The sequence below is a fragment of the Erpetoichthys calabaricus genome, chromosome 12 (assembly GCF_900747795.2).
Source record: "Erpetoichthys calabaricus chromosome 12, fErpCal1.3, whole genome shotgun sequence".
Taxonomy (NCBI): domain Eukaryota; kingdom Metazoa; phylum Chordata; class Cladistia; order Polypteriformes; family Polypteridae; genus Erpetoichthys; species Erpetoichthys calabaricus.
This window is the reverse complement of record NC_041405.2, coordinates 93,233,151-93,305,239: the sequence shown is the minus strand read 5'-3', so window position 1 is coordinate 93,305,239 and position 72,089 is coordinate 93,233,151. Positions and strand designations below refer to the sequence as shown.

The 72,089-nt window shown below is 38.0% G+C and overlaps 2 protein-coding genes across 2 annotated transcripts in view; both read right to left on the bottom strand.

Moving 5' to 3' along the window:
* The window catches only part of drp2 (dystrophin related protein 2), a 481,386-nt gene extending 481,158 nt beyond the window's left edge, over nucleotides 1-228 (bottom strand). The window contains exon 1 of the mRNA XM_051935078.1: nucleotides 1-228. This exon is cut by the window's left edge and continues 347 nt beyond it. The gene's annotated coding sequence lies outside the window, so the exon portion shown is untranslated.
* A 20,657-nt stretch (nucleotides 229-20,885) lies between these two features.
* Nucleotides 20,886-71,512, bottom strand: cenpi (centromere protein I). Its single transcript, XM_028815912.2, has 20 exons — nucleotides 71,301-71,512; nucleotides 67,013-67,150; nucleotides 61,988-62,106; nucleotides 58,971-59,078; nucleotides 58,548-58,596; nucleotides 49,745-49,791; nucleotides 48,807-48,896; nucleotides 48,536-48,673; nucleotides 47,515-47,667; nucleotides 46,884-47,004; nucleotides 44,654-44,739; nucleotides 38,300-38,417; nucleotides 38,121-38,185; nucleotides 37,843-37,949; nucleotides 32,303-32,438; nucleotides 29,059-29,183; nucleotides 26,437-26,485; nucleotides 25,872-26,096; nucleotides 23,887-23,928; nucleotides 20,886-21,208 (listed from the first exon to the last, which is right to left on the bottom strand). Exons 1-20 carry the CDS (start codon nucleotides 71,386-71,388, stop codon nucleotides 21,098-21,100), a joined length of 2,115 nt encoding a protein of 704 aa, XP_028671745.2. The 5' UTR covers nucleotides 71,389-71,512; the 3' UTR covers nucleotides 20,886-21,097.
* Between the last annotated feature and the right edge of the window lie 577 nt (nucleotides 71,513-72,089).

The window sequence follows — 72,089 nt, the reverse complement described above, 5'->3', positions numbered from 1 at the left end:
GCATACCGAAGGAGTTTACTTTGAGTACACCCCCAACCCCACCAAAAAAACAATGTGAGGCGACGTTTTCCGGCAGTCATGGAATGTAGAAAGACAGAGTCGGAGTCCTTAAAGCTCGAAGAAACGGGCAGCCGCCGCCAGAACTGCGCAGCGCAGCCCGACTTGTGATATCTGCTCCGTGGCTCGTCCGCGCAGCGCAGCCCGAACACTTTCTGCACATCAGCTTCCGTTTCGGTGCGTGCAGCACAAACCCGACTGGCCCTCATCTAGAGCATCTTTCAGTCTGCGCAGCTCGTATCATCATGTTCTACTAACAAAGGTTCAGTCTGCGCAGGGCAGCACAATACAACCTGCAACTTTTTATTTTAGGCGCGGCCTCCGTAGTACTAGCCGCATTACATTTGTGCTATCAGCGGATGATTTCGTCCGAAATGCGAAGCCCAGACTGACTTTTCAGATATGAGAACCATAATCCAGAATGTAGGCTGCTGGTACCAATCACTCCGTTGTTTTTGTCTTAAACCTAAGTACGGCATCCATCCATCCATCCATCCATTTTCCAACCCGCTGAATCCGAACACAGGGTCACGGGGGTCTGCTGGAGCCAATCCCAGCCAACACAGGGCGCAAGGCAGGGAACCAATCCCGGGCAGGGCGCCAACCTAAGTACGGCGTCCTCTCAGGTAATGCTTTGAGCGATAGACAAGTCATTTTTAAGCGGTGATTTGTATCAGAGTGGCGTTGAAGGATCGAACTACTTCCAAACGTAGCATCCTGGACGCAAATCCTATTCGTTCTTTCCCTGATCGCGAGGTTTTTCGTTCCACATTCTCAAAGACAGGACAATCGGTGCTTGCAATTTGACCCAGCAATGGACTGTCCACGTGCCACGTGCCTTGGCCAGCCGCTGTATCATTGAACTCAGTTAGTGGGGTTAAACAATGTCATGGCATGACTTGAGCCCACAGGTTCATCTCCTCTTCCCACCCTCCCAGAACAAATGATCATACTCTTTTAAGTTTATTTGTTTTCATTTTGCTGTTTCTGCACAATACATAGTATTTATCTATCTATATATCTATCTAGTGTTTGATTGCATCATTTGTCCTGTAAATCTGTCTGTTTTTTAATGTATCTGCTGCTGTATGCATCTAATTTACCCTTGGGATTAATAAAGTTTATCCAATCTACTTTTTCTCCTGTTTAACTTGGTGACAGCCCAGATCACCCAAGCAGAGAGCCTTCAGATCATCCTGGAGAATTCCAAAATGCTGCATAGGCAAATACGCGTATGAGATAAACTCTCTATGACATCCAAATTCAAATTTTAAACACAATCAAGCTAGAATATTTCACACTAAACTGACTTGGCTGTCAATGAGTATTGAGGTTGTAATAATTTAATTTACCTTATAATAAATGAAAAGTCATTCCAAATACTTTGTTTGACTGCTGTTTTGCAGTGGACGGTGTCACAAACATAGCAAGGTTTGCGGCAGCTACCTGTATATTATTTCCTGGTGGCAAAATTGAATAAAGTGATAGCACTGATGTGGACAAACTGGAGTCCAAAACAGAACTGAGGGGATAGGGGAAAGGTGACAGCTTTTAAAGGCTAGTATAGGAAGTGACCTGAAAGGTGGCGGAACCAGTAGGGTCTTCATCCATAGGCTTGGGCCAAGAAATGACATCAAAGGGGTCGGAACCAGAAGGGTCTTCATCCATAGGCTCAGACCCGGAAGTGATTCTGACCCCTTTGATGTCATCAGGGCTAGGCGGAATTTCCTGTGAACGGTCTGCAGAGAAGTGAGAAAAGGAGTCAGTGCACTCTGCCACATCCCAGTCTGGCTCGGAATTACCCTCATTCAAGCCCTTTAGCTGCCTCCTATGCGCACGTGTGTGACAACAGATGAATAATCTATGCAATTATACACACACTAGCTGTGTAAGCCTGTGCTGTAAAAAGTCCTGGGTTGTAGAAACTATTGAAATCATCAGAAAAAAATTTGAAATGTAGAGATATCAGGATATTGAAAGGAACTACTCTGGGCATCTCTCTCCTAGGAGGATTCATTTTGCCGACGTGCTCTCCTCGCTTGTGTATTAGCAGCAGGAAGAAAAGTAAAAGTGATACCGTTTTGCAGAAGTTAGCTGCTAAGCGACTTTGTCTTTCTTCTGAGGTTTCGTTTTGCTGACATGCTGGCCTCGCTTGTATTATTAGTGGCTAAGCAAGTTTTCTGTTTCCTCAGAGGTGGAGCCCATACCTCAACTCCACCTCTCACTTCCAGGCCGGACAGACACACACACTTCCACGCGTAGATGTTTATATATATATATACACCAGTAACGGCGCACTGCACAATTACATGCAGTGAATACACTTGACTTGAGCATTCATAGTATTCATCCTCTTTCTCTGTACGTTTATCATTCGTTTGCTCAGAGTTTGATGTGCTTGTTGCTTCCTGAGCTGCTCTTCTTTACTCCACCCTAGTGGCCCACTACTTCTCTTATTTCATCGGCATCTTTTCGCGTTAAAACTGACTAAGTTAGTTTTTGTGTTGCAATTACTTAGTACGGGCGGCACGGTGGCGCAGTGGGTAGCGCTGCTGCCTCGCAGTTGGGAGACCTGGGGACCCAGGTTCACTTCCCGGGTCCTCCCTGCGTGGAGTTTGCATGTTCTCCCCGTGTCTGCGTGGGTTTCCTCCGGGCGCTCCGGTTTCCTCCCACAGTCCAAAGACATGCAGGTTAGGTGGACTGGTGATTCTAAATTGGCCCTAGTGTGTGCTTGGTGTTTGTGTGTGTCCTGCGGTGGGTTGGCACCCTGCCCAGGATTGTTTCCTGCCTTGTGCCCTGTGTTGGCTGGGATTGGCTCCAGCAGACCCCCGTGACCCTGTGTTCGAATTCAGCGGGTTGGATAATGGATGGATGGAATTACTTAGTACGTTTTCTTTAATTTTTCACTTAATCTGGCACTTTAGTCTTCAATCTGCCTCAAGAATGATTAGTGAAGATGGTAGGGAATGAGAAAGACGCCCGTACGCATGCGCTGTACGGCCGCCCTGTTGCGCGCTGCCGAGAGTTGATTCTACAATAAAATAAAATAAAAAGAGTAATAAAATCATCATCCCGAAAGCAGATAGTAGACGTCACGTAGTATATGTGTACCAAATTTCAAGTCAATAGGTGAAACGGTTTGCGAGCTACAGGTGATTTAAAATCCTGGACAGACAAACGAACAGCCACGGTAGCATATTATAGAAGAAGAAGATAAAAGATACTGCTTTCCAGATGTACTTCAGGTCTTAGAGAGCTTTCAGATTTTGCTGATATTAACCTTTTTATCTTTGAGCCACTCTTGCTGCTTGTTGTCTCCATACCATTCTTAATGGTTCCCTTGATAGAAAAACATCAGTCTTTTGGCAAGACTAAAGCAGGTTCTCTCAGTGGTACAGGTGTTTAAATGGTGGATACTGCTGTCATTGTCGTTCTTCTGTAGGGTGGTTCTACGTGGAGCATACACTTGATACAATTTTACTCTATTGTCAGTCACTTGAATTCTACAGTATAATGGAACTTTTAAATGAAGTATTGACATTTTTTACATTTACTTATTTGTCCGTCACCAAGGCGACTTACAACATTTATGATACAATTGGTTACATTTGTTTTGGTTTTTCCAGTTGCACCACAGGCAGGTCAAGTGACTTGCGTAGGGTTACTCAGTGTCAGCAGTCGGATTTGAATATTGTTTTTTCTATTCACCGATAAGGCCAAGTCGTGGGGCTAGGCGAGAGTCCATGTTACCCGTTGTTGATGTGTAGTAGAAAAAAAAGGGTTGGTACTTACCTCGATTTAACAAGGAGGTACGGTACAGTGCGGAGCGGGATGGCGGCGAAGCCTACTACACAGGTTTGGCGTGAGGGACCAGCGTTCGAGGCTGTACCGCTGACAGCAGTGAGTGGTTGTGGCGAGCGAGTGTGTGTGAACGTAAGAGGTCTAGCACGTGCCCCTGAGAGCTGCCGACACCCTGTGTGAAAGAGAGCGACAAATGTGTTGCTGGTGAGTAAGAAGCCACGCAAAAGACCGGTGAGAGCTCAAGGAGAGGTTTAACCAGAGCAGGGTCCAGGAGAGGCGACTCGGCCGTGGGTTCGTTCTGTGATTTCTGCAAGCCCCGTAAAAGGGGAAGAAAGGGAGGTGAGGCAGCGTTTTGGATTAGCCCTCCGATTGTTTATTGAGTTTGAGGTAAGAACCTGGGAAGTATAGACATGGTATTTGCTGTTGGGAATCGCTTTGGTCTGCAGGTATTTTATTGATAGTTTCTAGTGGAAGAAGAAGGTATGGGCAGAACCCTTGGCTTGAAATCATTTGGAAGTCCTGAGAATATAGGTAACGTGCTGAACTGGTGGCATGAGCTGTAATCTTAACATGGGGAGGATTTCCGTGAAGTCTCAGCCTTAAGCAATTTTGGGATGATTAAAGAGAGCAAGAACCCGAGACTTCATTAAAAGTCATTTACATCTGCGCTCTACTTTTTGACTGTGTCCATGCGTTTTATCAATAATTTATTGAGTGGCGCAAATAAATGAATTGACACATATATAATAAGCAGCTTTTGTAATTTTTTTTAAAGAAGCTCATGTCTGTGGCGATCTGTTATCTCACTCTGGTCATTCGGCTACAACTATAGGTGCCGGTAGCCTGGGCACTGTGCAAGAGGTGTCATTGCACGGGACATCACATACTCACCTTTGCACTCACCTTAGTTTTAATTTTAGTCATACACAAAAAAAGTGATTTCAAAGAACATTGTGCAGATGGTATAAAAACTGTCTAAAAAAGCTTATGGACATAGAAAGATTTTTTTTTCCAAAAAGGCAGTAAAAAACAGTGTCCCTGAGGGATCAATGTTAAGGCCACTGTACTTCTTAGTAAAAGGATAATTGTCTGTGTGTCCGTTTTTGTGTCTGTCCTGTTTTGATGGCTCATCGCAAACATTTTTAGTAGTAATAGGCTTTGAATCACAAACAGTAACAGTCTTTTACGAATAACAAATGGCATATAAGAGATACATTGCATGGTGCACTGCAAACATTAAAGAAAAGGTCTAGGTTGATTATTTAGATTTCAACTCATCTTAGACAGGTAGAACAGTTTGTTATCTATATAAAAATGTAATTAACAAACCAGCTACTGTAGGTTTGCTGAAGACATGTACCTTGGAGACAGTTAAAATATTACAGATGGGCTTGGATGAAATATACTGTAGACGTGGGAAGACAAGAGAGAAGTGAAATTGAATATATTACAAATAGGGAAAAAAAATTAATTTGAATGTACAACAGTAGGTGGGTCTGAAACTTGAAAGTATACCTTATGACAGTGAAATAGCAGACAACTTGCATTTTGTTTATGTTTCCATGTATTATGAAGTTGATAACCTTCCAACAGTAACAGGGACAACTAAGGAGGTATTTAGTGATGTGAATCATACAGGTGGCATTTACCTTAGCATGCTTAATAATGTTAGTAAGTGCATATGTAGATCCTTGATGCACATTTTTCAAATGTCATTGCACACTGGGGGAGTTCTTAAGGACTGGAAGATAAAATTTTCTATCTTGTTATGTGAAAATGGTGATTGGGCAGATCCATGTAACTAAATTAATCAAAGCAATTAATTAAGAAAAGATCAAGCAGCACATGTCTAGAATAGGTGTTTTAGTGAACAGTCAGCATGTTTTCTTTGAGGGGGCATTATGCTTTACTAAAATGCTAGAAATCTATGAAAAAACCACAAAAGCATACAATTAGAGAGACAGATGAATTATTTATGTTGAATTCCCAAAAGCTTTTGATAACGTCACACATGAATAGGCAGCAAACTAAAAATGGGAATTAAGAGTGAGTAATGTGTGCATGGAAAATTTGTTCAACCACAGGAAGTAAAGGGGTATGGTGAGGGATATCAAAAGTAGTACTGTATCCCTAAAGGTTCAGTGCTGGGACCATATATACATATTGCTGCCAACAGAGGGCACTCCAGCCACCCATCTCCTACACAGACACAAGTTTGCCTCACAGCACACATTTATTATAGGGAAGCGCTTTTCCTTTGGTCCACGCTCCAGCACAGTTCTATAACAGTTCCGGCACAATAAACACAGTACTTTCTTTCTTCTCTTTCTCTTCTTCTTCCTCGTTCCGCCTACACTCCTCCTCTGGCAAGCTTTGTCCTCTTCTATCCAACTCTGTCTTTCCGACTGAAGTGAGGCAACTCCTTTCAAGCCATACCCGGGACTATTAAAGGTGGCATGTTAAGGAGGTCTGGAATCACTCCCAAGTGTGGCAGAAGTCCCAGATAGGGCTCTGCAGCTCTCCCTGGTGGCACCCACAGAACCCAACAGGGCTGTGCCAAACTACAACTCCCACAGAGCCCTGTAGGAATCTGAGGGGCTGCTGCAGTCCAGGGAGGCTACCATCTAGTGCTCTGTGCACATCTGCTCTCCGGTCCTTCCAATATATTGGCCTCCCAGTCAGGAAAGGGCTACACCTGTCCATCACAATATTATATTTTTTATATATTTATGAATGAATGAATATTATTACTACATAATTTATAAAATATATTCAAATAGATGATGCAGTGCTAACATTAATGATAAATACGTCCAACAGCGAGTAAAAGGTAGCACAGCTAGTGAATGTGTGATTTTTATTTTATATATATATTATTACATTCTTTGTTCTGAATCACAATCTGATTATTTTAGGTGGTTACCTACCAGGTAATGTTCGTGGTTGGTCAGCCAGTTAGCAAACATCCACCATGTCCTTTCAGTTGCGAGAAGCAGCTCATAGATATATGATACAGTATCTGCCAAATAATACAAAGAGTACACAACACGTGTTTCACTCTTATTGGGGCTCATCAAGTGTACACACTTTTGCATCCCCTTACGGATATCGAATCTCGGATGTCAGCACGCTTGAGGCAAAGCCTCTGACAATCCACCATGGTGGCTGGTTCGCTTATTTGACAGTAATAATACTCTTTGTATTATTTAGCAGACACTGTATCATTTTATATATATGTAAAAAGGCCCTGGCCGGGATGCCTCCATGCTGACAAGGGACAAGGGAGCAAGTGTGGCCATTACGTTTCCTCCCCCGGGATGCTAGATGGCAACCCCCCTGGGTTGCAGCGGTGCCTCAGAATCCCGCAGGGCTTCATGGGAGTTGGAGTTTGGTGCAGCCCTGTTGGGATTCGCATTCGCCACCAGGGGGTGCTGCAGCAGAGGCTGCTGAGCCCTTATGGGAAGTGTTTTCACCACACCCAAAAGTGCAGCCGGAAATGGGCAATCAAACACCTGGAGCACTTCCGGGTGCCTTAAAAAAGGAGCCGCTGGAGCCAGATTCGGGAGGATGGAGACAAAGCTTGCCGGAGAGGAGTGGTGGAGAAAGAATAAGAGAAAAAGAATTAAGTTTGGTGCCGTGTTTGTGGGACTGTGTTGAAACCTGTGGGAACGGGGAAGGCATTGCCCACAGGCAAAGAAATAGAAATAAAACATTTATTTGTTTTATCAGTGTGCCTCCCGTCTCTGTCTGTGTCAGGTCAGGCGCCAATATAGCGCCTTTTGTTACACTGGCATAGTCAGCAGGATCCCTGGCCGTCTGTAAGGCAGGGACCTGTACTTTAATTTGTGTGACGACCTCACATAGCAGTACGAGGTGTGCACACGTAGCAGCTGAGCACTGCACGCGCACCTTTGCGGCTGTACAGTCAAGCTCAGAAAATAAAGGAGGCTAATTAAGACACTGTTTCTAACCTAATGGGGAAGAGGAGACCCAGGAGGGCTCCCAAAGCAGCGGGCGCCAACTCGCACGCCGTCTCGAAGGAAGCCCAGATCAGTGTGCTATGGAGAGAGGCCCCCGAAAGGTGGAAGCGGGAAACAGGATCCACAGAGAGGTAGGCGCTGGCCCCAGGGATGATTTGCCCTGGAAGTGTTTTACTACTCTGCCTTATGACTACCTCTTAGATGGTGAAGTACCGGGCCCGTGTTACTGACCTAAGCACGTCGATCCATGGGACGTCGGCGGGGCGAGCTCGAGTGAGAGCAATTTTGACTTGGGACCGCTGCTCACCGAGAAACAACAGCTGGAGAACGAGCGTCTGGAGTCTCCCCCCGATAACGTCATTCCGACGAGGGAGGGGGCAGAGATGGGCCAGGAAGACCTCCATGAAACAGGTAAGAGGGGGAAGGGTGTGTGCCGGAGTCCCAGCGCTAAAAGGGTAGAGGCAGGGACAGCAAACCTTCCCCCAAATCACCGACAGGGCCTGCGCTAGAAGCGCACAGTATCAATGACTCTCAGCCGCTGATTATATACACACACACATACATACAGTACATACATAATGGTATAGCGGGTTCATAGCTCAGAAAAAGGCAGTCAGTTTTTAAATAAATAAATAATTGAATGACCAGCTAAATCTCCATGGGTGTGCATGCTTATGCAGCAGCAGGAGGTTGGTGAGGTAGCTGAGGCGAAAAGCACCTGCATGTCAAGGTGCAGTCTATCTCAATTGCTACATCTGCCTTCTACGGTGTGCAACAGAAGCATTGCACCCACAGATACATATAAGAGGGAACCAGCAAGAGGGAAAAAAAAATGAGAAAGAAGAAAGAACAAAGCTGTGAGAATAGTATCAGGGGGAAGAGGCAGGACGAGCCAGCCAGTCAGTGCGGTTAAGGACAGCGTGGGCATGAGCCCCGCGAAGGATTGGCACTCCAGGGGTGGATTGTCCCCACTGAATATTGGTGAGGAGTCCTACCCTAAGGATCTGAGGTACACCAGTGGAGCGAGAAGGAAGATGGGAGGACAACCGACCCCCAGATGCCACTTGCGGCACTTAAGACGGGTGGAATGTATGGATCATGACTGTTCGTGTCTCTGCCAGCTGAGTGAACAATGAGTGAGCTGGAGAGACCTATTTGGAGTTGCGCTGGGCTTATCTGACAAAGCATGAAGGACCTGATGACTGTTGGTTTACTCTTATATGGATTGTCACCTGTTTTGTAAGGATTATTTATTTATTGAATATCAGCACTACATTATTTATTTGGGTACTGTTTGTTTTTTTTCCTAGTTTTAATAAAAGCACTATTCAACCCTTACTATGTGTGTGTGTTGTGTCCTCATCCGCTGGCTCATCCCTTGGGTTTGTTATTGGCAATAACAGGTTCAAGACACTCCCAGAAGGAATCGGAAGCATGGAGCCGATGCGCACCATTATATATATGGTAATGGTCAATAATCTAGAATTAGATTAATCATTACAGAGTGACTGAAGAGATTTGTGGTAGGTAAAATTTTATGTTAAGTATTACATGTAAGAAAAATATCTTTGAATACGCAATGGGAGGTCCAAAACTTTAAGGTATCCCTTATCTAAAAATCATTTTGGACTCTTCATGGCTTTCATCTAGACTATATACGAAAAGCTATTGAAAGGCTATCAATGTTAGGTTATATACTGTAGCACAATGTGTAGAGTACTAGTCAAAGGAGGTTATGCTTAAGCTATATTAAAGCACTAGTGAGGTCTCACCTTTAGTAATGTGTGCAGTTTTGGTCTCCAAATTGCAAAAAAGATAATACTGTAGCAGTGCTGGAAATAGTCCAAAGAAGACCAACTAGGCTGATTCAAGGAATGAAAGGTATGAGTCATGAGGAAAGAGTAAAGGAGTTTTGGCAAAACAAGACCAGGAGATGATGTGTTTGAAGTTTTTAAAAAGATGAAAGGAATTAATACAGTGGATCCAGGCTTTTACTTTAAAATCATTTTTTGTAATAGTAAGAGGACACATTGAAACCTATTAAATGGTAATTCTTAGTACAGTAATGTTTTCTTCACACAAAGAACAAGAGACAGATGTGGAATAAATTACCAAGCAACGTGGAATAGAGCAGGGGCTTCATGCATAATGCAGTGTGTAGAATTCACACTAAAACATGGCATAAGGACAAAAGTGGAAATGTGAGTACGCACAAAAAAATTCAAATGCACAAAACCGTGCATAAGCCAACGCCCACGCACTTCCACTACATAAATCCCAGTTAGCGTGAAAAGTAATACTCGTGCACGATCCTTAACCACCCACCCCCCTCGACTCCTCCCAGAATTTCACATATTTTAATATGCAAATCAACATAAATAGCCCTTTCCATTCAGTGTTCAATTAAAAGACAATGGAAAAAGCATGTGAAAAAAGAATTTCGGCAAATGCAAAGTTGAGGCAAGGGAAAACATATTATTTATTGGCTTAAGTAGTGGTATAAACAACAAAAGAAAGTCGATTGAGTGATACAGACTGTGGAGAAACTCGAAAGTTCAACTTCAGAAAGTTGCACAGTGCCTGAAAAAAAAAAAAAAAAGAAATGGTCAGATATCAAAGTCGCCGTAAAAAGGAGAGTCGTTGCCCACCGTCTGAGTGTCATATGGAAGAAAAAAAAAAATAGTGAAAAAAAGGTCAAATGTCCACTTCAGTCTCGTAGTTTATTTTGTCATTAAAGTAGAATGTTGTAAACTTAATCTTAAAATCAATGTTTAATTTACTAGAGTTTCTCAGATCCCATCGTAACTTAAGTAGAAATTAAATGCTTCGTATTCTATGTGTTCTTCTATGTGCTCTGTGTGTGTGAATCACTACGTGCTTCTTAATCAGGCTTTCTCTTTCACAGACGGGACACAGAATACATTACATTCATGATATTACAGCTCTCTGGAAAATTTAAATACTAAGATGTATACTTGATATCAAGTTCATGTGAAATTAAAGCATGTATTAATCAAGGGGGCACAGTGGTAGCAATGACCTGGCTCCCCGTCCAGAGATTGTTCCTGCCTCCTGCAAGATGCTTGCTGCACCGTGCTCAGCCCTCGGTAAAATAATTTATTGCAACAGTTGTCTCTTTCAAACGTAGTAATCCCCAATTCCTGTCCTTCCTTTTCTTTCTCCAAGTAACCAATTACCACACAATCAGCTCTTTAATAAATGTCATGCCATCTGTAAGCTTAGAATTCAGATTCTTCAAAACCTAAGGAACATTGAAATATCCTCATGTTTCATTATTCCATCCATCTATCCATCCAGGGTTGTGCCAGTTCCAGCAAGCATACAGCACAAGGCAGGAACAATCCCTGAACGGGGCACCAGTTCATCGCTATCACTGCACCACCGTGTCCACATGTTTAATTATTAACAATATACATTATTTAAATTAACTTAAAAATGTATCTGTATAATGTAATATATATACTTGGCTGCATTTCATCTTAAAAATAATATCAAGAACTCCAAGAAGATAACGCCTGGAAATCTAAATCAACTTAGAAGCCAGTCATCATCATCTGTAAATACGCACTCTCTTCTATTGAATTCCTTTGTTTTTGTATGGTACTTTGAGATTCAATATGCAAATCCACCATAAACTCATTTTCCAATAAAAAGGTAAAACAACAACAACTACTACTACTACGAAAAAAACAATGAAAAATATATAATATGAAAGCATAAGTGGCTCAGGTTGTGCAATATTACAACTGTAATGCAAGTTGACAGTGACGTAATTGTACTTATAAGTATAAACAGTTTTACCAGGAGAACGTGATGGACTGATTGAGTGCATTTATAGCTCTTGGGATGAAACTGTTTCTGAACCGTGAAAAGGAAAGGCTCTGAAGCGTTTGCTGAATGGGAGAAATTCAAATATACTGTGCACATGGCTGAGGCAGCATGTGCTAAATGCTGTATCCCGATAATTCTCTTCACTCTTGACACAATCTGCCATAGAGCTTTCTGATCAGCTGCTGTAGAGCTGTGATACCACACTCAGATACAGGGGTTAAAATACTCTGAGTGGTGCACCAAGAGTAATAATGCTAAAGTGGTTGTGGTATTTGAAATAGTTTGACCATTCCATGCACCTTTATACGGTTACAGGTGTGGTGTTATGGGTCCACAGCTCTTGCAGCAAAGGCCATTTTATTTAAATAAATAATCGCCGCACTCACGGCTTAGCGAGGGGGCGTGGTGGCTGTAGCAAGCCACAGGGCGATCTGCGGTATGGGCGGTTTTCACCTAAGTGCACAGGTGAGAGACTGCCCACATCCGTGATTGCTCCTGTGGCTAATATGCTACAGCTGCTATGTCCCTCGTTATAAAGGGAAGCGCTGAGCCGGTTAAAGGGGGAGAAAAGAAAGAAAAGAGACAGGTGAACGAGGTGAAAGGAAGACGGAGGTTATGGGAGGAAGCGAGAGAGAGCGTGCGCCGGTGCAGGAAAATGAGCGAGTAAAGGCTCACAGCAGCTGGGATGGTAGCTTGGGTGTTAGGCCGACACCTCGTGCGTAGTAGTTGTTGTCGCTCCCGCAGAGTTTTGTTTGAAGGACGGGAGTGACAGGAAGGCGGAAGATTCTCCGTGGATGGCTGCGGGAGTCTTGACATGGGATAGGGTGTCCTCCACGTGAGAGCCTTGGCCATGGGAGGGAGTCCCATGTCGTTGTCTGAAGGAGCCGACTGGAGCCGAGGATCAGTGAGGCAAGTCAGACAACTGTGGCAGGAGTAGGCAGAAGGCCAGCTGCAAAAAGGCGTCTCGTCTGTTGAGTAGCCCAGACGGGTGTAGCAGGGGAGTCGCCAGTCTAAAGTGAAGAAGCACCGGGTTTATCGTTTGTTTTTAAAAGACTGCTTCCAGTAACATTTTACCTCGTTGTTTTAAAGGATTGTTTTGTTTGGATTTTAACCTCCACTTTTCTTTTATTGGATTATTTATTTGAATTGTTGAATCAACTGCACAGCACTTTATTTGAACACTTGTTTTGTTTTAATAAAAGCACTTTGCACTTTATAACCATCCTCTTGCTCAATTGTTTATTGCCCCACTGTCTAGCTCATCGGTGACATTACCGACGGTGTTGGGTTCAAGGGCTCCCAAACAGAAGATGGGAGCATGGAGCCGAACCCTCATCGTCACAACAGGTTGATTACAATCAGATGCCTTAAACTTAAAAACGATATGCAGTTAATTTCAGTGTATTTGATAAAGCCGCGTCAAGGATGTGGATCTAAAAAAATAAAGGGAAAACACACAGAAACAGTAACACTGGTTTGGAAACTGGGGTCCACCAGTTTGCAAAATTGAGCCAAAAACTTGTGTACGCAATGGTTTGAGCTGGCGTGAGAATGTGTGTGGCTTTACACTAAGTTTAGTTGTTATACATCCTGATTTGTGCATGGAAACGGGCAAACACAACATATTTGTGCATATGTTATACATGAGGCCCCAGTACTTTAGGGACCTTAAATACCTGACTTGATTAATTTGGAGAAATTAGGTGGATGGGATTGGTGGGATTAATTGGGCTGAATGGCTTGTTTTCCTAATGTTCTAAAATAATTAACTCAACTTTCCACATACAGACAGTGCACAAAAGCAATTCCGGCAAACATTAAGTTAGGTTGCATAGTATGATGTGTCAAATACAAATCAACTGTGTTATTCTTAACCTATACAACACACAAGACAGACCCAATTATGGGCAGGTTTGGTTTCTACATTACAAAAATGATACAGATAATGTAGATAAAAAAACATGTTTCAGTTTACAAAAGCTAAGTTAAGAGGAGTCAGAATAAAAATATTAAAGTGTGAAGGGAATTGGAACAGTGGATATCAATTGTTACTTTAAAATGAATTTTACAAGTGCACAGGAAGACAGGTGGATTTGGTCATTGCTAAATTTTGCACAAATGTTGGAAACGTTCTCCTCATGTAGAGGACTATAGACATGTAGGATAAATTACCAGATTGTGAAGTAGACAGCAGAACTTGAGGACTTTCAAAGCTGGAGTGAATGATGTTTTGCAAAAGTTAAGTGAATAAGGATTGAGTGATGTTCTGCTGAATGGCCTTTTCCAGATAAAATATGTTTTTTTGTTTGGAGAGTCTGAATGGAAGATTTAATAAATAAAAGAAACCGATACATAATAACATCATCATTAACATAATTGTAATGGCACACGAGTAATCAAGCCATGAATGTTGAGGAGATATGGCGGTGAAAAAAATATCATTAACGTTTTTGAAAGTTACATTACATGAATATATGAAGTGTGAAGCAGATGGTATATGCGAGTGAAATGAAAAATATTGAGCTTATGCGTTTTAGAATAATTTACCCTGCAACTCTTCAGAAAGTTCTTTAATGTTAATTGTAGTATTTTGGTTATAAATCAACTCTTTGTATAGCATATTAAGACAGACAGACTTTACAACCTTTTTTCCCCCCTTAAGGAATAGATCGCTGTCAGCAGTCAGTTCTCATCACCATGTCCAGCCAGCCTGCTCCCTCCTAAATACACCAGAACATTCTCGTCTTTATCTCGAATGTTTCCAGCCTCCTGTCTAGTCACCTCACATGTTCTCCAGGCCATCTCTCATTCACTATTTTCAGCAATTGTACAAGTCAGCACCCACTCAGCATAACTCCTCTTCAAGAAGCCCACTCTTGACTTGTCTGAAATAGATAATTACAGACCAGTCTCTCTTCCCCCATTTCTATCTAAAACACTGGGACATGGTCTCTAACTAAATCTATTCCTTTCTTCTACCAACTGCTTGGTACTAATCAGTCAGGCTTCAAGAAGGGCTATTCCACCAGAACAGCTCTACTTACGGTCAAAACATTAAGGAAGACTATAGCTACTACCATGACGTCTATCCTCATCCTACTAGAGGTTCCTTCTTGCCACCCTCTCTGATCTTAGCATCACTGTGACTACCCTCAGGTGGTTTCAGTCCTACCTCTTGGGCAGAACCCACTGTATGTCCAGGCATGGAGAGATGTTAAAGGTACATCAGGCAAGCATGGAGATGCCCCAAAGATTGGTGCTGGGTCCACTCCTCCTCTCTCTATATATCTTATCTCCAGGCCTAATCATTGTGTCCCACAGTTTTTTCTTATCAGTGCTATTCCAATGATTTGCAGCTGTACCCATCATTCAATCCAGAGGACCACATGGCCTCAGTTAGAATCTCTGTATGTCTCACTGATATTGCCACCCAGATGAAGAAACACCATGCTCAACCTGGCAAAGATGAACGTTCTTAATATCCCATCATGTCTGTCTATTCAGCACCACGTCTGTTCAACTTTGCTCATTATTGTTAACACCATCCAAGTCACTACGCAACCCAGGTGTCATGATTGATGACCAGCTGTCTTTCAGGGACAACATTGCAACAGTCTCTCTCATATTTGCAGAATCACTCTATACAATATCCAAAACCTCAGACCATATCTGACAGAATATGCAGGACAACTCCTGGTCCACAATTGGGCCTCTTCATGTCTGGAATACTGCAACTCTCAGCGGGCAGGAGAACCGACATGTGTCACCAAGCTATTGCAGAGGATTCGAAATGCAACAGTACATGATCAACCAGCCAAGGTGGGCATGTCACTCTTCTCTTCAGATCACTAAACTGGCTATCTGTAGCGGTCTATATTAAGTTTAATCTCTTGATGCTTGTCTACAGAGAAGTCAGTAGGTAAGCACCTGAATATATGGAAACATTTGTAAAGTCCTAAGCTCCCTCTCAATCACTCAGGCCTGCTGATGAATGGCACCCAGTACTGGCACCTCTGCACGGTGTCAAATCTTAATCCAGATGCTTTCATGGATAGCTCCATACTGGTAGAATGAACGGCCCACCTCTATTTCAAACATCTGACACCATCAATGCGTTTAAGAAGCATTCAAGGACTCTCTTGATTGGTGAATGTAACCTAGAAATTGTGATTAGCTTGTATTTGGTTCTGAGGGCTTCAGTTGTGGCACTTAATTTGTCTTGTAATGATTGCTCCAAAACAGCCACCCAGACTGATGCTTACTCGATTATTTTGCCCTCTTTTGTAAGTCAATTTGGATAAGTGTCTGCTAAGAAAATACAGTACATGTAAATGAGAGTTTCACAATTAAAAATATTAAAATTATGCAGGGAACATCAACAGCAAAAAGTACACCTTAATAAAGGAATCTGTTCTAAAGACTAACCTTAATTTACTGCTGGGATTTACCAAGTCCAATGATTTCGTTCTTAACAAGTATCAGAACCTCTTATCACTATACATGCTTAACTGTGAAATGTGGGGAAATACTGTATTACAGACAGAAATTTTACACTGCCTGGCCAAAAAAAAGTCACCACCAAAAAAAAAAAAGGTCACACACTCTAATATTTCGCTGGACCGCCTTTAGCTTTGATTACGGCACACATTCGCTGTGGCATTGTTTCGATAAGGTTCTGCAATGTCACAAGATTTAGTTCCAGTGTTGCATTAATTTTTCACCAAGATCACAGTCTACAGTAGGCACTAGGCATGATGGGTGCATCACTTCATCTGCCTCTCTTCTTACCCTGATGCGCCCATCACTCTGGAACAGGGTAAATCTGGACTCATCAGACCACATGACCTTCTTCCATTGCTCCAGAGTCCAATCTTTATGCTCCCTAGCAAATTGAAGCCTTTTTTTCCGGTTTGCCTCACTGATTAGTGGTTTTCTTACAGCTACACAGCTGTTCAGTCCCAATCCCTTGAGTTCCCTTCACATTGTGCGTGTGGAAATGCTCTTACTTTCACTATTAAACATAGACCTGAGCTCTACTGTTGTTTTTCTTCGATTTGATTTCACCAAACATTTAAGTGATCGCTGATCACAATCATTCAGGATTTTTTTCCGGCCACATTTCTTCCTCGAAGACGATGGGGTCCCCACTATCCTTCCAGTTTTTAATAATGCGTTGGACAGTTCTTAACCCAATTTTAGTAGTTTCTGCAATCTCCTTAGATGTTTTCTCTGCTTAATGCATGCCAATGATTTGACCCTTCTCAAACAGACTAACATCTTTTCCACGACCACGAGATGTGTCTTTCGACATGGTTGTTTAAGAAATGAGAAGCAACTCATTGCACCAGTTGGGGTTAAATAACTTGTTGCCAGCTGAAAGATAATCGCCCATGCAGTAATTATCCAATAGGAGGCTCGCACAAACCGAAAGGGAAACTGGCTTGTGAACCGAGGCAAAAGTTTGGCGAACTTTTTGGTCGTAAACCGAGTTGTACGTGTACCGAGGCGTTCGTGAACCGAGGTTCCACTGTAGTCACTCTCAGACACAAAACTTTAGAAATTTTACAGTGACTTCCATGAAGAACGTCTATGATGATCAACATTATCTATTTCTATGTATTTAAGCCTTGTAACAGAACAGAAATAAAAATATCTAAAACAGTTTTTGCAGACTGCTGGGATGATGCTTTATCTATTTTACATAAAATATGTAATTTGTTATCAACATCAATTGCACTGTACATCAAATGGAATAACCAAAAAAAATATATATATAAATAAGAAAGATGTATGTATGTATGTGTGTGTGCCATATTTCTCCCTTTGGTGAAGCTTGTCCAAAGTGCTAAGGAGCATTGAGAAGACAAAATAAAAATGTAATTGTAGGAAAAAAAGACATTATATCCACAGTTAAAGATATCTCAGGTTTTTTCCCCCCTACATTGAAGCATTGACCAGAGATTCTCATAATTATTGGCTGCTCAGTTCACAATCGTGTTCCAATAAACAAGGCTTTGATGTCTGTAATATTATATATACTGTATATATATATTTTTTTTCTTTTTAATCTAAGACTTAAAATATCACCATGCACAGATTTAATTAAAGTGACACTGATTATAAATTCTGTCTCTTTAATAATGTTGCAACTTTTAAAAGATTAAATGTAAACCAAACATTTCTAATGGTGATTTAAAATCAAATATAATAAAATGTTTTCTGTTCTACGTATGAAGTACATATTCCAATTATTCATTTAAAAGGGTTAATATAAAAAGCCCATTTAACTTTGATAATATGGATAATCTGCAAGAATAGATAAACAATTAGACTTCAACAGAGGTCATCTTTTTAAAATTCATTCAACACAGCACAGAATGTGCATCTGAATTAATCAGTATATTTATCCACACTCTGCCAGGGATAAATTTGACAGCGATGTCACTGTAATAAATGCCCTTGCATTAATGGTTAACTGAGAAAAACCCCAAGAACGATGTGCGATTAAACTTGGCATTAGACAGCATAACTGGTCTTGCTTCGGTCAGTTTGAGTGAATTATATAGTTTACCACAGGGTGAAGGGCCTTAAACTTATTACACACAGAATGTATAAAGTGTGCATTTTATTTATATAAAATATGTACATACAAACATATGTACATAGAGGGTATTTATATATAAACATACATACACAGACACAAACACACCCACAAAAATTTATGCTAAAAAACAAGCAACGTTTGTATTTATTATAGAACCAAACATGCTATTGAATTTAACAAAATTACACTTTACAGTAGAGAAATCTACTGTATATTAGCTTATTTATGCTTGAAACCATAATGAAGGTGCTAATCCAACTAAGTAAAGAGTACAACTATTTCCACAAGGCTCACAAAACAGATATTAGAAAAAAAAACCTAAATGTGTTTAAAAGCATATTCATTGTTGCTACATTGTAGTTGTGAGGACTAATAACATGCTTTCAACTTGCAAAAAACAAAAATAGAAATATATTTTATATAACTTAAACTTAAAAAAAATAATTCATTTTGTAAATAGGTTGCTGGGGTTTTTTCCAGTTTCACTGGCCAGGACCTAAACCCAAATGAGATGTGTCTACTGCAGTGAACACTCCCTTTGGGATACTGTATAAGAGAAACAAAGAAATAAAGAACATGAAAGCTCCAGTAACCCAGCCAGGATTTGAAACCAGGACTGTTGGACCCTAAAGCATTAATACTAAACACCAAGCCACCCAATGGGTAATTAAAACTTTGGGAAAACAACAAACACAGATTCAGAAAATACACAGGAGGCATTGCATTACATGCAACTACACAAAGATTAAATGTCAGCCATATGATTTTCACCCAAATGAGGTTTATTTACTTTAAAAAGAAGTTTTACTTATTACATTTTCTTGAAAGGGATATTTGTATTGTTTAATGAAATCTAGTGCAGTCAAATTAGCTATATACAGTTTACTATGGTCAACCATAAATGAAGCCATAGTTAAACTGTTTTTATTATAGCTATAAAACTGTAAAAGCTAAGGGAAAAAGTGTAATCAAAATGTATTGATTGATTGTCATTTCATTTTTTACCAGGCAACCTTTGCAAAGCACAGCATTGAAAAGCAATTTATAAAGAAAAAAAAAATCAAAGTAATAAGGTAAAATACATACACCATCATTGAACAGATACATTACAGCTGGAACAAATGTCAATGATTCTACTGAAGTACAGTAGAGATGAACTGGCATTCCAAGGGAATAGAAGACTGTTTGAAATGACAATACCGTAGAATCAAGATCAGCTTAAGTTTAAAGATATAAATAAATAAATGTAAAGCTGATTAAAATTCATGTGAAAAACGGGAGAATTTTAAACATGAACTAAAAGAAACCACTAACAAGCCTTCTCCAACAGACCTGTGTTTAAAGTTAATAATAATAATTCATTACATTTATATAGTGCTTTTCTCAGTACTCAAAGCACTATCCATACAGGGAGGAACCGGGAAGTGAACCGACAATCTTCCACAGTCTCCTTATTGCAAAGCAGCAGCACTACCACTGCGCCACCTGGGAGGACGTTCAGAAGGCATAAACCTAACTAAGTGCTGGTCAAGTGTTGCACAAAACCTGATGAAAATAACAGCAAGCTAGCAAGTTAATTAAGAGGCAAGGAACAATAAAAGTAACATAACAATTCTTTGAAATTAACAGGAGGTCCTAATATGTCAGTCTAAGTATGCAATTTTACATGTTGTGATCTGTTTGTATAAGTACACCAACAGCTGCATTTTAAATTTGTTACACAAGTGCTGTAAAAAATTATTGTCATCCACCTAAAGAGAAAAGTTTGCAAGAGTTAGGTGTTCTCTAAAAATAAAACAATTTCAATTTTCATCTGCAGATCTTAGGAAATGCAGTTTGGTTGTATTTGCTTTAAGTTGTAGGCTGGCAAACATCCTAACCTTAATTTCTGAGAATTTTCCAAAAATGATCTTCCTGTATAGATGACTAATGAGATCATGCTTGCAAATCAAACAAGTCAGTGGCAACAAGAAGGTAATAAAAAGGAAACTGAGCACTTAACCATCAGGCACACCACAAAAAAAAAAAAGCAGCAGGGAGTCTAAATGACCAAAGGCAAACAAAAGTACTTTAAAAAGGTATTGTTTTTCTACTTCTGCACTGTTTCAAGTAATTAGTTTTCACAATTTGTCTCTTGTACCTGCTAATATCTGGTAATATTTCATGGGAAAAGTTACTGGTAGATGATAGGGACTTTGTATTTTAGAAATAAATGAAGTGCATGTCTCAGGTTGTGTTATAACCAGTTCTTCCAGGCAATAAGACTTCATACCAAGGTTAGAGCAAATATTCATTGCTTATATCAATTAAAAAAAATAAAAATAAAAAATCTGCCTTCAGATTATACAACTACCATAATAGTCTAAAAGAGAATAAAAGACCTAAAGAGTGATTTATGTTTTCATTTTATTTTTTGATCCAGAATCTGAGTGTGTCAGAGAAGTAACTTACCATTTGAGATATTATTTGCATCTGTTTGCCGTTTCATGACTGGTACAGAATTTAACTCTCACTTTACATATTCAATTTCTGAACAACTTAATCTCACTACTATATAGCCAACAAAACAAAACTATGTAATAAAAATACACTTAGGTATCAAAATTTTTATTTGCAATTGAAAGTATATAAACAGGAGAAATTACATATTTACAGACTATGTACATGAGCGTCTTTTAGCTTTCTCTGCTATTAAAGAAACCAGAATGTGCAAATGCGAGACAAATAAAATATTCACAAGACAAATAAATAGCAGTACATTAGCATGTTTTTCAAACATGCAAGAAGGAAGCCCTCCTTTTAATCAATCACTTGTGCTCTCAGCTTTTCTGGAAACACTGCTTTCAATAAATTCTTTCAGTCCCCTTAAGTTTTGACTGTAAAGATATTTCAGATAGTAATCCCAGTACTTTCCCTGTAGAAAAAAAAAAAAAAAGCATCTTAAACCATTGTAATATTATTTAACTATTTCAAGCACAGAATATGAAGAGTTCCATTAAGAACATAAAATTCCACATTCAAATTTTTAGAACCACCGGTGCTGAAATGTGCAGTGAGTCACATGCTACGCTGAAAAATTATTTTAGTAAAACAGGACATATCTTACAATCCAGCATGTACAGTTTCACTTCAGAATTTGAGAGACTCCACTTTCCGTTAAACACAAATCACTATACAGTATATACTTTCAGAAAATAAAAAAAAACTTCCAAACATCCAACTGGATAGCATAAGATTGCACTATTGGTGGCATTACTTTTACCGAGTTATTTATACACTTGTACCTTTAATCTTTGCTCTCTATGTACATTTGCCTATTGCTCCACATGTATATTCGTGCCACTGGAATGATTTGGGCACACACTTTTTACAAGGTTGTATGTGCACACTGTTGGCAACAAATAAGGATTAAAAGAGTTAGGTTGCAGTAAATGATGTCTAACATGCTGTATATGCATAGATTTTATAGTGAATAGTCAGTTTTTTTTTATTAAATGGACTGTAACTTTAAGCACCTCACAAGTCTGTTATGTAAAAATTCCAAGAATTACTAATTAGGCAACATTTTGGAGAATTTGTATGGTGCACTGAAGTCTTTATTGGGGCTAACACTGTGTAGAGTTCAACGTACTGTTAACAGTGATTTACGTTCTAAAAGGGCCTTATAAGCTTTTTGCTTATCTTTGCCTTAAACTGCTAGATGTTGTCTTTCTGGCATTCTTTGCTGTGCTCCTCTGAAGGTATTTTTGATCTTGCTTGTGCTGCCACTTGTCTTTTGCTTTCCAGTTACCCCTTGCTTTTGTTATTTCTTTCTTTTTCAATTATATTTACTTTACTATTAAATGAGCTTAGATGAAATATTTTTACTTTTAAATGTATCAGCAATGTTCACTGCTTATGCAGATATATGATGGCATCTTAAAAAAAAAGTGTTTTGCCAAAAAATATTTTTGAAAAATTACATTTTTAAAATTAAATGTAATCAATACAGACATAATAAAATAAACATCCTCAATTTGGTTAAAATGGATGTATAGCATTTTGTAGTGAAACTCGTCACGTTTTTACCTTTAGTCCTATATTAATTAATTACTAAGATAACAACTTCATTCTGTAAACATTTGTTGCCTACACCAGAAATCATTGACTTTAAGAACCTGTACTAAGAACAATCAGCTATTACTTTTGTGGTGAAAAAGTAAAACCACAGCAATGGGCCAGACAAACGTAAACTGGATTAACTTATAGGCAGAACATTTTTACTGCAATACGGATATTGCGCCTGGACAAAAGCATCAACATTGTCTATAGTAGATGTGAAAATGAAGATAACAAATCTGTAAATCGTATTTTACTGAATAGTCATTTACAAATACAAATGTTTTTTCAAAAATGTGTTCCCTCTTTCAATTTTACTTGTGTTTTCTACAGATAACTTTTCTTTGTTCAGGCCATGAGATGCTAGAATCAAGCCTTACAGTAGGGATTGCCCCTCCCTCAACTGATGCCAACTAACTATTGCACGCTCTTGTAAAAATGTATAACATATGACCAGTGAACATCTCTTTGAACTGTAGGAGGCAACTAAAAATGCTAGAATACAACCATGGGAACAGGGCAAACCAAATGCAAGAGGTATAAAAACACTTTGATACAATAATGCTATACAGTATAATCTGTCACAATGATATTCCTACAACATAAGCCTAGTTATTAATTCTAGTTGTATAGTCCAGTTCTTCATTCAGTACAAATCACTGTACATAACCGATATTGGTATTATTCGGAACCTACAGTAAACAAATAAGTAGTAAACCAAGTCAAAATGTATTCTGCAGCCTAATTAATTATCATGCCATATCTAAGAAAACTCACTCATCTCAAGGCATAGGGAGCCATCACTAAGCATAAGTCAGGAATTACCCCTTGATGCCGCCTAAGTAAAATATTAACCTCCTAAACAGGAGTATAATTGACACAGTCTTATCCACTTTGTAAATATAAAATAATAAATTAAATAAACTGCATGGCTATGTAATCTTTTTTTTTTGTAAAACTTATATCCCTCCTCCTAAACCTCCTTTAGAGTGCTAGTATAACAGGACCTTTAATTTATATTTTCTCACTGGGGAAAACTTTCACTTTAGTTAAGGCAAAATTTATTCATTTGTAATAAACAAATTTTGATCGACTTATAAATTTGTATCCAGCTATTTAGTCTCTTTGCGTAAACTTGTGCATTAGAAATTAAGCTGAATGAATATCAATAAATACTGATCTTAAGACTTTGATTTCTCCTTTGCATGGAGGTAAAGAGTTCTCATCAAAGCCTATTAGCCTGTTACTAAGCAACTAAACAGAGATTGGAGGATCAACCGCAAGAAGAAAAAAATAAAAGTATACCGTCTGATTCAGTGTTTAACAAGGATAAAATACATCACACAAACATAATACATTTGATGGCAAAAGCAACCACATGTAATGGGAGTTAATGAACATTTTAAATACATTCGATACACAGAAAATTTAATAGAATAAAGGTTAACATACATAGAAACTTTAGTTTTTTTGTTAAGAAAAAGAATGGAATACCTTTATAGAGTTTATGTTTGATTGTCCTTTATTTGTCCAACACTGAAGAGGAAAAAAGCATGCGGTTTTTAGAAAATAAGTCAATATAAAGTATGTTCAAAACAGCTGTCAAGAAGGTTTTCAATGTACAGTTTGTGTGCATTTAAGAAGTTCAACATGTATATCTAAAATAAAACACAGGAGTAAATACTTAAATGTTTGAAAAGTAGTAAAACTCCTAGCACAATCATAGAGAGCATTTTATCCGAGGTCCATAGTCCTATTACATAGACTTTTCTTTTTTTTTTTATAACAGGAAATTAATGCAAACAAATGCACTAGCCAAAAATTATATTCTATAATTTTTATATTTATTTATGTATTCTATTCTATGCTACTTGCACTATGTACTTTTAAGTAGTGGCTGAGGGAAAAAAATACTCTCATGTTTTCATGCAGAATGGAGAGAAAAAAAGAAGTTTCACGTAACAGTACTCCATGGTCACCAGTTCCATACAATGGCAAACAAGAAAAACATACATGGGAAAAGGAAAAAAAAAAATCCTCATGTTACTCGTATCATATAAGCCAGGGGTCTTTTAACAAGTGGCTAGCTCAAAAACATGCAAAATGAATCTTTGTTTTTTTAGCAAAAAACATTGTTAAATATTTACTTCCTGTATTATCAGCTTCTATATAAACATGAAAGCCAAAGATTTACAGGAGAGAGACACACCACTAGCCACCATTACAAAGTAAATGGGGTAAGTAACTCTAAATAAGTCAATAAATAAATAGTTTCTGGTTGAGGGTAGGGTAGCATTCCTTTAATAGATTTAATGTAATGAATTTGATTCACGGATTTCTTAAACTGTATGACCAGTATATATAAAATTTTAACTAGTATACTAATAGATACACAATATCAGTTATTTAGCAGTAGTGATGAGCGAACATTGCTGAGTTCGCTTCGCTGCAAGTTCCCCAAAATCACGGAAATGTTTATGATATTTGCCGAACGGCATTAAAGTCAATGGCGGAAGGACTAACTGAACTAGATTTGACTGAATTATAAAGGTGCAGTCATCTTTAAAGTGACCCTGAGGGTTACAGATATGTCTGGCAACTATATTGGACCAATTTTTGTGGCCAAAAAGGTGACCTGAGCTGTGCAGCAGCAGTGCCAACCACTGCACCACTGTGCTTTTGCGATATCAAAGAAGAAAGAATGCAGTCAGAGACACGATTTAATCAAAACAAAGCAGAAATGCCGAAATTGTAGCCTAAAGTCAGAAACAAATATGTAGGTCTTTTAAAGGCATAAAATTCAAAGTGGCATGGGGTGATTGAAACCACTGGCTTTCTATTTTTTGAAGTCACGCCGAAAGCTCTCCAAACTGTCTGTGCTGATTCTTTGCACTTTTTCATCTATCAAGAAGATAGAAACATATTGTAAATAGTAATAAACCTTTCATTATTATCATTTCATAGAGTCTCCCGTGTTTTGGGTCAGGGTCATTCAATGTTTATTTTCCCTCTTGCCACATTGCTAATTATTATGCATACATAGGGCACGCGCCTCCTTCTCTTATGTTGACATGGATCTCAAAGATCAACCTGCACATTTGGCTACAAGCACAGATCACTCTTTCTGCAGTCTGTAATGCAAATGATCAGCATTATATATTCGGGGGTTGGTCCCATCAATTCTGGCTGTTACAGCTTTGGAGGACGTTGCACTGGTCTCGCAAAGCATTATGGGGCACTGGTATTATAATAAAAAAAAAAAAAAAAAAAAAAACCTTCTAAACTGGATAAATTATCTAAATAATTTGATGAACAAGGCCTAACACGAACGTAGCAAATTAGTTGCAAATAACACTTTGGTGAAATTCACTGATCAGCACTATTTAACAGACATACAATGGTGTATGGATAAAAAAAAAAAAAAAAAAAAAAACATTCTAGTATTCTGAAAACAAAACCAAGGAAGGGCATTTACATACCTTTTTACAAAAGTCAAGGGCATATCCAAATAGTGCTGGATGATACACAACATTAAATCTCTTCTTAAAATCTGTAATGTTGGCTTTCTTCAGTATTTCAAAATTTAACCCTGTATCCAATGTATTACTGCTTACATGTGCTTTTGAGTTCCATAGATAGTTTACCATAGTTACTACATACTGATTACATTCTTTGTATGTTGCACTGCTAATGTAAAGTCGCCTCTGCAAGGAAAAAAGAAAAAATTAATATATACTGAGCAGCAATATATTTACAATCAACCATTTACATTTTAACAGAATTGACTTCTCATAGCAAGTAACAAATTTCATCCGATACATTTTCATGAATGCTTGAAACCTTTCACATTTTACCTTTGTTGGTTGTAAACAGAAACACTGAATTATACACTGAAGAAAACATCCACACAAACATAATAACTTTTAAAAATCCAACTAATATATCAAGTTATATTTTTCCAAAATTCAAATACAGTAAACTTTATAAAATGTTAAAAAATTGAGATCAAGTACAGTAGTTAGAAAAAAAAATACTTCCAACTACCTTAGATTGCAGCTCAGGATTTTTTGCAGCAACAAGATTCTCTCTGTACCTATAAACAGCAACAGCAAAAACAACAGTAAATAGTATTTACAGAAGCCACACATGGGGAGGCGGTCAGAGGGGGGGCAAGCCAATAGAAATAATTTCTAGCATAGAATGTCTTCTGTGTTATTGTCAGTTTTCTCTAGGGACACCAATTTCTTATCACAATACAAGATGCAGAGTCACACTGTCAGGTTGTTCTAAACAAGTCCAGACTGGAGGGGTATACATTTGAGTGTAATCTGCAACAGACTTATATCCCATACAAGGCTGTTTGCTGCCCTAAAACGCCATTACTGCAGGCGCAGTTTGAGTGCAGGACTTCAGACAAGAAATATTACGTTTTTTTTTTTTTTTCGGTTTTTTTTTTAACTTAAGTGAAACCTCAAAAATTCTGTCATTGTATTACATCAGCACAAATATTAACACATTAACTTTGCAATAAATCAAGAAAAAATACAAGATACATTCAGAAAAACAGACTTGCCAGCTGTTCCAAGGAAACATGTAGTTAAGAATGTTATTGACAATAAACTTGATCTGACTTAACTGAAGGAAAATTAAACCCAAACCTTTCAGAAAAAGTTTACATTTTAACAATCTGCCTACTGGATTACATTTTCACTCAGTACTTGCTCTTACTTGGAATTTAGGTGCACAGATAAGAGTAGTCTGCCTGATATGTTTCCTATTATCTGTAGTATCTGGGAGAAGAAATGGGCAGAAATACCTGATAAACTGGACATTCTTGAGCTTGAAACATTATTTACAGTATTTGTAAGACATGTTACTGTTGATTGCTTCTACACCCATATGCCGGCATTTACTTGTGACACCATAATTTCCTTAATATTCCTAAATTGCTGGTATTGAGTATATACAATACATTGATTACGATGCCAGGATGGCAAAGATAGTTGCATGCACAGAGTGTCCATCAGGAAAGATTCCACATGAAGACCTTTGATGCACACAGGAAGTGGTATAGGGATGTATTGGTGACGTGCTTCACTGTCAGTATTCAAGCAACTAGTGATGTAGCACTTGCCCTGTATATGGTGAGCACTATAATATTTCCTAATGTTAAACATGTGGCCTTTAAAATCCAACACACTTTTTAATACCAAACAAAAATAACAAAATTTAATAAGGAACTTCAAAATTCAGAGTGAGTGAGTGGGTGGGGAGTTGATGTCAAATAAGCTAGATAAGAAGTATACAAGCCTAAAATATAAGGCAATTTTGTCAATTTTTATTGCATTGCAACTGTGTATTACCACCCTTATTACATATACATAAAAATAAAATGAAGCAAAATAATTTATATAAAATAATGTGCAGGAAGAAAGGCAACGACAAAAAAGTGACAAAAAATCTATTAAATTAGTTCAAGCACTTAGTTTCATCCTAAACTAATACTATACAGTTAAGTTTCAACTTAGTAATCAAGGCCATTTGTTACACCCACAGTAATGTTCATGCTTTTGTAGTGGTTTATGTTACGTTACAACGCAGTCGATACATTAAAGGTAGACTGCATTCAAGTTGCATTCTTCCTGCACAAAAAAAAAAAGTTAGCAAGAACAGTGTATGTCCCTACTTTGCGCCCTGTGTTGGCTGGGATTGGCTCCAGCAGACCCCCCGTGACCCTGTGTTCGGATTCAGCTGGTTGGAAAATGGATGGATGGATGAACAGTGTATGTTTAAGTAATAGTGCACAGGTATACTGCACATAAAATTAGTGAACTGCAAAGTCAAAACAGTAGTTAAAAAAACTAGAAGCAGCTCAGTTTTTAAATGACCCCTTTATTATTTACTATTTTCCTAATGTTAAGTAATCAAATAACCATTGCTTTGGTCCCTCTAAATTTTAGGATCCATAATTTGCAGGTGTTGGAGGCCAAAAGGACAAAAGGGATCTTAAGGATAAATCCTACCAAGCTTTTGTACAATAATGTCTACATTCACTTTGCTTTATACAGGTACTGTATATCATTCTGCAAATTGTGGAGGACAAATAACACTATTTAAATACCTTTACTCAAACAGTTTACTTTTGGCTAACAGCCATTAACATCATGGGATTGCAAATGTAACTTCTGTATAAGCTATGGATTTGAAACTTGTTTCTACATCTCTTCACGAGAAACAGCCTACTATCTCAGGAATGGAGTCATTATGAAAGTGGCACTAAATGAGATGAAGAAAATGTGAATGATTGTGAATAACTATCAATTCATAAACAAGTCATTTACATTTTTAACATCAGCCCCACAACTATGGACTTTTAACATCCAAAAAATGTATCGGGTTTATTCAAAAGCCCATGGGTTGAATACTTCACCAAAACAAATTAAGTTTAAACTACAACGAACAAAAAAGACTGTCATCTTAAACAACACAGAATGATATGATCCTTGTTTACTTAAAAGTATAATAAAATACAGTTACTGATCAAAATGTATAGAGCCTAACACTGCAGTATACTGGAAAAAGCAAAGAAAAATCTTGAAAGGGTATGAAAGTGACACAACTATTGTCCTTTATTCTCATATAATTCTGCACTACTGCAAAAATTACCTGTACATGATATGACACAGCTGATTTAAATTGATGGCATCCATGCTCAGGAGAGCTGGGTAAAATACACCAGCAGGAGGCATTATAACCAAGGGAAGATCATAAAGTAAATACATATCACAAACCTATAGGATAGAAACAAAATATTGAAAAGTAACTGTTTCACAAACCACAACTGCATAGTGCCAGAAACACAAATGTTACATCTTAATAAACAGAATACCAAATCATGAGGGATTCTTAAAATTAATTTCTTTTTATGGCGAAATAGAACTATTGTGAATATACACAGTGAATACAAAAAAACAAAACCTGCATAATGGTTTATTTGGACTGCAACAACAAAGTTCATTGAGCAATTGTTATATATCAACATTAAGTAACTATTTGGGCAGATTCCCAATTGTAAAATAACACTAATAAATGAGACATGCAAGGAGGAGAAAAAAAATTAGACAGCAAAACTAAAAGTATAAATATTATAAATAACAATATTATCTGTTAAGAGAACCAGCCCAATAATTTAGTTGGAGTTTCTTCTTGGCAAATAAGTACTGTACCTTGAACTACTCACCTCAGAATGCTATATAAAACCTTAAAATATATCTTTATAGACAATTCTTTAATGTTGCCATACTACATAACACATTCATTATTTTCATGAACTCATGTTTTCCATTATGGAGTTGGACTGAGATGGCAGAATATCGCATAATTTATTGGTAAAGGCATGCATAAATATGGTATGGTCACATTTTAAGCAATGACTAGACCATATATGTCCAATCCTGGTTATGCAGGGCGTCAGATTTTAATTAAACCATTACGTTCATCTACTGTCAAACCTTCTTGATAAAAGACCTCCTCATGTAACTAAAAGGCTCCCCAAAGCTCTCTTTCTGTGTTCTCAATTTAATAACTGTGTGACTCTTATCTCTCTTCTCTAAAATTCAGATGAATATTTTGCAACACGGTTTTCAATGCAGAGAAATCACTTGGTTTTTTTAACTCCATTTGAATTACATTGCTTGTTAAGAGTATTTATGCTCTTCACTTTAGTTTCCTTAACTAGTAGGCAATTAATAATGTAGTGCAAATAAGGTAGTCAATGGCTGATCAGCAAACATGGAACCATTTTCACCCGAGTGTGTTTTAATTAAGTACCTGTTTCTAATGAAATACTTCTCTGTCAGTTTAACAGCTATTTTCAGGGATTAAGGACTATATTGGGGCAATTATTTCTCTCTATATATATATGTATTTTCCATTCTTAGGTCTGAGTCACAATCTGATTATCTGGGTGGTTACCTACCAGGTAACGCTTGTGTTTGGTTGGCTAGTCAGCAAACATCCACCACGTCCTCTCAGTTGCAAGAAGCAGATCACAGATATGGAGAAAAAAAAAGGAATAGCTTATGATCTGAGGCATACTACATAATATGAAACATGGTAGAGGCAGTGTTATGGCATGGGCATGCCTGACTGCCAATGGAAGTCGGTCACTAACGTTTAATGAAGATGACTGCAGGCAGAAGTAACAGGATGAATTCTGAAGTGTATAGCGCTATATGATCTGCTCAGATTCAGTCAAATGATGCAAAAGTGATAGGACAACACTTCACAGTACAGATGGGCAATCAGCAAAACATACTGCGAAAGCAAACTAAGTGCTTTTCAACACAAAGAAGTGGAAGATTGTACAATGGCCAAGTCAATCAACTGACCTTAACCCAATTGGACATACATTTCTTTTGCTGAAGACAAAACTGATAGCAGAAAGTCCAGCAAACAAGCAGCAACTGAAGACAGCTGCAGAAAAGGCCAGGCAAAATATCACTAGGGTGGAAGCCAAGCATTTGAAGATAGCCATGGATTCCAGACTTCAGGCAGTCATTGACTGTAAAAGATTTTCAACCAAATATTGAAAATGAATATATTTATGATTTTGTTAGTTTGTCCAAATACTTTTGAGCCCCTGAAAATGAGGGACCATGTATAAATATGTCTGCAATTCCTAAAAAGCTCATACAATATTTTTTGTAAACTCCTCATATTAAAGCTGAAAGTCTACAGTTTAACCGCATAATGATTGCTTTATTTCAAATCCATCATGGTGGCGTACAGAGTCAAAATTATGAAAATTGTGTCATTGTCCAAATACTTATGGACCTGACTCTGTGTGTAGCATATTATACAAACAAACACACACACACACACACACACACACACACACACACACACACACGCACACACACACACGCACACACACACACGCACACACACACACACACACACACACACACACACACACACACACACACACACACAGAGTACATACATACATTTCTCAAAAAAATTAAGGGAACACTTAAATCAAACATCAGATCTTAATGGAAGAAATAGTCATGTGGATAATCTTTACTGAGTAATATTAATTTGTTGAGAAACAAAATAATATAATAACGGTCAATAGAAACCAAAATCACCAACCCATGAAGGACTGGATTCAACATCACATCAAAATTTGAAGTCAAAAATTGAAGTTGCAGGCTGATCCAACTCGTGAATTTCATCATGGCAACTCTTATAATGTGACACAGTAGTGTGTATAGCCCCCATGTGCCTGTATACACTCCTGATCACATCTGGGCATGCTCCCGAGGAGATGGCAGATGGTGACCTGGGGGATCTCCTCCCAGACCTGTATCAGGGCATCAGTGAACTCCTGGACAGTCGATAGTGCTAACTGGTGGTGTTGGATGCACCAATACATAATGTGCCAGAGGTTCTCAATTGGATTCAGGTCTGGGGAATGTGCAGATGTCAATGGCACCAATGCCTTCGTCACCCAGGAACTGCCTACACACTCTGGCTTATAAGGCTGGGTATTGTCCTGCACCAGGAAGAACCCAGAACCCACTGTACCAGTGTAAGGTCTGACAATGGCTGAGAATTTCATCCCGATACCTAACAGTCAGCTCATGCTGGATGATGTTGTAAGCTGCATAACATTCACTACGGCATCTCCAGACTCTTTCGTGTCTGTCACATGTTAAACAGGACTATGAATGGGGGTTTGGGGGTGTGGAAATCAGACAGTCTAACAAGGAAATAGCAAATTCTTGAGTGAGCTATAGTAACACTATCAGTGAACCCATAATTTTATCCTAGCATAGTCTAGTAAGTTTTAACACACACCAAATAATAAAAAAAAAAAGATACAAGTAGATCAAAACAAACATACCGTTTCATAGAAATTTAGTACAAAATGAAGAAAAAGGGTATGATACCCTTCAAGATGCAGTCCAATGGTAGCAATGCGACCCACAAACTCAATCAGCTCAGAAATAGACTTTACTACAACGGAAAGGTTCATGTTCCTGTAAATAAAAACACATGTATATATATTTTTTAAAACAAACAATTCAGGCAGCCTGCATACCTACAGATTTTAAATTAAGTACAGCCAAGACCATTTAAACTTCACTTATACAATTTAAAAAGTGACATTAGGAGCAAAGTACGAGTACTTTACATATCACAAGTCTAGCATAAGTTTAGAGAAAATGATCATCTTTGGAAACATGAACTGCTAGTGCTAGACTAAGCACAATACTGTTCATTCATAAGTATTTTTTTAACATTGATTCCCCACTCCCAGTATCATCTCAGCAAGAAAAATTAACACTGAAAAACAAAACAAAAAATTAACGTGATGCTGTTCTTTAATAATTACATAACCATAAGCTTTCCAGCAAAAGGAAGTCATGCTGGAAGCTACATAATTCATAATTGAAGGTAGAGGAAAGCTGATTTGTCTAAACACCCATGAGGTTTGCCTGCAGAAATATTGGCACTCCAAGTTAAACCTTCCATTCTGGGATCACCTACTTTATTTCCTTATATTACAAGAGTTGTGAGCAATTAAAAGGAATATGGATTAAAGGTTCATACTGAAGAATGCTTCAAAGGACAAGGACAAAGCTCTCTCTAATATCCATAATGTCTATGATGGAAAAGGCTATTCAAAAAGAAATTCAACAGTAACTCTGGTATCTTTGATATTTAAAAAGGTCAAAAGAACAAATAAACCCCTAAAAACAATTTACTGTTTAGTATGAAAATTTCAGTCAATGTAGAAATGATGGTATAACTTTTAAGAGGAAAACAATTTTTGAGATGAGTAAAAATGTTTAGGAACACCTTGCTTAGCAGAGACCCATTTTGCCACAAAGGACACATTGCTGACACAGCATGTGTCTAGATGGCCACTTTATATCCAGTATGAATTTTTTTGCTCAATTCCCCCTATCCCCCCCCCCCATCACCACCAGATAACATGGGCAAAGTCAACATAGACAACCTTACAAAACAAAAGAGTTGTGGGTATTACAGGACTGATTTTATAGGCATTGCAGGCTGCAGTTGGACTAATCCCTTTAGAAAGGGCTGTTGGAGATTGTGAATTTTATTTAACGCTCTGAAGAAGTAGTGGAGGATCAATTAAAAGTGCTGATCTTTGCGATATTGGCTTTTGCATAATGATTTTTCTTAAATATTGAATAAAAATTTGATACATTGCCAATCCATAAACATTACCTTGCAAAGTATTAACGCATTCAATCAGTCCATCAAGTGCTCGCATTTACAAGTTCAATTACCTCACTGTAAATTTGCACTACAATTGTAATATTGCAGAACCAGAGCCACTTTATGAACCATTTCACTGTCTGCATACGTATACTGTATGTATATTGTACTTATGCTGTCATATTGTATATTTTCATTATATTATTATTACTGTTATTTCATTATTTTATAGAGAAAAGTAAAGCAAAATGACATTTTATTGGCTAACTAAAAAGATTACAATATGCAAGCTTTTGAGGCAACTCAGGCCCCTTCTTCAGGCAAGATGTAATCAAGATGTAATCATTTCCTATTATTTTATAGGAAAATAAGTTTATGGAGGACTTGCATATTGAATCTCATTGTACCATACAATGACAATGGAATTCAATTCAATAGAAGAGAGTGCATATAAAATCTTCTTGGAGCTCTATATGTATATATATTACATTATACAGATACATTTTTAACTTAATTTAAATAATGTATACTGTTAATATAACATGCGTGTACGGTGGCACAGCAGTAACAATGAGCTGGCGCCCCGTTCAGGGATAGTTCCTGCCTCACGCTGTATGCTTGCTAGGACTCACACAACCATGGATGGATGGATGGATGGATGGAATAATTAAACATGTACTACAAAGATATTTCAATGTTCCTTAAACATTTTGAAGAATCGTATTTCAAAGCTTAAAGATGGCTTGACATTTATTAAAGAACTTATTGTGTGGTGATTGGTTACTCAGAAAACAGGAATTGGGGTTAGTAGATTTGAAAGAGACAGTACTGCTGCAATAAATTATTTTGTGAAGGGTCATGCACAGTGCAGCATCTTGCGGGAGGCAGGAATATTATTTGGAAGGGGTGCCAGCCCGTCGCTACCAATGCGCCACTGTGACCCAGTATTTAATACATGCTTTAATTCCTATCATCATGAAAATGATATCAAGGATACATCTTAGTATTTAAATTGTTCAGAGAGCTGCAATATCATGAATGTAATGTATTCCGTGTCCTGTCGGCATAAGAGAAAGCCTATTTAAGAAGCAGTTAGTGATTCACACACATAGACCATATAGCAGAACACATAGAATACAAAGCATTTAACATGCGACTTTAGTTACGATGGGATTTGAGAAACTAGTAAATTAAACAATTTTAAGATGAAGTTTATAATGTTCTACTTTAATGACAAAACTATGTGATTAAAATGGAAATTTTAAGATTAAAGTTGACGTTATTTTTTCCCCCCACTGTGTCCCTCTTTTGCTTTTCTTTCCTCTGTATCCTAATACGCTTCCATATGACACTCAGATGGTGGTCTACGACTCTCCTTTTCACAACGACTTTGATATCTGACCACTTCTTCTTTTTTTTTTTTTTTTTATTTCAGGCAATGTGCAACTTTCTGAACTTGAACTTCAGAGTTTTTCCACCTGTCTCTCAATCAACTTCCTTTTGTGGTTTATATCACTTCATAAACCAACAAATAATAATATCTTTTATCCCTGTGCTTTTGCAATTGTCTTTTCACAGAACAAAACATAAGAGGCTATTTATATTGATTTGCATATTCAAAGAGACGTAATTCTGGGAGGAGTTGGGGTGGGGTGTCAGGCGCATGCACGTGCGTTACATTTCACGTTGGCGGGTATTTATGTAGCAGAAGAATGTGGAAGTTGGCGTACACACAGATTTATGCAGCTGGATTTTTTTGTGCATACGCCATGCTTTATTGTGAATTCTAAACACGGAGTTATACATGAAGTCCGTGATCTTTACATTCATGTCCATGCCAACATATAAAAAAAATATCATCAAAATTGTGTCGCACTTAATTAATGTATATTTACTAAAAGTCACTACTCATTCATGATGCCTTCAAAGTGGTCTCTATCAGACCTACAATACATAGGGGAATTAACATTTGACCCAAAACATTTAAGATAAGAATTTCCAAAACACAACTTTCTAAAGTCATTTTGGAAGAAGTACAGTATCTCTGAAATTATTCAATACTACAGAAGCTATTTAAAAAATGTTATTTATTGAGGGAAGGACATGCTTCACAAAAATACTGTGCCACATTAGTATTTTTGAATTGGCACACAATCTCAGCGTTATCTTTGACACCAGTCTGTCTTTCAAAACACACATTACAACACTATCAAAAACCTGCTTTGTATAACACAAATATTGGAATATTAAAATTGTTGCTAAATATAGAGGATACCAAGAAATTAATTCATACATTTCTAGTGGGATTTACTACTTCAATGCATCATTAACAAGCTGTTCAAACCATTCCATATGCAGCTTTCAGCTAATTCAAAATGCTACTGCAAGAATCACTGCTTGAATTAGAAGCTTTGAAATGTCCTGCTTATCTATCTGAACTTACCAATGCATCCAAACTAGAGTGTACAAGGATTAACAAAACCACAGTGGGAGATGAAGGCTTTAGCCACAGTGTCCCAACGAATGTGCAATGATCCGTCTTCATGTGTAAAAGATGCCCCATTGGTCTTTGGCTTTAAATCCATGCTGAAGACTAACTAGTTTAGTGTATCACATCCTGAGTAGAGATGCTAATTAGCTGTTCTAATTGAATCTTATTTGTTCAAAAATACAAATATTTCAATAATTATGAACCATTATTGATACTCCTCATCATTCTGTGTGTATTCTCTTTGTTCTGCTGTGGCTAGCAGAAACAGAGATACTGAGACCATTGGAATTAAATTAATGCAAGGATTAACAGATTGTGTCTTATTTGACTCTTGAGCGCAAACTTATATAAATAATGGAGAATGCCTGGGGGATTGGGTAGGCCAGTTGGCCTATGTCTAACTTTGGCTAGGACTTTGTATTATAACCAACCTTGGACCCCAAGATGTCTATTTTCTCCAAGGATGCTGCTGACTAGAATTATTTTTTACCCATTCTCTTTTGTCAAATCACCCTGCAGTATCTCAACAAAATAATTAACCGTTAATTAAGTATTACAAATCAAATCCCGTTGTAAGATTCGCTATTCGATAGTCTATTAGACAGAGAGGGAAAGATTGTTTTTTCCATATCCTTAGTATAAAATGAATACAAAAACTACATGTTAGAAATGAACACATTTGTACCTAAAATATAAAAGTAATTTTAAAAAATATTTTCAACTATACTAAAGCATATAATGTGTAAAAATTGGTTTAGTGTGCTTTTGATGAGTAATTTTGAGCCTTATTGCTACTTGTTCATTGGATGCTTTTATCAAAAGTAATGGAGAAATCAATAAATATGAAGAACAATTGTTTACATATTTTTGCAACCAGAACACTGGTAAATTAAATTAATTTGTCAAGGTCATGCACTAAATAAGACTTGTGAATTGAACAGAGCCACTGTACACAGGCCATTATCTTTGCCACTAGGGCTTACTGCTTCTAACAATGAAAACCTAAAATTGAATCATATAAGAATGATCAAGGAAGTCATGGAGTTTAAAAACTATACAGATTTAGAAAGTGTTTGACAAAGTGCATTATCAGCCTTGCACATTAAATTTCTAGCCTTTAAAAAACCTCCTGTATATTTTATTTAATTCCAAAACAACTTAAGCATGACTGTATATACATCAACACCTTAAAACATCCAAGATTATGATATGGGAGTAACACATATAGTATTATAGTCCTCAAACTTAAAAAAAAAATAAATAAATAATAATTTTATATGACTGACCACAAAACACACACACACTTATGCAATGGTTTAACCATCATTAAAATTTACTATGATTTGTCTAGATGGCTTATATATTTGTTTTCCGAAACACAATGCATGACTGTTCCATTTATTAATATGTTGTTTTTTTCTTTGCTCTTTGATGGTACTATAGTGCTATCAATAGTCCGTTGAAGAAGAATTTCACACAAGAATTTCAACACATTATGTACACGTTACAATACATATGAATTTGTACTTTTAAAACATTGCCACCACCTAGTGGTTGAGACTGTTCTATATTGTCAGAGACGTCATCATTTATTGTGTGAGGTTATACTAAACTTGACAACTCAGATTTTTATGAGCACCACTATTCTATTAAACAGTAGCACTGAATGAAATATAAGACATAATGAAATGCTGTATACTCACATTGGAGAATGACCAGGAAGACTCATATCAACAGCATCAGTAGCATAAACAGAATGCCAAGTCAACCAGTTGACTAACAAGTTGTTTAAGCAGTCAAACAAACTACACTATGGGGAAAAAAACAAAAGTTACTGTTTCTTAAAATTTGAATGACTAATATAGAGTGCTATAGAGTGTGCTATGAGTAATCACAATTTTTAACTGTAGCAAAAAGAATAAAACATTTAACTTATAAAATACTTGGTATTTATGTAGTGTAAAATGCAATCAACACATACCTTAAAGTATACAGAGGAGCTAAAGAACAAGGATGTCAAAGGTTCATAGAGAGGCTGCATCAAGTCTGAAGGAAAAAAGAAAAGGTGATGTAATTAATACTCCAGTTAAATATAAACAATTCCATATTTATTCAAATTAATATTCAAAGATGCAAGTCATAAAGAAATAGCTTTCTTACCTGCTTTTTGTCCTACAGACACACAACTCAAGAGGCTAAGTATTTGGGTTCGGTACAAAGAGGTATCCCAAACTTGCAGGAACTTGTAAACAAACATCTCACTACTATGGAAACCCTCCTTAAGACAAAACAATGAATAACCAAGAAATTATAAACTATCAGTTGTTTAAAGATACAAAAAAGCAGCCTTTGTTATTCACAATACACAGTTTGAACAATACTTTAATAGTTTAACATAAAGTTACCACATACATACATACATATATACACACAGACACAAATGAAACCTCCAAGAAATTATTACTATGAAAAACTAGATATCTAAATTAATCTTTTGCTAAAGTGCATTTTAGGAGAGAGTTTCATTTCTTTCCCATAGAAAGCAAGAATACCTGCTTCAAAGTGTATGCCTCAGAGATTCCAACCTTCTTTTGAGTACTGCTGTACCAACTGGCTTACTTTAAACCAATTTTTTTAAAAATAAACTCCATTTCCTAATTTTACATGTATCTCTATACCGAATTGTCTTACTTCTGTTCTACTTGTACATAGTCAATAAATGTACAATCACACCACAAAAAGGACTAAGAAATTTGTAAATGTATCACACAAAGCTATCACTATAAACGCCACAAACATGTACACCGGTCAGCCATATCATTAAAACCACTGACAAGTGAAGTGAAAATAGATCATCTTTTTGCAATGTTCCCTGCCAAGTGGTGGAATATATTAGGCAGCAAGTGAAAAGTCAGTTCTTGAAGGTGATGTGTCAGAAGCAGGAAAAATGGGCAAGCACAGGGATCTGAGTGACTTTGACAAGGGTCAAGATTAGATTGCTAGAAGACTGGGTCAGAGCATCTCCAAAACTGCAGGATTGTGTGATGTTCCCACAATGCAGCGGTTAATACCTACCAAAAGTGGTCCAAGGAAGGAAAACCAGTGAACCAGCAGCAGAATCAGAGGTCCCCCAAGGTTAATTGATGCACATGGAGAATGAAGGCTAGCCCATCCAAGCCCACAGAAGTGGGCCACAAATTGCTGAAAAACATAATGCTGGCCATGACAGAAAGGTGTCACATGTTGCTGCATATGGGGCTATGTAACTGCATACCAATGAAAACGTCTATGCTCATCCCTGTCTACCACTGAATGTGCCTAATGGGAATGTGAACTTCAGAACTGAACCATGGAGAAATGAAAGAAGGTAGTCTAGCCTAATAAATCACATTTTCTTTTAGATCATGTGGACAGCTGGGTGCGTGTAAATAGCTTACCTGGGGAAGAGACAGCAGCAGGCTGCACTATGGAAGAAGGCAAGGTGGCAGAGGCAGTGTGATGCTCTGGCCAATGTTCTGATGGGAAATTTTGTGTCCTGGCATTCATGTGGAGGTTACTTCAATATGTACCAATTACCAAAAGACTGTTGCTGAGAGCATACATCTGTTCATGGCAACAGTATTCCTGATGATGTTGGCCTTTTCAAGTGGGATAAAGTACCTGCCTAACTGCAAAAATTGTTTGAGGAACACGGCAGAGTTGACTTGACCTCCAAATTCCCCTGATCTCAATCTGATCAGGCATCTATGATATCCATCCATCCATCTTCCAACCCGCTGAATCCGAACACAGGGTCACGGGGGTCTGCTGGAGCCAATCCCAGCCAACACAGGGCACAAGGCAGGAACCAATCCTGGGCAGGGTGCCAACCCACCGCAGGACACACATAAACACACCCACACACCAAGCACACACTAGGGTCAATTTAGAATTGCCAATCCACCTAACCTGCATGTCTTTGGACTGTGGGAGGAAACCGGAACGCCCGGAGGAAACCCACGCAGACACGGGGAGAACATGCAAACTCCACGCAGGGAGGACCCGGGAAGCAAACCCAGGTCCCCAGATCTCCCAACTGCGAGGCAGCAGCGCTACCCACTGCGCCACCGTGCCGCCGGCATCTATGATATGTTCTATAAAAACAAGTCCAGTTCATTGGGGCTCCACCTCGCAACAACCACAAGACACCTTCAGGAGGTCTTGTGGAATCCATGCCTTGACAGGTCAAAGTTGTTCTGACAGCGCAAGGGAGACCTACATAATATTAGGCAGGTGCTTTTAATGTTGTGGCTGTTTGGCATATGATTCATCATTACCCTCATCAGAAAATCATTTCCAGCTTTCCCACATAATTCTTTTCTTTTTTTTCTTTTAATACTGCACTTTCAGGAAGCTGTGCATACTATTTTGTTTTGACAAGTCAGAACTGCCTTGGCAGCACAAGGGAGACCTACACAATATTAGGCATGTGGCTTTAATGTTGTGGTTGATCAGTATAATTGATGTTGCTCATATAGAATACTTCAAGTGACCAAAAAAAAAAAAAAAAAACACAACATGCAGATGACAACAAAAACAGATGTTGCACAAAAGTATTGTTCATTTTTAACTAAATTTTAGTGCATTTTTAATTAGGCTGCAGATTCAAAATGCTATATGAAAATAAACAGTAATATGAGAAAAAAAAGGGGATTATGTAAACTGTAAAAGCAATTAATGAAAACATTTTCAAAATTCCACAAAAAAAAAAAAAAAAACAAACTTTAGTGAGTACTGCTAAATTAAATGAATAAATGCATAAGATACAAAAACAAAAGCATTTTTCAGTGTCATTAGATTCCAATTAAAGGGATATTTAGACATTAAGAAATTTGTTGGATTTAAACAAAACACAGGAGCCAGAATGAGCAGAGTTTGGTAACCGTTTTACCCAATACTTATTTTTTTTCATCACAGGACTGGAGGTACATGAAGACTAAGACTCCTGCAACACATTAACTAACTTGTAGACCTGATCCCAGGCCCTCATGATGCACAAGTCCAGACCACCACCACCACCACCACCTTTAGCCCCAAGCGCATGCGCGCGCGCGCGCACACGCACGCACACACACACACACACACACACACAAATTCACCCGTTATTAAAACGGACAAATGTCGAGGATGACTAGCATTACATGATCAAACTGAATGGGAGATTTTTCCCAAAAACCAGAACTTTGCCAAAGCTCATTCATAGTCTTCTGCACCCTAAAGAAAAAGAGCAGTTCTTTATTAATGTCAAACACAGATCAGTTATTGTGGTTTATCACTGCCTTAGTAATAATAAATAAAGTCTCAGCAACAAGACATATAGCTCTAAGGTACACTACCAGTTAAATGTTTTAGAATAGCTCAGTTATTCCAGTTTTTTTCATTTAATCAGTTGAAATGCAATGAATGACCTAAAATGGTGTAAAGGCAAGCAGTAAATTGCCAGAGGTTTAAATTCAAAGTTTAGGTTAGCAAAAACTGAAAAAAGGAAATTTCACAATATTACAAATGAACCTTCTTCAGAGAACAACTATTAGGTTAAAACCTCCAGATGTTCTGCAACAAATTAAATTAAATTAAGCCTTGAAAGTTGAAGCAAACAGTTTGCACAGGTTTCCCAACTTCTGGTGAGTAATTAAAAACCATCCGTCTCTGTCTTAAAGCAGAGTTGGAGAAGACTGTGTTATCACAACCTTTGAAGTACTAATTGGACAATATTACACAGTAGAAAGTTGTAAACTCCAGTGAGAATGGCAAGAAATCAGCAGTTAACAAATTAAACGAGAGAGCATTATCACACTTCGAAGAGTAGGCCTTAATTTACAGAAATTGCAAAAATATTTGATAAAATTATATATATATCTCAAAGCATCAGTGAGTACAATGTCCTACATGATCCAATGGCAATTGGGAACTGGAAAAAACTCTGATCGAAACAGACCTGGCAGACCTAAAGTCACAACCCAATCAGAACACAAGTTTCTGAGGGTCACCAGCTTACATGATAGCCACCTCACAGCACAACAGCTTAAAGTATAGATTAACAGTGGTTGAAAAAAGCAAGTCTCAGTTTCTACTGTGAAGAGGAGACTTTGAGCTGCATGATTGACAGAGTGAGTGGCAGTAAGAAAGTCTTTCCGTAAAGGACAGAATAGGTCCTTGAAATGCCAGCTGTGGACTACTGCAAACTAGAAGAAAGTCTTATGGACTGATTAATCAAAATTTTAAATCTTCGGTTCATCATGTAGGGTTGTTTGTACACCATCGAGTTGGTGAAAGGATCGTTCGTCAGTTTGTGACACCAACTGCTAAACATGGAGGATAAAGTATGATGGTCTGAGGTTCTTTAGCTGGAGGCATAGTTTATGACTTGCACAGAGGGAGCAGCTGTCTGAATCAAAAGAGTTACCACAGTTTGGCTGTTATATCAGCTATAGGTCGGAACTTTGATCAATCAAAAATCTGAAATAAAGAAAACTTTGTACACTTAATTCCTTTTTTTGCCATTGTTTATTTGTACTATGCCTTGATTCATGAAACATTAAGACATCAAACTGTGTGCATTTCCATAAAAACCTGGAAAAGCTGAGGTATTCTGAAACTTTTGACCAATAGTGTATACCATTATCTCAGAAGCATACCAACACTAAAAGTACAAACCAGGGTTTAAAACAGAAAAATCAAAACATGTAATTATGCATAAACTTTTCTTGCTAAACACCACTATATCTGCATTTTGGCCATTAAATACACACATACATATATTATATATATGTGCAATATATAAAATTATATGTATACCGTATATACTGTTGTTTTAATTCGGGTCTTGAAACCCAAAAGTCAATCCAAAAAAAAAAAAAAAAATATCACACCCGACTTATACGCCCGTTCAAAAATATGCCTTTTTTTTTTTTTTTAAATAAAAACACATCTTCTTGCTTCCTCCAATCTCGCACCAGTTTCTCAGACACACCGAATTTTGTTACAGCAGTGCAGTTACCAATTTATTCTGTCACTTTAACGACTTTTAATTTAAAACCAGCTTCATATTTTCTTCTGATCAAACACTCCATCGTAGTAAGGGATGTTCTTACGATAAAAGGTATATGAGGGTGTGAGATACAAAAAATACAAAACAGTGGAAAACGTTGCTTCAGAATAGTTCGGGTATTACCATGTGGTCACGTAGGCACAATACATAGGAAAAAAGGCAGTGTGCTCTGTGGTTACTCTCTCAGGTGGGCATTAGGATATCAATCTCTTGGACCAATAGCGTGAGTTTTACGCATTTGACTTATACAACCAACATTATAAAATACTGGAAATTATATGGTAAAATCAAGCTTTGACTTATTCGTGGGAGAACTTAAACGCGAGTGTGTGTATATACACATATTATATACTGTGACAGATGGCTGGGCTCCATGCCTGGCCGGGACGTCCCTTCACCACATCTGCCAGGGGGACAAGGGTGGGAAGCCCAGTATCTCCCTCTGGATGCTAGATGGCAGGATCCCTGGGTTGCAGCGGTGCCTCGGACTCCCCCAGGGCTTCATGGGGGTTGGAGTTCTGTGCAGCACTGTGGGGTTCCGCAGGCGTAGCCAGGGGGTGCTGTAAGAGGAGCGGCTGGCCCCTTTTGGGCACTGGTTTCGCTTTAACCGGAAGTGCAGCCGGATGTCAGCAATCAACCACATGGAGCACTTCCGGGTGCCTGATAAAAGGGGGCCAGCAACCACCACTCAGGGGCCAGAGCTGGGTGGAGGAGGACAAGGTTGCTTGGGAGGAATGGTGGTGGTGCCAAGGAAGAGGAAGTGCGGTGGATTAGTGGTGTGCTTTATTTGGGACTGTGTTGTGGCTGGGAGGGATTATGGGGAAGACATACCCTCCAGCTGAAGAAAATAAACAGTTTGTTCTATTTTACACATGCCTCCCGTGTCGGGTTGGGCGCTATACAGCGTCCATTCTTACAATACACACACACATACACATATGTATACACGTATGTACACACACACACGATTAAATAGTACTGTTTGAAATTGGAAGAGTTCAATGACTTTTAGAAACCTCCAATCACAAAATCTCTAAAAATTCTGTGTTACTATATTACCCCTCAGTGATTCAAATAGATTTTCATTGCTCCATTAATCTTTTCAGCCCAAATATTAAATGTGACAGTCGCATTTCCTCCTTCCTTTGCTATATTTCCTGATGTTGAGGAAATTAACATTTTACAACTTACTGCGAAAAAAATTTAAATGTTTAATTGTTCTGATTATTACTGCCAGAGACATATAAATAAAGGAAGCTGTCCATGACCCTAAATGTAGCATCTTTCCGCATTCACTGCAATGGCAACTATCCCAAGTCTACAATTGCAAGACACATAATAAAACAGAAAAAAGATAAAGTACAATAATTAAAACCAGATATTCCTTCTTAATAACTCCAATGAACAGATGACCATTAACTCACCTGCAAAAAACTTTGCGCTGTTATCAGTTTATTAAAGAAATCCTGAACTTCCATTGAAGAGCTAGCATATTTACAGTGCAGAAACTCTAGGAAGGAAAACAAGCAATATAATGGTTACAAAAGTATTACATTTTCAGTAGCTGGCAGTTAAAACAGTTGTTTAAAGTGGTTGAACATAAAGAAAATGAACCACTGTAAAGCATTATGAAATATTTCATCTTTGTTTAAAATAAAAATACTGTTTCCTAACGCACTGCTCACAGTAAATAAGCAAAATCAGACTGAAGTGGGATTCCTGCAAATATTTATTCCACAGTAAAGAATCTGTATATCTGTTAATATATACAGTATAACAAAAAGAAAGGAGAGGACACCATTATTGTATTAGAATAAATTCTAACTTTATGCAAGAGGGAATGACATATGAGTAGGCCAGAATGACTTGATTCTGCCTATAAGGGAGAGAGATACAAAACTATGGCACAATATGAATGTAATATTTACACTCATCGTGAATTTAGATACCCTACTGATCTTTTCCAAATGCAGAATAAAAGTAGGAAAAAGGACCAGCTAATTATACAATGAGAACAATTACATGAAAAATGAGTAGGCCCAGTGTGGAGAGAGGTGGGTTTTTTTCCCCCTCCCCAAGTAACTCCACTTTGAAGCAGCAAGGTTTTCAATTTAAGAAAACATGCATTCTGCATTTCTTATGACAACTAAAGTAAAAAGGAAATAATAAATTTTACCAAAGTTTCTTGATACTATTTTCTCGAGGTAAGGATTTATTCCTTGCTTGCTTGTCTGCTGCAGTGGGTGTTGTTGGGGGAGTTATGACAATGCCCCTGTCACCTTCCCCTTCACCAAGCAGTATTCTGCTTATTATTTCTACTTTCATTTCTGAAATTCTGTTTCATTAGCAGTTATGCTCTGCCATGGCGTGTAACAGAAATAGAAGTGTTCAAATCATATTTTTTTCCTAAACAGCACCTACTTTTCCCCAAGCTACATTCTGCATTATTTTGCATAGAATACAGAGCAGAGCACAAGTCACATGGTGGCAACATCATGATGAATACATAAGAGTTTCATTGTACTTTACACACATAATAAATCTGACCTGAACTGATTACACTGTATTGCATGGTTATTAAAAGCCTTATGTTTTTAAAAGGGAACAAAAAACCTCCATACTGACTCTGATGCTTTGAGACAGGAATGACAGCTCTGTAGTATCACTATGTCTATGCTAAAACATCTGTACTAAACTTCAACCTGATTAAAACTAAATGTATGCCTATAACGTCTGTTCAGTTCTTGTCACTTGATTGCAATGTTTTTCTCACTAGACCACCAAAGGACATGCATGCATTATTATTCCAGAAGGCAGTATCTTTGCAAAATAACAAAAAAAACTTCCACATAGTGAGAGAACGCAAGCAACTGTGTGACTTTTTTCAGTGATTGTCTAGTTGCCTCCAAAAAGACACAGCCATTCACAACTAGGTATCAATATTCAATGTCAAGAATGGCCTTTGACTTTCTGAGGTGAATCCACACACTGGTCTTGAAAGGTTACTGTGGACAAAGACAAGCAACCAGGTGAAGCACATAGTATCCTTTTAAAATGGCTGAATCTCACAACAATGTTTAACTCTGTTTTATTTTCCCCCCCTTCTTAAAATAACAGACTGTGTGTGCAATTTCTGGAAATGGATCAATACTTAAACATTCTTGGCTAGAATAATGAATGTATTTAGTGAGTTTTAATGCTTTGCCAACCCCCATTCCCATGTTGGACTCTGGTACTCATTAGCTCCACTCTAAAATGCAAGAGCAGGCTAGTTATTTTTTTAAATTTATAAAATACAGTGTACTTCACTTTAGAATGCAATTCCATGTAGCAAATTAACATATACCATGATTGTGAAGAAATAACTTCAATGTGAAAAATACCGAACTTCCCCTTTAACTCTTCATTTATGTAGATTGTGAATAGCTATGTTATGTGCTTTGTTATTGTGACTTATTTTATTTATTTTGACCTTTGGTTTGAGAAAGCTATTTTAAATTAAAATAGTACTTCTAATGTTAGCAGAAATTTACACAATGGGGCAGCTTTACTACTTTCATTATATGTTTCCTAGTAATTATATCAATTGCCTACTTCTCTTCAAATTAAGGCTGTAAGTAAAGGGGAAAACAAAAATCAAAGAAACTGCCCTACCTTCATTAAGTGTGTGACCTAGCCAATAGTCAAATCTAAGAAATACAGAATCATCTTTCACACAATTAATGTAATGGAGAAGAAGGTGCGAGTTCAGCACTGAGCCCATTTGTGATGGCAGCTGAAAAAAATAAATAAATAAATAAAAATGCAAGTTTGAAATTAAACAATGCTCTTAAATTAAAAAACAAAAGTCAGCTTTCTTAAATGGATCAACAATATCTCAAGATCCTAACAATATGCTTCCAGTCAAACATTTAAAATCCATGTACTGTTTCCTTTTATCAGGTATAGGTTTAACAGCGTTAACAAAAATTGCTAGTGAAATCATATTTATATATTTACAGATGCATGAAAATATATAGAAATCAGCTCACAGATTGATCAAACAGAATTTTCTTCCAAAGGAGTGTTTACAAGATTACAAAAAGAGAATTTAAATGAAACAGTGCCATCTAATGTCAAAGTGAGAATATTAAACAAATGTTATTTTCATCATTTTTAATATTCTATGGCCCCGTATACTGTACTGTATAATAAGGACTATCAGATAATATTGCATAATTTTAAACATTAGGTTATAAAGCTGCTTTCCAAAGTGCATTTCAAAATCTAAAATATATATTTCTACCTCTATTTTATCAATATTTTGCAGTAGCTGCTGAAAGCTGGTAAGCTGCACTATTGGAAACATTTTTGGTCTGGTCAAGTTCACAAATGAAAGGGAGGTTGTTTCAGGAAGTCTGCTTTCTACAGGTGGCACAGTCATCATTTTATTATATTTCTGAAACAAATACAAAAAAAAAAGATACAATCAATTAACTACTGCATCTCCTTCAATATGGTATCTAATAGCAATTGCTCTGCTTATTTGAAAAGTCAACAATGATTCAGAATATTTTAAGAACTTTGAAAATATCTTAACAAATCTGCTTCAAATTAGGTGATATTTGATTACAATTTCAGCCTCCAGACTGACTTGAAAATTAGTTTTTTGGCTGTAACGTAAGTAAAACTGGTGTACTGTGCTTAAAAATATGACTAAGTATCACATTAACATTAAGAATTCTACCTCTCGATCTCATATAAATTATGTATTTATATATACACACACACACTTCTGTATTCCAAATGTCGAAAATTTATTTGGAACATTAATATCTTTCATATTAAATGACGCACTTCAACAACAATTATCCTTATTTTGAAATCTGCTGCATAAAAAGCATAGAATTTCTATATTCGTTCAAAACATTTGCATACGGCATATTAATATAATACTAACCAAGAGTGTAAAGAAATTGTTGCATAACCTCTGCTAGGCTCCCCTCTAGAAAGAATACACTTTAATATAAATATGAACTTTTAATCATGGGGAAAGAATAAAAAAAATTCTCCTAATGCCCTATAGAGATACCTGTCTAATAATCATTGCTGAGCAAACAAAGGACAGACATCAAGCCCTAGGCAAGAATATATTCTGCTCCTCTACCACACGTACATGCCAAGTTCCACCCTGCCTATGGACTACATTTGGTGAGATTGTAAGGCCAATCTGAAGAAAAAGATTCAAAGACAATTTTGTTACTTTCAAGAACAAAACTGCTTCTGTATGACCAAGCATACACTAACCGAAAATAAGCTCCTCTTACCCTCTTCCGGGACAATAGCATTCTTGGCTTTTTAAGATCTGAACTCTCTGTCAAGGTTAATGATACTTCAGATTTTTTCTTTTTCTGTACTGCAAGGATTGCTGCTTTCCATGTGGTATCTGCATTTTTAAAAGAATTCTACAAGAAAAAGCACAAGCCTTCATAGCAATGGGTTTCTTGCTTCTTAGTAAAACAGTTTCACATAAAATTAAGTAAAATAAGCAGCGTTGATAATAAATAAATAAATAAAAGAACAATGGAATTTAAATACCTTGCTCCGAGAAGGTATGGATATTGACACAAGGTCTGGACGTAAAACTTTATACAAGGCTAATAAATCCTTAAAATATGGCTGCATTCCCTAAGGAAAAAAATACATTGACTTTAAAAATCAAACATTATAAGATATTAAAACTGGCTTTAAAATGTCTCAGTCTTCAAAAAAAAAAAAAAAAAAAGATATTAATCAATGAGGAATCATATACTGAATGCAAAGAAATCTCAAACATACTGCCAAAAGCAAAAAAATGCAACAAACAGTGTGTTAATAGAGGAAGTAACCACTGAATATATACAGTACTAGGTTGCACTCATTGCTATATAAAACTAAAATTTCAAGCCAGGCATTATAGTATCTACTGTGCAAAATGTGATTATTCAAGTAAGTTGTTTCTGCATGCTGTCTTTATGTTGCACTATACACTGATCCAATAAGGTATGATGTCAAAAGAATCACAGTATACAATACAATCTGAACAAATTATTACTTAAACCTGACATTATATAGCGATTAAGATCTCAAACAGGCAATATAGCTCAAATATACTCAACTTTAACTCACTGAAATATGCTTAATGTTAATAGATTTTCACTGTATAATCACACAAACAAAACAGGAGATTTCATTGAATTGAGTAGTACATTTCCATATTGAGTAAAATAATCACTGAGTAATGATCTCAGCTTTATTAAAGTGACAGACAAAACTACACAGAAACTGAAAAAGAACACCATAAACTAAACAAGAAAGCAAACACAGGCAAAGGAGCATTTAAGAAACTCCTTTTAGATAACAGAAAGAGGATTGGTAGAACAGTACATTGAGCAATATCTATGCTTTAAAACAACTTTTTGATTTAAAAGACCAGTACATAAAGTAAATATTAGATTCCCTTTCAACTATAAAGTAGAACCAATTAAAACACTTACTATTTTTGAATAAAGGTCCATAACTCTTCTCACTCTGTATGGTTTAACTGTAAAACCAAACCAGGTTTAATAAAATGAAGGGGGAGAAAAAAGAAAAAAAATTACTTGGTGGGGGGGACCACACATGCAACATACCATGATCAGCTATGATGCTGTCTATAATTCCAATGCCGAGATGTACGGTTTGCAACCACAAGACTGAAATTGCTCTGGTTAATATTACTCATGTCACACCCTTTTATTAATTCTACCTCTAAGCAAGCACCAGTGAAATTGACATGTAAACAATACTATAATACTCTGAGTCACAGCTCAGCTTATCAAAAGTTGTCTAGTTTGAATGACTCACTAATGTAGTAGTCACATTTTAATACAATGTCATACACATAAAGGAACAGAGGCTGTGCAGTCAATCTCCTATTATGATGTGCATGTCCACAGATGTCCATTCTAGCTTTCCTCCATTTTCTAACTGTAGTATACAAATCATACTAGCAGGGATGCCTTTCAGGCATCTAGAATCATGCATATAGGACTGAGGGATGTGGGAGGAAAACACATATTGGTGGTTGCTAGCAACAGTTGCAGCAAGTAAAAATCAAAGCTAGTTTTAAACTAAGTCACTATTTAGCTTACAAATACCAGTGATGAATTGAGCTGCTCCATTTGTTAATACCAAAATAAAACTTGGTTCAATTGTGCACAAGACATCTCAGAATCAATAAGCCACACACTGCATTAACAGAAATGACTAACTGCAGAGACATACAGTTAGCAGGATTGCCAAAGCAGCTTTCATCATAGCTGAATATAATTCTGCAAATGCTAAATTTATGTAATTTTGATTTCTGAAGGAAAACTAATATTCATGAGCATAATCTCTAAAATGTGAGGACCTTCAATATTAAAAAATAAAGGAAGCTGGAAAGGACTAAAGGAAGAATAAAGGAAGCTAGTCATATGTGAATTGCATGTTGGTGAATGGGACACATTGTCTCAGTTGGGAGTAACTGAATGCAAGCAACATCAGTAGAGTTAAATTTTCAATTCTGGATCTTTACATAGACTTGAGCAATGACATGATATAATTCATGTAAGACACCTAGAAAACAGAAGAACAAACGATTGTTTTACAGGAGTTCTGAAGTAAAGGATCAATGTAAAACTAGCAAAGTTTGATTTCACACAGGAAGCATTAAAGCAAGAACAAATGTAAAAAAGATTTGGAAAATTAAAACACTAGGAGTTTGTTACATTTGAAATTTGAATTAATTTTGACTCATTTGTTAAGTCTTTAACTAGCTAAAAAAAATAAATAAATAATGTTGCAAATATAAATCTTACAATAGCATATGTTACAAACCTAACAGAGCGACTACCTGAAAAAACAGATTTTAAAAGCATGTTGTTACAAAAACAGCTTTATAGAGTTTGTTTAAATGAAAACAAACAAACTTGGAATCTACTGACTCACCCATACCTACTACTACACTTGATACCCATACCTGCTATAAAGTAAATTTAAGCCCTGAATTACATTATTATAATTATATACATTATATTATAAGTTATTAGTGTTTACTAATTATTTAAATAACAAGTACATGACAATGTAAACCATTAATTTAGTATATGCCTCTACCCTTCCAAATCTTGGTGCTCACTATAGCATAAAACAGGACAGGAAACCACTCTATAAAACATGCTGAGTATTACTCCAAACAAATTAATATATCATGCATAATGAGTCAGATACTAATCCTAGCAGAAATTATCATTCTGAAAAATAACATAATCCTAGTCAGAGGTGCAAAGGTGACTAAATTAATGCTATGAGCATCAGGAAGGGGGCGGGGGACTCAAATTAAAAACCAAGACATTAAAAGATCAAGCAGTCACTTCCTAAATCTAGTAGCACAGAGTCAAAGTTAAACACTGAGCTTATCATTTTAGTAAATTAAAATTAAAACACACATTTTATGATTGATTTCCACCTGTCTCTTAAATCACTTGTAGTACTTGTACAGCTAAAGTTAATGCATCTTCATAGAATAATAGAATCTAGGATAGAGGTAAAGAGAAGATTGGTGGACCATTGTACAAGAATTTTCGATTCAGATCCAAATTTTCTTTGAAACGGAGAACCATTTTCTCTAAAACATTAGAAAGAAGAGGTAACCTTCGCTCAAACCTGCAATAAAGTTTGAGCCAAGGTTGTGCTTAAGTCATAATGCAGAAAGGAGGTATAACACATTTTGTATATATCTTAATATACTTTCTCTGATGCAACAAAAGCTACTTCATCTCACCTTCTCAGCCACTTTTATGGTGAGGGTTATAGGAAAACTACTTTTTTATTTTTTTATTAAAAGCACAGTTTTTAATGCTACTGTCTAGGCATGGGCAACATCATTACAGCATTTCATTTCCTGAGATTCCTTCAATTACTTTCCTAGTGGTTCTCAAACTTTCTGTCATGCCGCCTTTGGAAGTGGTTGAACTTTTATTCAAAACTACACCATCCAAAAACATATTTGGATCAGTTTTATAACAGATTTTGTTATGTTTTTTTTCCTAAATGGGACCACTTGCTGCTTTTAATACAAAATTATAATTAAACTTGAAAAATATGAGTAGTTTTATTCTCCCGTTTTTCATTATTACAATACAATAAACAATATCAAGTGACAACTGGTAAATTCCATTATACTGTATGTCAGCACTGTGTAGAATCTACAAGAAAAATATATAGGAAGATTCCATGCAGGTGAAAGAAGCCATCCTTAAGCTGCGAAAACAGAAAAAACCCATCCGAGAAATTGCTACAATATTACGAGTGGCAAAATCTACAGTTTGGTACTTTTGAGCCCCTGAAATAAAGGGAAAATGCTTTAGTTGCCTCACATTTTTATGCAATCGTTTTGTTCACCCCACTGAATTAAAGCTGAAAGTCTGCACTTCAACTGCATCTGAGTTGTTTCATTTAAAATTCATTGTGGTAATGTACAGAACCAAAATTAGAAAAAAGTTGTCTCTGTCCAAATATTTATGGTTGTTCTTTGTTCCTGAAGTCCATTACTCAGAGGATGCACTGTATTATTTATTATTTTGGTCCCAGTGTACCATCTGTTTATTAATGTTTTATACATATTTTCCAGTTAATTTAAAAACCCCTATTATGGAGTTTTGTGCATCGATGCAGAGCCAAGGGAAACACTGTGCATATGAGAATAGGCTTTCTCCACCCTTGTAATGAAGACTAAAAACAGACAGACTAACAACACATAATACTAGTCTGGTGTTGTCCTTCTGAAGAGTCAAGTTGGAAGACTTTTCAACTAGAAAGCAAATTTTTGACTCCATCACCAAACTTCCATATACATGGTAGTAAAAAGCAGAAGTAAATGCTGTTGAAGCTTACAGTGCAATGGAAAAAGACAAACAAAATCTAGTCTTGTTAGTTAAACTGGAGTGCTGAATTTAGGAATGACCTGCCTACAAATTTGAGAAATGCCCCAGTACTGTATTTAACTTTGCTTTAAATGCAGGGAAAGGTTATGGTTGTTCTAATTATCTACTGATTTTAAATGCACACACCAAAATTTAAAATTAAATTATGAGGAAACGCAGGGTTGTTCTTAAAAATTCAGAACAGTCACAGCTGATAGCTAAAGAGTTACAGGGGCAGAAAAAAAAATCTACTTAACATTAAATCTCTCTTTTGCATCTTTAATTTTAAGTCTAATAAATATCTAATGAACACATAAAAAAAATAAATATATTTTATCCAAGTGTAATCTTTTCAGGACACACACACACACACACACACACACACACACTAATATTATATATATATATATATATATATATATATATATATATATATATATACACACACACACACACACACACACACACATACATACATACATACATACATACATACATACATACATACATACATACATACATACATACATATATATACACACACACACACACACACACACACACACACACACACACACACACATACAGTATATATCTTTTTCCAATGGTGAATAGGATTGCAGGGAATATTGTGTTTATGTGGTTGTAGAACTCGTTCAGCTGGCCATTTTTTAATATGACGAATGTCTACGTAGCGTATCCAAATTTTTGGTGTGAACTGGGATTCACCATGGAAAAAGAAATAAACTGACGCATCAGCTTCTTGGACATCTCCATTGAAAGAAGTAACGACGCCACCCTGATCACAAGTGTTTACCGAAAGGAATGCTATGCAGACAAGATATTACACTTCTCCAGCAATCACCCTGCATCTCATAAACGAAGCTGTATTAAAACTTTATTCAGAAGAGTCCACACCCATTGAAATACGAAGGAGACAAAAACGAACAAGAGATGCTATCTTTTCCATCTTTTCACTTCAAACGGATACTCAAAAGACATTCATTAAACAATGTCAACACAGGAGATGCCAGATAACCCAGCAAACAAACGACTCAAATCAGAACCCCCATCTCACCTGGCACACACTTCCTTATCACGGGGTGTCAGAAGCCACGGCACACATCCCGTCCAAGTCAGGTATCAGAATAGCACACAAGCCTTTGAACAATCTGCGCACAGCCCTTTTCAATGCCAGAAACAAGAAAATCAACAGCAGAAACACGAAACACAGTTCATAGCATTCCATGTAGTTCTTGCCCAGCGGTATACCTGTACATAGGACAAACATCAAAAAGAATCGCAACACGTATACAGGAACATCGCCGTCAGAAGGAAGGACTCACGATCACTGATCTATACGCATACTAAATCAACCGGACATACATTCAACTGGGACAATGAACAAGTAAGATTTAAGGCCAGTACTAATAGTGCCAGAGAGCTGGCTGAATCTTGGCTATCAAACGAAAACGCCATTAACAGACATTTGGACATAAACCCAGTATATACAAACTTAAGAAGAACATGTTCATAATAAATAAAATTTATGACCAATACCCCCCCCCCCACACACACACTGACCTAAGACCACCCCCCTCCACCACTTAATTTTGCTATATATTGCCTTTGATTCTTGTATGTCTAAGCATTACCCTCTGATGACAGCTCCTGGCAGGGGCTGAAAGCTCAGGAATAAAAACTACTTTATGATACGTGATTCAACTTCTCCCTTTGTGGATCTCCAGCTGCAAATATGCAAACCGTATCACAGACCTTCGCTTCCATTCATATACATATATACACATAAATATTAGTGCTGGGCGGTATACCGGTTCATACCAAAAACCGTTTTTTCTTTTTGTTATGATATGAATTTTTCTTATACCGCAACACTGGTGTAAATAGCCTAAACCATGTTCGGAACGTGGCGCAGCGGGAAACTGTTTAACCCCCTTAAACCATTTTCACTGCTGCACCGCTAAACACGCATGCAACAGAGTACATGCATTAGTGGAGGTATTGAGCGGTGAAAATGGACAAAGAACATTCCGAAACTGAAGCTGTAGCAGACGATAAAGTTGAACATGATGACACAGAAGAACTTTTACCGAAAAAAGGAATCGTGTCTGTTGTCTGGAGATACTTTGACTTTTAAAAGGTTGGATGTGGACCATTATGTTCAAATGTGTGAATACTGTTTCTATACTACTAGATAATACTGCAAGCCAAGTTGTACTTGTTTTATTTTTTTTCCATACTGTATAATGTACCTGGGTACTGTGTAATAGTGTGACGACATGTTGACTTTAGTCTCGACGCTTATGACGAGAATAAAGTCGACATGTTGACTTTATTCTCGACATTTCTACTTTATTCTCGCCGTCTATGTTGAGATTAAAGTTGACACGTCGACTTTATTCTCTTAATTTGTCATTAAAGTAGAACATCGTAAACTAAACTTCATCTTTAAATTAATATTTAATTTACTAGATTTTCTCAAACTCCATCATAAGTTATGTAGCACATTACATGCTTTGTGTTAAGTGTTCCATGAGCCATGTTAATTGCTACGTGCTTCTTAAAATGACTTCCTCTTGCAATAAGAGGAGGCACAGGCAGCGATTACCACACAGAATACATTAATTTCCCTGAACATTTAGAATGCCAAGATAAATACTGTACTTGATATCATTTTCATGATGAAATGCATTAAAGCATGTATTAATCATATGGGGGCACGGTGGCATGGAGGTTGCACTGCTGCCTCGCAGCATGGGGTTGCCGGTGTTCCCTGCCTTGAATTTGCATGCTTTTCTGGCAAGTTTACTCGGTGAGCTTCAGTTTCCTTTCAAAGTCATATAGGATGTGGGGTTTTGTTATGCTATATTGACTCTGCTAGTGTATGTATTGCTTGTATTCACCCTGTGATGTGCTGGCGCCCCGTTCAGGATTTTTCTCCTGCCTCGCACCACAATGATTACTGGGATGGGGTGCAACCCTGAATGGATGGCATAATTAAACATGTATAACAAAGATTTTTTTTAAAGTTCACAAAGACGTTTATCGTGTGGTGATTGGTTATGTGGAGAAAGAAAAAGGAAGGATAGGAACTGGGGGTTTGGTACGTCAGACAGAGACAGCATGCATGCAGTAAAAAAAGCCGCCTCAGAAGAACATCCACTGAATACTGTGTTCGTGTCTCCGACCACCAGATCATGAACCCAACATTTGCACAATGTTTAAGTTAAACCAGTGCGATACCCATTCATACATCCAGTTTTTTTGGAGCCTCGTCACACCTGCCGTCAAGTTCTCTACAGTGAATGTACACCTAGGGACCCCTTACTGCAAGGGAGCAGTTCTACCGCCACACTACCATGCATGTTTAATATCTACTTTAGTGCATTTCATCATGAAAATGATATCAAGTATTTATCTTAGCATTCTAAATTTACAGAGAGCAGGAATATCATGAAGTGAATGTATTCTGTGCGGCGATTGCTGCCTGTGCCTCCTCTTAGTGCAGAGGAAGTCAGTTTAAGAAGCGCGTAGCGATTAACAACTGGGTCGGGGAACACTTAACACAAAGCATTTAATGTGCTACATTAACTTATGATGGGGTTTGATAAAATCTAGTAAATTAAACATTGATTTTAGGATGAAGTTTAGTTTACAACATTCTACATTAATGACAAAATAAACTATGAGAATAAAGTGGAAATATCGACTTTATTCTCGACATACATGTCAAGAATAAAGTGGAAATGTCGACTTTATTCTCGACATATAGTTTTTTTATTTCTTCCCTGTGTCCGTATTTTTTTTCTTCACTGTGGCCCTAATACGATTCCATAGGGCTATACCACAAATAGCATTATAAATGTAAGTTGCAGTTTTATTATTTATGTATACAGCTTAGCTTGAAGCAAGATCCATATTAAAGCAGTTTGCCTTAATGATGGTTCAGTTGGTAAAGATGTCATCACCAAGTTGCACTTGTTTTATTTTATTTTTATTTTTAATTGGTGAATACTGTGTAATGCACCTGGGCTTGAAGTCTTGAAATAATAGCATTATTACAGGAAGTTTCACTATTATTTATTTTATTGTTATTATTTATTAGTTTAAATATTATGCAGTTTAATGATGGTAAAGTTGTTAAAGTCACTTTAACGTGTCAGTGGACAGAGATTTTTTAACAATAACTGAAAGTGTAGTTGGTTTACAAAAAATATTTACTATTTATTCATTTTCAAAGACATGTTCAGTGCAATACAACTTTTGACAAGCACCTCTGGATATTTTACTAAGTCTAAATGCCTCTTTGGATGGTTGAAAATATGCTGTCAAATTTTTAGTTTAAGTTGTTTGCAAACTTTGTTCAATAAAAAGGTTCTATATTTTGACTGCATCCGTCATGCAATGTGATTTCTTCTCTTCTTGAAGACTATCAATTTATGGGGCCATGCAAACCTGTATTAATACTTGTGTGCACATACTTTTTTTTTGTACAATGTACAATTCTCATGACAGAGGAAAGGGTTATTCTTAGCCAGTCTATAATAATAATACTTTGCATTTATATAGCACTTTTCTCACTACTCGAAGCGCTCAGCAATTGCAGGTTAAGGGCCTTGTTCAAGGCCCCAACAGAGCAGAGTCCCTACTGGCATTTACGGGATTCGAACCGGCAATCTTCCAATTGCCAGTGCAGATCCCTATATACTTATGCATGGAAAAAAAATACCGTCATATTGAATTTTGTTCATACTGCCCAGCACTAATATATATCTTTATATACAATACGCTACCGTGGCTGTTCGTTTGTCTGTCCAGGATTTTAAATCACCTGTAGCTCGCAAACCGTTTGGCCTATTGACCTCAAATTTGGTACACATATACCACGTGACGTCTACTATCCGCTTTTGGGGTGATGATTGACCTCCAAGGTTATTCCTCTTTTTATTTTATTGTAGAATCAACTCCCGGCAGTGGCCAGCAGGTCAGCCGTGCGGCGCATGCGTATGGGCGCCGTTTTCATCCCTACTACCATCGCCATCACTTCCCCTACCTCTTCAAATCTTAAATCATTCTTGAGGCAGATTGAATGCTCAAGTCAAGTATATTCACTGCATGTTATCGTGCCATTACTGCTGTGTGTGTATATACACACACACACACATTATATATATATATATATATATATATATATATATATATATATATATATATACACACACACACACACACACACACACACACACGTATATACATATATATGAAATCTGCATAAAATTATAAATTCAATTGGCCGATGAAAATGGTCATAAAACAAAAAATAATTACTTACCATTTTCTCTAGTAGTTAATAGGTAAAGTAAATTGCAAACATATGGACACTACAGAATAAAAATAAGTAAGTGTTACTTTCATATCACTTATAGAATGACACCCATTTATAAAGTGAGAGAATGTGCAATATACAGAGATGATCTAATAGATAGATAGATAGATAGATAGATAGATAGATAGATAGATAGATAGATAGATAGATAGATAGATAGATAGATAGATAGATAGATAGATAGATAGATAGATAGATACTTTATTAATCCCAATGGGAAATTCACACTTAAATTTAATATTAAGTATTAATAGTACTGAATTAAACGACTGAAGTTGTTTGAGCAAAATAATTAAACTATATAATGTTATATTTACTTTGCATTAGTTAACATTACGGACATGGTACAGGCAAACTCCAGTATCTTACCAAGTTCTCATCTTGTAGAAAATAAAATAAAATCCCATAAAGAGAATTCAAGTGTTCCTTTGAGTCAATGAAGTCAAACATGGTGATAAACCAGCGGAAAAATGTGATCTATTAAATAAAGAAAAAGGTGAAATAAATGAGATGTAAAGCTTAATATTAACTAATTGCTGCATGGTATGTTTTGTCAGTCTCACATGAAAGCCATACATAAAACCATCCACCCATTAATTATCCACTGCTTATCCGAGGTCGGGTTGCGGGGGCAGCAGCCTAAGCAGGGAAGCCCAGACCTTCCTCTCCCCGGCCACCTCCTCCAGCTCCCCTGGGAGGACCCCGAGGTGTTTCCAGGTCAGCCGGGAGATAGCGTGTCCTGGGTCTGCCCCGTGGCCTTCTCCCAGTGGGACATGCCCAGAACACCCTCCTAGGGAGGCGTCCAGGGGGCATCCTAACCAGATGCCCGAACCACCTCAACTGACTCCTCTCAATGCGGAGGAGCAGTGACTCTAATCTGAGTCTCTCCCGGATAACTGAACTCCTCACCCTCTCTCTAAGGGAAAGTCTAGCCACTCTGTGGAGAAAACTCATTTCGGCCACTTGTATCCGCGACCTTGCTCTTTCGGTCACTACCCAAAGCTTGTGGCCATAGGTGAGGGTAGGAACGTAGATCGACCGGTAAATCGACAGCTTCGCCTTTTGGCTCAGCTCTCTCTTCACCACAACGGATCATTGCAGAGCTCGCATTACTGCGGATGCCGCACCGATCCATCTGTCGACCTCCCGCTCAATTCTTCTCTCACTCGTGAACAAGACCCCGAGATACCTGAACTCTTCCACTTGAGGCAATAATGTGTTCCCAACCCGGAGAGAGCATTCCACCCTTTTCCGGCTGAGAACCATGGCCTCGGATTTACAGGTGCTGACTCTCATCCCCGCCACTTCACACTCGGCTGTGAACCGCTCAAGTGAGAGCTGGAGGCCACTGTCCGATGAAGCCAACAGAACCACGTCATCCACAAATAGCAGAGACAAGATTCTGAGGTTACCGAACCATACCCCCTCTGCTCCTTGGCTGCGCCTAGAAATTCTGTCCATAAAACTTATGAACAGAATCGGTGACAAAGGACAGCCCTGGCGGAGTCCAACCTCAACAGGAAACAAGTCCAACTTATTACCGGCAATGCGGACCAAGCACCTGCTCCTCCTGTACAGGGACTGAATGGCTCATAACAAAGAGCCTTGTACCTCGTACTCTCGGAGCACGGTCAAATGCCTTCTCCAAATCCACAAAACACATGTGGACTGGTTGGGCAAACTCCCATGCCCCCTCCAGGATCCTGGCTAGGGTGTAGAGCTGGTCCAGTGTTTTACGGCCCAGACAGAATCTGCATTGTTTCTCTTGAATCCAAGATTCGACCATCGACCGAGCTCTCTTCTCCAGCACCCCTGAATAGACCTTACCGGGAAGGCTGAGGAGTGTGATCCCCCTATAGTTGGAGCACATCCTCCGGTCACCATTCTTAAAAAGGGGGACCACCACCCCAGTTTGCCAATCCAGAGGCACTGCCCCCAATGTTCATTCGATGTTGCAGAGATGTGTCAACCAGGACAGCCCCACAACATCCAGAGCTTTGAGGAACCCAGGGTGAACCTTGTCCACCCCAGGGGCCCGACACCTTGGAGCTTTTTAACTACCTCGGCCCCCGATATGGACAGGCACCACCCCCGGAGTCCTCCAGCTCTGCCTCCTCTTAGGAAGACATGCTGGTGGGATTGAGAAGATCCTCGAAGTATTCCTTCCACCAGTCAATAACATCTGCAGTTGAAGCCAGCAGGGCCCCATCTCCACTGTACACAGTGTTGGTGGAGCACCACTTCCCCTCCTGAGGCACCCGACGGTTTGCCAGAACCTTCTCGGTGCAGACCGAAAGTCGTTTTCCATGGCTTCCCCAAACTCCTCCCATGCCCGGGTTTTTGCCTCAGCAACAGCCGATGCCACCACATGCTTGGCCCGCCGGTACCCTTCAGCTGCCTCTGGAGTCCCATTGGTCAACCAGACCCGGTAGGACTCTTTCTTCAACTTGACGGCCTCACGAACCTTAGGTGTCCACCACCCGGTTCGTAGATTACCACCACAAGAGGCACTGACAACTTTGCGGCCACAGCTCCGTTCTGTTGCTTTGACAATGGAGGCTCAGAACATGGCCCATTCAGGCTCAATGTCCTTCGCCTCCCTCGGAATATGGTTGAAGTTCTGCCAGAGGTGGCAGTTAAAGATCTTTCTGACCGGTTCCTCCGTCAGACGTTCCCAGCAGATCCTCATTATACGTTTGGGCCTGCCTGGTCTGTCCGGCAGTCTCTCCCGCCATCTGATCCAACTTACCACCAGGTGGTGATCAGCCCCTCTCTTCACCCGAGTGTCCAAGACATAAGGTTGCAGATCTGATGACACGATTACAAAGTCGATCATCAAGCTGAGACCTCGGGTATCCTGGCACCAAGTGCACTTATGGACACCCTTATGCTCGAACATGGTGTTCACTATGGACAATCCATGGCCAGCACAGAAGTCCAACAACTGAACAACACTCCAGTTTAGATCAGGGAGGCCGTTCCTCCCAATCACACCTCTCCAGGTTTCACTGTCGTTGCTGACGTGAGCGTTTAAGTCTCCCAGCAGTACGATAGAGTCCCCAGGAGCTGCACCTCGCAGTGCTTCTTCCAGGGACTCCAAGAAGGCCAGGTACTCTGAACTGTCGTTCAGCGCATAAGTGCAAACAACAGTCAGAGTCCTTCCCCCAACTCAAAGGCACAGGGAATCAACCCTCTCGTCCAATGGGGAGAACCCCAACGTACAGGCCTCGAGCCAGGGGGCCATAAGCAAGCCCACCCCTGCCCACCGCCTTTCACCCACAGCAACTCCAGAGTGGAACAAAGTCCAACCTCTCTCAAGATGAAAGCCATACAGTATACTATAATTTAAAATTTTAAAATGTCTGTAGCAGTCATGACATTTTTACCTGTAAGTTTGTTGGCAGTGTGCCCACACATATCCAAGAAACACCTTTAATCAATGAGTTCTCTGGCACTACTGTTGCTGGAATCAAGCACTTCATGATACGTGCACTTGTTGCTCTGCCTTAAAGAAAAAACAAAGTTTTTTTTTATTTTTTTATTTTGCATTCATTCTTATTCCACATACAATTATCTAAACAAGTCAGGATAGCTTCAAAAGTGTATGCTTACTAAAGGAACCCAGGGTAAAATTTTGTGAACAATGTATTTAACACTAGAATTACCAGAGCCTACGAAAAACTCGTAAATCCGTCCCACCTTAAATCGCGTCTTAAATCCGTTTGCACCTCTCCGCCAGAGTCCTTTGTCATCTAAATGTGCTGATAAACAAAAGCTACTAGCAGCCAGCTATTCCATCCCCCCACCGACTTAGAATGAACTTCTCCTAGCTCAAGCCTTGCCTTGATTTGATTACCTGGGATTGAAGTGGAGTTTTAGAGTGGAAATAATTCTAGCGTTATTTGGAATACACGCATTTCACGTGTGTTTCATTTCTATAGTAGGCTGTGCAAACACATTTTTAAAACAGAAACGTTTTTCATATTCTAATAGTAAATGACAAAATGTAGGCATAAACTATATAACGTATGAAGCCTGAAGTCCATATATCAAAGAAACACTTTCACAAAAGGTACAAATAAGAGAACACGTGCGCTTTCATTCAAAAAAAAAAAAAAAACAAAACAAAAAAAGCCGCGTTAGCATGCCACATTGACACTCTTACTACAACCGCTGCAGTGGCGTAATGGTATCAGCCCCTGACTGGGAATCAGAGGGTGGTGAGTTCGATCCCGCACGGCTCCACTTCGAGAAATGAACTGCTCTTATTCTTACAATTTTAGAATAACAACATAAATTTGATTTCAGTCTGTAACAGCCGGTGTAACTTATGATACTGGTAAAGGTTAGCTTTTTTTTTTTTTTTTTTTTTTTAATTCACTTTTCATTCTCGCAGTCGCATTCAGAATCAATCCATACAACCCCATCTGACACAGCTGGTTTCACATAAATAAAAGTGCACTTTTATTCAAGACTATAACCGAAGAATAAAGAAAGCAAGTTACAGTTGGTAGTTGATACGACAGCTTGCGTGGTGCAATGCTAAGAACTGCTGATTTCCGATCCGTGCTATATAAAATCATCACATTCAAATATTAACAGTTCCCACACACCCAAGGTCCGCCATTCCTACATTTACGACATGTGTACTTGTTGCAGTGTACACACCTCTCTGTGCTATGGTTCCTATTACCGTGAATGAGCACCTGACACTGTACTTTCTTCCCTGGGGGAAGCTGAGGTCTTAGAACGGAAGTTTGTTGATGCTGTATCATCTTTTCTTTTTCCATCGCCTTTTCCTGTAAGAAGCGACGACGAAGTTCCACTGCAAGGTGAGCCATGAACACTCTTCTTTTCTCAGTGGACCCCGTGCATGCCTTATACAGTACGTGTGCGTTCATCGCTGCTAGGTCAAGGATGTTGTAGAACACAGCAACCGGCCACCTGCGTGTTCCTGTTCGCACTGAATAAGCACGCGCCTTCTGGTCCATGATGTCAACGCCACGCTGGGGAAAAAAGAAAGACAAATATATGTGACAGTTTGAAGAAATCATTTTATCACCAGAATAGCACCAGAATACTTCGTCACACTAATATTTTTTTCATTAGCATACCTTCATGTGGTTGTAGTCTGTGACCGTGTTTGTTTTTTTTTTTTTCTTATCTTGCCCAATCACCACATCATGGTGCATTGTGCTGAGAATGCAGACAGACTTCATCTTTTTGGGCACATACACTGTCAGCATGGCACTGGGAGATCTAAACACCAGCGTGGAGAATTGTTCGTGTACTGAACTGACTTTAGCTGCAGGTGGAAGTTCCCGTCGCACTTTATTCATGGTGCCAAGCAGAGCTGTATTGCGGTGCAGCAGTCTATTAGCCAGCGAAAGTGACGTGAAGAAGTTGTCTGTTGTTACGGTTCTGCCTTTTTGGATTGCGGCAGATTTGGAGACAAAGTACATGTGCAATGCCACTCCTTATTTAGGAAAAGATCCCAGTCGTCCCACGGGAGAAAGACTTTCCGAGTCGGTGGTCATAAAACTTATGGAGCCATTTCTGGACAAAGGCAGAACCGTAACAACAGACAACTTCTTCACATCACTTTCGCTGGCTAATAGACTGCTGCACCGCAATACAACTCTGCTTGGCACCATGAATAAAGTGCGACGGGAACTTCCACCTGCAGCTAAAGTCAGTTCAGTACACGAACAATTCTCCACGCTGGTGTTTAGATCTCCCAGTGCCATGCTGACAGTGTATGTGCCCAAAAAGATGAAGTCTGTCTGCATTCTCAGCACAATGCACCATGATGTGGAGATTGGGCAAGATAAAAAAAAAAAAAACAAACACGGTCACAGACTACAACCACATGAAGGTATGCTAATGAAAAAAATATTAGTGTGACGAAGTATTCTGGTGCTATTCTGGTGATAAAATGATTTCTTCAAAATGTCACATATATTTGTCTTTCTTTTTTCCCCAGCGTGGCGTTGACATCATGGACCAGAAGGCGCGTGCTTGTTCAGTGCGAACAGGAACACGTAGGTGGCCAGTTGCTGTGTTCTACAACATCCTTGACCTAGCAGCGATGAACACACACGTACTGTATAAGGCATGCATGGGGTCCACTGAGAAAAGAAGAGTGTTCATGGCTCACCTTGCAGAGGAACTTCGTCGTCGCTTCTTACAGGAAAAGGCGATGGAAAAAGAAAAGATGATACAGCATCAACAAACTTCCGTTCTAAGACCTCAGCTTCCCCAGGGAAGAAAGTACAGTGTCAGGTGCTCATTCACTGTAATAGGAACCATAGCACAGAGAGGTGTGTACACTGCAACAAGTACACATGTCGTAAATGTAGGAATGGCGGACCTTGGGTGTGTGGGAACTGTTAATATTTGAATGTGATGATTTTATATAGCACGGATCGGAAATCAGCAGTTCTTAACATTGCACCACGCAAGCTGTCGTATCAACTACCAACTGTAACTTGCTTTCTTTATTCTTCGGTTATAGTCTTGAATAAAAGTGCACTTTTATTTATGTGAAACCAGCTGTGTCAGATGGGGTTGTATGGATTGATTCTGAATGCGACTGCGAGAATGAAAAGTGAATAAAAAAAAAAAAAATAAAAAAAAAGCTAACCTTTACCAGTATCATAAGTTACACCGGCTGTTACAGACTGAAATCAAATTTATGTTGTTATTCTAAAATTGTAAGAATAAATGCAGTTAATTTCTCGAAGTGGAGCCGTGCGGGATCGAACTCGCCACTCTCTGATTCCCAGTCAGGGGCTGATACCATTACACCACCGCGGCGGTTGTAGTAAGAATGTCAATGTGGCATGCTAACGCGGCTTTTTTTTTTTTTTTTTTTTTGGAATGAAAGCGCACGTGTTCTCTTATTTGAACCTTTTGTGAAAGTGTTTCTTTGATATATGGACTTCAGGCTTCATACGTTATATAGTTTATGCCTACATTTTGTCATTTACTATTAGAATATGAAAAAAGTTTCTGTTTTAAAAATGTATTTGCACAGCCTACTATAGAAATGGAACACACGTGAAATGCGTGTATTCCAAATAACGCTAGAATTATTTCCACTCTAAAACTCCACTTCAATCCCAGGTAATCAAATCAAGGCAAGGCTTGAGCTAGGAGAAGTTCATTCTAAGTCGGTGGGGGGATGGAATAGCTGGCTGCTAGTAGCTTTTGTTTATCAGCACATTTAGATGACAAAGGACTCTGGCGGAGAGGTGCAAACGGATTTAAAACGCGATTTAAGGTGGGACGGATTTACGAGTTTTTTCGTAGGCTCTGGTAATTCTAGTGTTAAAAAAAAAAAAAATCAGATAGTCAGATCTTTTAACCCTTTTAAATTGTACCGTATTTAACTTTACACAATGCAAAATACATACAGCATCTATTACAAAAAATAATCAGTAAAAGTGGTACAGTATAAAAGTACACATGATGGTTTAGACAGCCAATGCTTTTAGTACTACTTTAGAGGAAATTACAGTGTCAACTCAGCATGTTATAATCCAAAAACGAACATTAAAATCAGTATAATGAAGCATCTTTATAATCAAACTTTTAGCATGGACCTTTACTTAAGAATGTCATTATCATCCTAATCTGAGGCTTAAGGTACAAACTGACTTAAAATGCTTAGAAAAACCATACAGTAGCAGCAAACTGCGAAGATCCCAATAATTATAACCAAATTTAACATTTTGCTTTTCTCAGTATTGTCTTCAGTGTTAAAATAACTTGAATTGCAAGAGAATGCAGAAGAGATTGGGAAAGAGCAGACAAGTTTATATTTCATAGAAATGGTGATCAACCAGAGGTTTTTCATTATTTACATTTCTTTACATAAATTGATCGTGTAAAGCAGAGACAATTGAGCAAAGTAAAGCTCTATGTCAATTGAAACATTAGAAATAAAAGTGAAAAACAGACAGTACAATTGTGTCAAGTTTAAACTTATTTCTCTCTTTGGTAAGCCACAGTTTAGAAGAGCTCATGATCAAGCCCTTAAGTTACTTTTAATTATGTAACAGAGATGAGAAAGTGCAAAGTAACACATATTTACTTAAGCTTGTTCTGTCTGCCCTACTAAAACCATAAGGTTCATGCACCTTACTCCACCTACTCGACAACACAATATTTTTCTGTTTAACTACATTTTGACAATTTTCATCTATAGATCAGAAACAGTCTGCAATTTCCTCCAGCTTGAAATATAAATCATTGTCTGTTTTTCAGTAATTGTAGCTTTTTGCAACAACTTGACATTTCAAAACGTAAGAAAATTATTTGTTGTGCCAGCAAAGTAACAAATCCTGTAAAATGCAAGCACTCTCAAAGTATTATCTAAACAAGAATGATCACAGTAAAAAATGTATTACCTGCTTTGAGACCCAGTGCAAAATCTAGAAGGACATCAATAAGCACAGGACTTAATCCCCATCCGAATGCTTGGTTCTCTATGTTTGTAAGATGCATCTCGAGAATATCATTTCCCTTCCACAATATGCCAGGCTTGGCTAAAATAAATAAAAAAATAAAACAAAAATAATTCTGTGTCATCCATCAACTCATCATAAAAATCCCCTTTAGCCATTATTAGTCACAACTCGTATAGAACTATTGCTTTACAATTTTTTACACTCTACCTTACAAACTTTAATACCATTAATCCAAACTAACCATTAATAATTTTTGAAAGTGTAAAATGACTTAAATGAGAAAAAAAAAACTATTCTGGTAAGGAGTGATGTGTAGCTTTATTTTATAAATTCTCTTTTTACTTTTCCTGGTTTACAGAAAACATCCTGTCAACATGAAGGACTCGACCCTGGACATTTACATGGTCAGATACACATCCACATACAATAAAAGATTACCAGTTTGGAAGTACAAATCAACTTAGTATGCACATTTACTGGCTTACAATCAAAACTAATTGTTCTAGGCAGGAAATAATAATAAATTTTATTTATATAGTGCCTTTCCCATGCTCAAGGCACTTCACAGAGTCTTAGTAAAAAACAAAAAAAAAAAAAACAGCAAGGTATATGTAACATTGGATATGTTTTCCTGAATAGAACAATGAAACAGATAAAGCATTAAAGATAATAAAGAACGATAAACCAGAGTAAAATACTAAATTCAATACTAAAAGAAAAACCTAACAAATAACGTAATTTGTGATATAACAGACACACAAAATATCCTGAGCACCTGGACAGAAAGGTAAACTGAAAGAAAGGGCAGAATGTTAAGTTAAGTTAAAAGCCTTCCTAATCAGATGAGTTTTAAGTTGTTTTTTAAAAGAATGAATGGAGTCAGCTGATCTAATTAATTTCGGGATGTCATTCCAAAGTCTGGGTGCTATGGAGCTGAAGGCCCCATCACCCATAGAGTGCAGGTTAGTGTGAGGCACAACAAGATTACCAGAATCAGAGGACATTAGTGGGCGGACAGGCACATAGTGATTTTAGAAGGTCACTGATGTAGCCCGGTGCAACGGCATTTAAAGCTTTGTAGGTTATTAATAGAATTTTATATACAATCCTGTAAGACACAGGGAGACAATGAAGGCGAAGCAGGATGGGTGTGATGTGCTCACTGTTGCTGGTTCAAGTAAGGACTCTTGCAGCAGAGTTTTGAATCAACTGGAGCTGTGATATAAGATTAGAAGGGGGCACCCGCCAGCAGCAAGTTACAATAATCGATGCGGGATGTGATAAAGGCATGGACAAGTTTCTCAGCATTAGAAAAGGAGAGGAAGGAGCGAACATGGGATATGTTAAGGAGGTGAAAGTAAGAAAGTTTCTTAATGTGGTTTATGTGGGTGGAATAAGAAAGGGAGGAATCAAAAATGACACCAAGATTCCTTGCATCAGAAGAAGGTCTGATGAGATCACCGTCAGGAATGACTGAAAAGGAGATCATTTTCTTAAGTAGCGCTTTACTGCCAATTTGCAGGAGTTCAGTTTTGTTGCAATTTAATTTTAAAGAGTTCTGCTCCATCCAGGTTTTAATTTCACTGAGGCAAGTTGTGAGCTGAGAAAACTCTGATGAAGTTGCACTTTTAACATTGAAATAGAGTCGAGTGTCATCTGCATAAAAATGATAACCCAGTCCATAGCTGCGAATAATATGGTCAAGGTGAAGCATATAAATACAGAAGAGAAGAGGGCCAAGGACAGAGCCCTGAGGAACTCCTTGTGTAACTGGCGCTGAGCTGGATCTGCTGTTGCCAAGACTAACAAACTGTTGCCTATCAGTCAGACAGGACTTGAACCACTGGAGGGCAGTGCCAGAGATACCCAGCATGTTCTCCATTCTGGACAGTAGAATGTCATGTCTGACAGTGTCAAATGCTGCACTGAGGTCTAACAGAATTAATATGCTGGTTTGTCCAGAGTCTGCTGCCATAAGCAAATCATTGGTTGCCCGAAGAAGAGCAGTTTCACAGCTGTTCTGCACCCTAAAAACCAGGCTGAAAGGGTTCCATCAAATTATTAGAAGTTAAGTAATTGGTGAGCTGGGAGGCTACAACACACTCAAGATGTTTTGACACAAAAGGTAAGTGGGAAATAGGCCGAAAATTGTTAAAAAAAAAGGTCTGGTCTTGATGGTGATGATCTTAACATGTGGGTTACAGAAGTGATTTTAAAAGTGGCTAGCACAAACCCAGTGTCGAGGGATGTATTAATAATTGTCGTAACAGTCGGGATTATAGCATGAAGGCAGGATTCAAGAAGTGTGGTGGGAATGGGGTCCAGTACACAAGTAGTTGACCTCATCTTACAAAGCAGGTCATTAATAAATGCCAATGTGACTGGTGAAAATTTAGAAAAGTAGCTGGATGGAGTGGGAAGACAGGGAATTATATAAATGGATGATAGATTTATGTTAGTTGAATTATTTAGATCTTTAATTTTATTGAGGAAAAAGTGGAGGAATTTTTTTACAGACGACTTCAGTAGAGGAGGTAACTGGGCCAGATGTAGGTTGAAGCAATTTATTAACTACAGAGAACAAAACCCTTGGGTTTTCACTGCCAATTTCAATTATTCTGCCATAATGTGTGTTCTTGGCTGAAGTTAGTGTATCCCTGTAAGCCCTTTGATGGTCAGAGAACGCCTGGATGTGAATAGTGAGGCCAGTCTTACGTGACATTCTCTCAAGGCGTCGGTCAGTTGCTTTCATAGATTGTAGCTCTGAATTATACCATGGAGGAGAACGTTTAAAGGAAACCTCCTTATGTTTTAAAGGAGCCGTTTTATCTAGTGCTGAATGAAGGGCTGAGTTATAGTGGTCAACAAGACTATCTAGTGTTGATGGAATAGGTGAAGACAGAAAAACATCAGGAATGGATCCAGCAAGAACAGAGGGACAGATATTTTTAAGGTTTCGGAAAGAAATTTGACGTTTACAGGTAAGAGGAGGGAGAGGTTTTGAGACAGTGAAAAGCACAGCTTTATGGTCAGAGAGTCCCAAATCACTGCTATAAGTGTTGCCTACAGATAATCCAGATGTGCAGATAAGGTCCAGTATATGACCACCAGAGTGCGTGGGAAAATCAACATGCTGCACCAAGTCAAAACAGTCCAGTAAGGATTGGAATTAATTTCTCAGTTTACATGTAGTAATGTCAATATGGATGTTGAAATCGCCAAGAAGAATGACTCTCTGGGAAAGTGAACTTAAGTAGGTTAATAATTCAGTCAGATCAGATAAAAAAAGACGCATTGTATTTCGGGGGACGAAAGGCAACAATAAGTAAGACAGGACCAGATTTTGTTATTAGCTTAAGAGCCAGACACTCGAAAGACAATGGACCGTCAATGGGGATTCTTTTGATGTTTAAATTCGATTTAGCAACTACTGCGACTCCGTCGCCTTGTCTTGAGCTGCGAGGCTCCGTGAAGTGAATATATTCGGCCGGGGTCACTCCCGTGACAGATGTAAAATCATTTGGTTTTTGCCAAGTTTCTGTTAAGCATAGCAAGTCAATGAATTCTGATAGCACCAAAGCTTTGCCATTAAGAGATCTGGAGTTAAACAGTGCAATATTAGCCGATGTAGGTTCGTTGTGCGCAGATCCATGACCAGAGTTTATTTAACATATTGCAGATTTGGCACACTGACACTCCTATTTCCAAAGCCGTGAGTAGGACGGCATATTCCTGAGCAAATGCTACCAGTGAAGATTTCATTGGCAGCCCGGCTGTGGCGGCGACCTGACCCGCGATGTAAATATTTCGGGCGCCGCACAATACCAGTGTCTTTTAGGACATTCCAATCAGACCATTTGCTCTGGACAAACTGTTTAATATGAAGGAGTTTGTCACGAGAGTATTTTAAAATCTGCAGAACAGAACAGAGCAGAGCAGAGCAGAACAGAACAGTATCGGGTGGCGCAGAAAACGAACACCAATTCCAAACGGTGTTAGCAGTGCTAATTAACCACTCCAATAAACTACCGTCTAACACAAGAAGTGCCTACTACGTAGTATACTGTATCTTTCATGTTGGTAGAACTTTAACATGCAAGAACATCCTTCTGCTGAAGACTACTGTGTGCTAACTTAGACAAAATAACAACAAATCGAACTCGTACCACACTGTTTCAAAAACATATTGATCGCTAGCAAAGTACACAATAAGTCCGATTTACCGTACCATCGTCAAAATACTGATGAGCACGCACCATAGGATCCTCCGCTTCTTTTTTCTGTCTTAAACTATAGTTCAAACTCCGGCCTTCCATTACTGTATTTGTAAACCTTCCTTCCCGGTTTAATGGAACATTTGAAAACTACCGCGACCGTTTCTAACGTCATCAAGTTCCGCCTCTTTCTGTGCTTAGGTAAGGAAAGAGTGGGCTGGTCGAGAAGAAATTTCCGCCGTGATAACCAATAGTTTTGCAGACTATGAAGTTAAGGCCCTCCCCCTTAAGAGGCGGTTCGATAATGTAACCAATAGAAAGCTTTTAACGTCTCGGTCACCTCCTCATCTAACCTATAATTCTTTTCAAATGAGTTGCGCTTTATTGGCTGTAGTAGAAAGTACCCGGGTTGGAACAGTTACTATTGTTATACTGATTCTCTGGAACATAATGTATTTTCAGTGAACCCTGAAGATATAGAAAAGGTAAATATTGTATAAACAACGCAAATGTCCTATAATAATCATCTGCGACTAAATGTATTTTTTAAAAACCTTAGAGCTAACTTTGTTGCATTTTGAAAAAAGTTAAAACACGGCAACTATAATACTTTTAAACCGTTAAGCCTGCCGTTTTTTTAACACTTCGTATAAAACGAAGAATTTCCAAAGCAACGTGATTACAAGCGTTTTGGATATAACTCAAAATTAATCTACTTAATATAATGGCAATCTCAGTGTAGCCGATTAATTTCTCTCCTGGGTGCAGCAAAAATAGTCCAGTATTACATAACAAATTATTGC

Coding starts and splice junctions, on each gene's coding strand:
- cenpi (XM_028815912.2), bottom strand. CDS start 71,388: ATGGAAGGCCGGAGTTTGAACTATAGTTTAAGACAGAAAAAAGAAGCG. Junction 62,107..67,012: donor TGCACTGGGTCTCAAAGCAG/GTAATACATTTT, acceptor TTTTTCTTTAAG/GCAGAGCAACAAGTGCACGT. Junction 48,674..48,806: donor CCATACCTTCTCGGAGCAAG/GTATTTAAATTC, acceptor TTTTTCTTGTAG/AATTCTTTTAAAAATGCAGA.